At 45.1% G+C, this 71,527-nt stretch overlaps 3 protein-coding genes across 3 annotated transcripts; all 3 read right to left on the bottom strand.

The window, feature by feature from the left end:
* Window positions 1-12,586: 12,586 nt before the first annotated feature.
* Window positions 12,587-19,561, bottom strand: LOC108922513 (actin, cytoplasmic type 5-like). Its single transcript, XM_018732705.2, has 5 exons — window positions 19,436-19,561; window positions 19,117-19,356; window positions 13,122-13,557; window positions 12,815-12,996; window positions 12,587-12,730 (listed from the first exon to the last, which is right to left on the bottom strand). Exons 1-5 carry the CDS (start codon window positions 19,559-19,561, stop codon window positions 12,587-12,589), a joined length of 1,128 nt encoding a protein of 375 aa, XP_018588221.1.
* A 15,149-nt stretch (window positions 19,562-34,710) lies between these two features.
* On the bottom strand, window positions 34,711-57,076 carry LOC108922514 (actin-like). Its single transcript, XM_029250411.1, has 6 exons — window positions 56,951-57,076; window positions 56,229-56,390; window positions 55,808-55,864; window positions 55,297-55,443; window positions 41,665-41,855; window positions 34,711-34,885 (listed from the first exon to the last, which is right to left on the bottom strand). Exons 1-6 carry the CDS (start codon window positions 57,074-57,076, stop codon window positions 34,711-34,713), a joined length of 858 nt encoding a protein of 285 aa, XP_029106244.1.
* Window positions 57,077-63,322: 6,246 nt separating this feature from the next.
* On the bottom strand, window positions 63,323-67,365 carry LOC108922518 (actin, cytoplasmic type 5-like). Its single transcript, XM_018732709.1, has 6 exons — window positions 67,223-67,365; window positions 66,367-66,493; window positions 66,055-66,294; window positions 65,103-65,541; window positions 64,661-64,842; window positions 63,323-63,801 (listed from the first exon to the last, which is right to left on the bottom strand). Exons 2-6 carry the CDS (start codon window positions 66,490-66,492, stop codon window positions 63,658-63,660), a joined length of 1,131 nt encoding a protein of 376 aa, XP_018588225.1. The 5' UTR covers window position 66,493; window positions 67,223-67,365; the 3' UTR covers window positions 63,323-63,657.
* Window positions 67,366-71,527: the final 4,162 nt, after the last annotated feature.

The raw sequence follows: 71,527 nt of genomic DNA, 5'->3' as shown, positions 1-71,527 counted from the left end.
CTTTTTACATCCTACATGCGATGACACTGAGCACAGTCCAGTCTGGTGACGTGGAAACAGAGAGAAGCAAATCGTCAAGAACCGAACCCCTATCCTCCTCCTCAGTGACAGTAACAGCAGTACGAATAGCAGGTGCCATGTGTGACATCATTAACACCAAATCGTGTCTTCTTTCGTTGCCGGATCAGCCCTTCACCGACATCTTGTATGCACCACGCTATACTTCTTGTCTTACTGGAATGGATACAGGTCACTATGAACAGCTTCTATTAGGCACAAATGTGCTGAATACAAGCAATGAAAATGATGATAGGATGGAGCTGGAGAAAACTAGAGGCAGTGTTTGATGCAGGAGAGCACACAGTAGTGGGGTATCAGCAAAAAAAACCAGGTATAGCACATTTGCTCTTCTGTCAGCACCTCTAGTGACCTATAACCATTATAGCCATTATAACCACACTGCCAACACTGGTAAAGGCCCCTGTGCACCCATAAAGGGGGGGAAGGGAAGAGAAGAAAAAAAAAAAAAAAAAATCAGGAAACCAAACTTTCAAAAGCCAAAATTATTTTAAACCTCTTACAGCTTATTTAGCAAAAAGTCCTGGACCCAAAGCATAACTGTTGGTTAGCTGGTTCTCCTCCACCCTCTCTCTTGTATTTATCTGCATGGTTAATTTGGCTTTTACTCCACAACTGCTGAAACTTTCTAAAAAATCAAGCAGTGGCTCTCCTTGGTGAAGGGAGGGTGTGGTACAGGCAAAGCCGGGTGATGTGGGAGGGACAAGCGCTGACTCTTTAACCAGGAGCCCCGGTGATCAGCTGCCCTGGAGGTGCTAATGGTTAGCAACCTGAAAAATGGGTTTATCTGAAAAGGCCCAGGACAATAATAAATGGACTAATCCCTACTAAAGACATTAATCCATGTCCAGGCCTGTGGGGAAGGGGGGCGAGGGGGTGTGCTGCCTGTGGGAGCTGTGTGGAGCCAGTGAGTGGCACTAACCCAGGAACAAAAACGGTCTTTCCCTCCGTTTCCCTCTTTCTTCCTTTAAACTGTGTGTTCTTGAGTTGCCCAAAGGCACTAGGGTGGCGTATTAATCTTGCAACAGGGAGCATGGTGTGTGTGAAAGCCCCGCGAGCAATGAGGTATGTGTGCGCATACATGTGCAAGAGCTGGTAGAAAGCGAGAAGGTGTGCTTCATAGCAAGTATATACCCTATGTGCAGAGCCATTTGCATGGGTATACTCAGGTGCACCTGTGTGTGACGGGAGACAAATATCTTAACGTGGCTTTAACTTTCCTGAAAATACACGTGTGCTTTTTGTACGTAAGCACAAGCATATTACCCCTTACTCCAGAACGTGGGTGTGTGTGTCTGCTCCAGGTTAAGTGGACATGCATTTCAGTGTGATGAATTGCCTGCCCCTCGCATTCTTAATGTGTGTTTCACCACCGGGAGCAGCAGGTCCCTGATAAAGCATTTCAGCAGCCCTGCTGTGGGGATAGACCCAAGTTGGGGGTGGGGGGCCACATCCCATGAGCACATTAACAGCCTTCCAGTGCCTGTGCTGTGGCCCATCGGCCTGAGAGAGCTGCATTAGAGCTCTCTGCATCCCAGAGGTCGATACAGTCCCAGAGCCAGGAGCAGCGGTTGCTCCAACCTCACTGGCTCTCTCTCCAAGCCTCTCAACACATGCCTCTCACCTTCGACCCTGTCAATAGCAACTTTCCTCTGGGGGTGCAGCATTTGGGGGTGCAGCATTTGGGGTTTGGCACAGGGGGTGGGGTTTACTTGATGAAACAGGTGTGATAACAGCCTAAACCCACCAGGTGGAGACAATAAGTCTTTCTAACCTGCCCTTTCTCAAGCAGCTGTTTGTTACTCACAGATTGAGAACTGATGATATGTAGCTTCTCAAAGTTGTCTGAGCAGATCAGATAAAATGTGATTGGAACAAAGACTTCATTGCGCAGCATTCCCCCCCCCCCCAAAGATGATGTTCAAATCTATGTATTCTACAAAAATGAAATGTGTTTTCTTATTGGTATTTTGGAATATTTTACAACAGGTGCAGTGTCAATGTTACAAAAAATTATGTCTTTTGCATTTCACAAATGATTAGAAAGCATGGGGGATGTGTTCCATAAGACAAAAAAAGGCACTGAGCCACATATAATTTCTTTGCCTTGTGGAAAAAACATGAATCATCAGTTTCACATGATGGTTCAAATGGTGTAAACATGTCTGCTACTGTTCTTCTGTGTTACACAAATATTGCTAGTAAATATTTAATTAATGTGCAGAATTACAGGGAACCCCCATGTAATTAGTAGGGTCTCATTTTGACCAAATAAGGAGGTCTTTTGATGACAGGGTGTAAGTCTGGACAGAAACTGGACAGTAAATAACATCTAAACATGGCTTTGATGGCAACCTCCCTCTGTGCTCCTTGTCCAGAGAAGGGGATTATGGGTAGGCCAGCTGGTGGGGCATCAGGGGCTCTGATTCACAGAGGCAATAATTCACCTAAATGTGGCTCTTCCAAACACCCATTATGCATAAGAAATACACAAAGAAACTTTTATTGCCCAGTGAATGACTTTTTATATCTGTAGGGGGTTCAAATCCTTGATAACACTGGTGAAACAATGGAATTAATGTTTTATATCTATATGAATTTTAAAATTATTTAAATTATTTAAAATTAAAATTTAAAATAATCTAAATATATATTAGATATGTATAATAGATACAGGTGTATATATATATATATAATATACAGACACACACATACACAGTGTTGCTTTAGGAATTATAGCACTGCTATATTTGTAAGAATTTCCCTTGTTCAGTTCTTTGATCCAGGTCTTTCAGTTGTTTCAATCCCCCACACCACAAAACTCACTAAAGGTTTCCTGGAACATATGTATGGCTGTGAATTCTGAATTCCGTTGTGCACTGTTCCGAAGAATCAGACATGTATTTATAAAAATCGTTTTGGGCTTTTTCATCGATTGCGTTATTTAACTCAACTGTGCCTGCACCAAACTTCCCATTCACCGAGTGCGGATCTATAGCGACGGACAGAGAATTTGCGCTCATCTGTATCACATCATTTATTCATTGAATATTTCCTCCAAGGAGACTTACACCTGAAAGTAAAGTGCAGCGCATTTCGATTGTCCACTAGCGCATATTATACATGGAAAATATATTTATACGAGAAACACCGAGATGATGCAGCTGACGAAACTGTTCATAGATCAACATCAAGGACGGGGTTTGAAAGAGGTTCCTCTGAGCAACTTTAGCACTGAGGGATTCAGCAGCTATTTGTATAACAGTTCATTCAAGCTGAATGTTGCTTACCAGTTAATACATATGACTGATTGATGTCTTTTTAATGTCCACTTTGAACGCAGTCACTCACTGTCCCCCAAACTTAAGTCTGACATTTACGAAAATAAAAACGGCTGGGGAAGAACCGGTGAACCGGCAGTTATGCTTCAGGTCCACAGCATCGAGGTCAATGATGTTTTAAGTGAAAGATTTGCAAAGCAGAAGCGATCTAGGTTTAAGGTTAACTATCACGTCCAATCGTGTAAATATGTCGGAGCCGATTAGGTTCTTTAATCACACCAAAAATCGTGATCGTACTGTGACTAAAGTCTAATGATGTGGCGAGGCAAACGACATCGGAAGAGCAGTCTAGTCTTTGTGGTCCACAGCGGATGTATGTGCGCAAAACCAGGCAAGGGGTCTGGCGAGCTCACGCGCAGTAACCAGCGCCAGCAAAGAGCAGCGCGCCTTAGAAGCTTTTGCGATACCCGTAACGCAAACAGCCGCGCTACAATAATCACCAACCCCACGTGGGACGCCACCCGCGCGACAGCAGCAACTGCTCCTTGAGTCCGCAGTGGCCAATAAACGTCGAGTACACGGTTAACCTGAGTCCGGATTGGCTGGTTGAGCATTGAGCGCAGTCCCTCTTTATTAACCCCTAATTTACCTGCAAATAGGATTGTAATTTAGCGTAGTAGGTAGATAATTGAATGGACGTAAACTTTTTTTCTTTCATAAAATGACAAATAATATTCGGCTTACTTATCTTTTAACACACTGGTATATTTTTCTCACGCACTGGCAATCAATCATGAATACCATGGAAATTACAGAAGACGTGATCAAACGGTCAACGCAAAGCAAACAGACGTTTAACTACACAGGTTATTCTAAATAAACTGATTAGTGCCTGGAAGAGAGTTCGAATTAAGGACTGAATGGACTTCTCAAAAGTGTACCTTACTACGGATAACAGCTAGTTTATGTGATTCAGACAGAAGAGCACACACCACGCAAGAACGTCGCCGTTCTTCCCGCAGAGATGTGAACAGTAACGAGCGGGGTGCCCCCCGGTGGCCACTGGCGTCTTCACTTCTTCAGCACGTTTCTGCCTGTCTCGTACATTGACATTACATTTACATTTAACGGACACTTTTCCTCCAAAGCAACGACCAGCTCAGAGTAAACAAAAGTGCGTTACACCAGCGGACAGAGATATAGGTACAGGCACGTAATTCTCGAAGTACGGCCACATACTCCAAAACCGCCATACATTTCAGGAGTAGCTGCATATAGAATTGATAAAGTAGAATGTTTTTCAAACAATAGGGGGGTGCAGTGGCGCAGTGGGTTGGACCACGGTCCTGCTTTCCGGTGGGTCTGGGGTTCGAGTCCCGCTTGGGGTGCCTTGCGACGGACTGGCGTCCCGTCTTGGGTGTGTTCCCTCCCCCTCTGGCCTTACGCCCTGTGTTACCGGGTAGGCTCCGGTTCCCCGTGACCCCGTATGGGATGAACGGTTCTGAAAATGTGTGTGTGTGTTTTTCAAACATGAGGTAGTTTAAATTTATGGAGTAGATAAAGGGAGTAGTGAGTCTAAAATAAATGTATTTTGAGACCGTTCTTGAACAGTGAGAGAGATTCAGCAGTTCTGAGTGAGAAGGAGAACTTATTCCACTACATTGGAGACAATGTGTTTTTTATTTTAGATCTCTTGTGAGTGAGACCACCAAGGGGGCAGAGGTGGAGGAGAAATCAGGTCTTGTAGTTATTGGGGAGGAGATCCATTGATGGTTTTGAAGGCCGTAACCATTTCCATCCATCCATCCATCCATCCATCCATTCATCCATTTTCTTGACTACTTGTCCTTCTAGGGTCGTGGTGGCAATAGGGAAAGCAAAGAAGCCCAGATGTCCCTGTCCCTCGCAACTTCCTCCAGCTCAACCCGGGGGATCCCCAACCGCTCCCAGGCCAACTGGGAGATATAATCTCTCCAGCAGGTCCTGGGCTGACCTCAGGGTCTTGTCCCAGTTGGAGGTGCCTGGTATACCTCCAAAGGGAGGTGCCCAGAGGGCATCTTTACCAGATGCCCGAACCACCTCAACTAGCTCACTCAATGTGGAGGAGTAGCAGGTCTACTCTGAGCTCCTCCCGAATGGCTGAACTCCTCACCCTGTTTTTTGGGGAACACGGTCATAGGCCTTCTCCAAGTCCACAAAACACATGTAGACTGGATTAGCAAACTCCCATGCCCCCTCAACTATCTGAGAGGGTGAAAAGCTGGTCCACTGTTCCACGGCCAGGACGGAATCTGCCTGTTCCTCTTCAATCTGAGGTTCAATTATCGGAGCCTTCTTTCCAGCATCCTGGCATAGACTTTCCCAGGGTGGCTAAGTGTGATATCCTGATAATTGGCAAACACTCTCCGGTCCCCTTCCTTAAAGATACGGACCACCACCAGAGTTTGCCAATCCAAAGGCACTGTCCCCGAGGTCCCTGCAACATTACAAAGGCGTGTCAGCCATGATAGCCCCCCAAAATCCAGGGCCTTAAGTAGTCTCGGACTAATCTCATCCACCCCCGGTGCTTTGCCACTGTGGAGCTTTTCAACTACCTCAGTGACTTCCACCAGGAAAATGGACTCTGACACTGTGGAAGCCTCTGGTCCTGACTCCTGTAAGGGAGGCATATCTCTCGGGTTTAGGAGTTCCTCAAAGTGCTCCTTCCACCTCCCAACAATGTTCTCATTTGAGGTCAGAGTTTCTGCATTTTTGCTGAGCACAGCTTTAGCGAAGCTCCTCCAACCTACAGATGGTTCTCCAGAACCTCTCTGAGGCCAACTGAAAGTCATTTTCCATGGCCTCTTTAAACTCCTCCCATGCTCTGGACTTTGCTTCTGCAACTGCAGCCGCCTTTTTTGCCTGCCAGGACCTATCTGATGAGTCAGGAGTCCCCAGAGCGAACCAGGCCCTAAAGACCTCCTTCTTCAACTTGATGGCTTCCCTCACCACTGGTGTCCACCAACGGGTTCTTGGTTGCCGCCATGACTGGCACCAACAAGCTTTTGTCCACAGCTGCATCTGGTTGCTTCCCCAATGGAGGTTTTGAACAGGGTCCATTCAGACTCCATGTCCTCCACCTCCCCTGGGACCTCGGAGAAGTTCTCACGGAGGTGGGAGTTAAAATTATTCCAGACAGGGTCCTCTGACAGTTGTTCCCAGCACACCCTCACTATGCGCTTGGGTCTACTGTGTCTGTCCGTCAGTTTTCCCTCATCTGATCCAGTTCACTACCAGATGATGATCGGTTGACAGCTCAGCACCTCTCTTCACCCAAGTGTCCAGAACGTGTGGTGTCAAGTCAGCTGAAACGACTACAAAGTCAATCATTCACCTTTGGCCTAAGGAGCTCTGGTACCAAGTACACTTATGAGCATCCTTGTGTTCGAACATGGTGTTTGTTATGGACAAACCATGGCTAGGACAGAAGTCCAATAACATTTCACCATTTGGGTTTAGATCGGGCAAGACGTTCTTCCCAATCACCCCACTCCAGATTTCCCAGTCATTGCCACCGTGAGTGTTGAAATCCCCCAGCAGGACTATGGAGTCTGTAGGTGGGGCCCTGTCTAGAACCTTTTTTCTCCAAAAAGGTCTAATACTCTGAACTGGTGTTTGATGCAGAAGCACACACAACAGTCAAAGGTTTCCTCTCTGTGACATTAAGTTGCACTGAGGTGACTTTCTCGTCCACTGGGACAAACTCCAGCTATATGGCAGCCAGCTGGGGGCTTGTGAGTATCCCCACATCCACTCAGCACCTCTCACTCTATGCAACTCCTGAGTAGGAGAGAGACCACCCCCTATCAAGGAGTTTGGTTCCAGAGCCAACACTGCAAGTGGAGGTGAGCCCAACTATATCTAGTTGGTATCGGTCAACCTCCTGCACCAGTTCCAGCTCCTTCCCCCCTAGTGAGGTTACATTCCACTTCCCAAGAGCCAGTTTCTGCCACAAAGGTCCGTGACACCACACGCCAAGCTGCCCCCTCCTGCTGCTTGAAAAGCATTGCACCCGACCCCCATGTTGGACCTTGCAGGTGGTGGGCCCACATGGTCCCCCCATGTTGCCTTTTTTGGGCTAGCTTAACCGGGTTACGTGGGCTGCCTGGCCACCAGGTGCTCACCTAGGAACACTACCCTCAGGCCTGGCTCCAGGGGGAGGTCCCGGTGACCCTATTTCAGACAGGGTAAACGTTGACTTTTTTACGTTCGTTATAGGGGTTTTTCGGATCATGTTAGTCTGGATCTTCACTCCAGACCTGGTCTCTGGATCACACAAGCGCTTCTGCCACGATAAGGCCCCAATCCAGGAAATTGACCCAATCTTGGTTTTGTAGGCCTAAACCAGAGTCTTGAATTTGATAATCTATAGGAAGTCAGTGCAGAGAGATGAGGAGGGAGGGACACATTGGATCACTTTGGGAGGTCAAACAACTCATACAGCAGTCTTATGAGTCAGCTGTAGAGGGCTGATGGCAGAGGCCGGAAGAGAAGACAGGAGAGAGTTGCAGAAGTCCAGTTTCAGATTTATTTATTGCACCCTCCCATTACATTATTTATACTGACTATTAGGCCCTAAGGGGGGTGCGGTGGCGCAGTGGGTTGGACCGCAGTCCTGCTCTCCGGTGGGTCTGGGGTTCAAGTCCCGCTTGGGGTGCCTTGTGGCGGACTGGCGTCCCGTCCTGGGTGTGTCCCCTTCCCCCTCCGGCCTTACGCCCTTTGTTGCCGGGTAGGCTCCGTGACCCCGTAAGGGACAAGCAGTTCTGAAAATGTGTGTGTGTGTGTGTGTATTAGGCCCTAGTTTGAGGGTGGCTAGACTGTGTGGAAGAAAGCGCAGCATGGCCCTCATTTAGCATTTTCACTACTAAATAGCAGCGTGCACTTTATTTTTTTGTGTTTTCTTCGGTACACTGAAGAAAACAGTTACAAGTATCTGCATTACTTTGCTTCACTAATGAAAAGCAAATTATTTGTGGAGTAAAAGGCTAACTTTAACAGGTCATTGGAGTGAAATGGCAGAATTCCCATGTCTCATTTACTGAATAGTTACCAGCCAGTTACCGAAGTGCCTAAATATCCACTGGCTCCTCAATGTAATGTCTGAGTTACATTTCATTGAAGATACAAACTTTTCCAGATTATTTTAAAATTATTTTCACTTGCTTTTTTTTTTGCTTTTACCTTTTTCCGTTTCTGTCTGTTGCAGAGCAAAAGCAACACACTCCAGCTACAACAGCTGGCAATAAAACAGGGTAAGCAGGGTGGGACTGCCTTCATTCACTTCCAGTCCATGTTGTTTACAGCTGGTGTCTGGTATTTACAAGTGTTGATGGTGAAGTGTTCTGGTGTAAATCAGTCAATAGCTGACATTAATTAGACATTTGTGGATACATCATTTTAATGACTTATTTTAATGTATCTCAAAGTCAGTAAAAAATTTAGTCTAATTATTGAAATGTACATATATTTTACATGTATCTATAGTGGCACAGTGCCAGGGTGGTGTGAGAAGATGTAGATTCAATCGCTGTTCAGTCTGTGAGGAATTTGCATGTTCTCCCCTTGTCTGCATGGGTTTCCTCTGGGTACTCCGGTTTCCACCCACAGACAATGCTGTTCAGGTGGATTGGTGACTCTAAAAAATAAATTACCTATAGTGTATGTGAATAACAGAGAGAAAGTGTGTTTCACTTATATATGGATGAGTGACTCATTTTAAGTAGTATACTTAGCAGTATAAGTCACTTTGGGTGAATAAGGTGTGGACTGATTACACTACACATTGTTTGATTTGAAGAAAACACACACACACATACACACTGGCTGAAACCACTTCTTGCAAGCAGGGGTCACAGCAAACCAGAGCCTAACCTGTCAACGCAGGGCGTAGAGGTGGAGGGGGAAGGCACCCACCCAGGATGGGACACCAGTCCGTTGCAAGACACCCCAGTGCGGGACCTGAACCCCACACCCACTAGAGAGTGGTACCTGGCCAAACCGGCTGCGCCACCGCGCCTCCATATTTGGAGAAAAGTGTCTGCTAAATGAAGTAATGTAAACATTGATCCATTTAGTAGATTCTTTTCTCCAAAGTGATGCCGCCATGTTACTCATTTGTATAATTTCATTGGAGACTTTTATAGCTATACTTTAACTGAGGGGATAATAGAGACAGATGAAGGTGTCCAGAGGGTGATGAATATTGTACAAATTTATGGGGTGAATCAGCCAACCATGGGAATTGATCAGGATGTTGTGGAAATGACCATTTTTTCACAAATTTTATATTACCTTTAGTTTTAATCTTATCTGAAGTTAATAAAACAAATACAGAATTTATTTAATATAGCTTCATGTGTTTTTTCTAAAGCAACCAGTATTAAGATTTTATTTATTGTGACTTGGTACTAAACGGATATGGATTCATGAATAAACTGAGTTAAGCACAGTTATTTTTTTTCCCTTATCTTGTCCAGCCCGTACTTTTAGGACAACAGTATGACAACACTGCCTCCTAGTGGCGAATGTTGTGCAATTCATCCCAATTTATTCCATCCTGAGAATGTCTTAGTCTTCATGTCCTTCATGTATATTGTGAATTCATGTCTTCAGGAGACTGCTGTATGCAGATGATGTATGTATTAATAGCATAAGAAGACTATAACAGAGTTCCACTGTTATAGTTCTACTTGGTGTAACCAATGCAACTTGGGCTTTATTTATTTTTGCATCAGGACTACTTTGTTGTGTTTCTACTATACACATGATTTCCTCTAAACCAATAAATGGAATTGGTCATGACCCACCTGTTATGTCAGATGAGAAACACAACTTCTCATGAGATAACAATTTTGCAGTGAAAGTAAGGGACACCAGGGGTCACTATACTTCCAAGCAGTGCTGTAAACTGCACTCTTGGCTCATTTATAAAAGTTGGTAGTTTGTATATGCTGGAGAGCACTTCGGGTATTACACATACACTGTTATGTAAGAAAGTTGTTGCATTTTCTTTGTCTTTTGATTTGTGCTTTTCCTTGGAGTAAAAGTTTTTCAGATACAATATTTCCATATACTTATATGACACAGGTGTAGAAGTTAAGCAACATAGATAAATTCCAAATTTTACAGCTTGTAATAGCACAGGTGCAGCTTGTACCAGGTGTTCGTGGTACCAGCTGTTGCCCTGATGACTGCATCTGGAGATGATTCTAGGTGTAGGTGATCCAGGCCTCTTCAGCCCTCTTCAACAATTGGCCAAGGATCTGTCTGTGGTTTCCAGTGTGAAGCACGGTAAAAATATGACCTAACTACCTGTTCAATAAAACATAAAAGGAAAACAGTGATAGCGGAAGCAAAAGCAGCCAAGTTTTGGCAGATGTCTGTACACTCTGAATGGGTAAACCCTGTATGGTGTAATTTCTTATAAATACCTAGTTGTCACACACACACTGACTGAAACCACTTGTCCAGAGCAGGGTTGCGGCAAACCGAGCCTAACCCGGCAACACAGGGCATAAGTTTGGAAGGGACACACCCAGGACGGGATGCCAGTCCATCGCAAGGCACCCCAAGCGGGACTCAAACCCCAGACCCACCGGAGAGTAGTCACTGGCCAAAATCACTGTGCCACCACAACCCCTCTACATAATTCTCATCTTGTGAAATTAAAAATGCAGCTAAAATTATTGTAAAAAATTTCCCAGTGCACATTTATTTGTTACAATGCACTAGACTGGTTTTCCATCTGGAGTGTGCCCTGCTTCACACTCTGCGCTACTGGGTTCCAGACCCCTGCCCTTACTGATAATCGATGGTTGGATGTGCCTTTAGATATGATTGCTCTGTGTACATGTGTAAATGGTTAATACCTGGTAGCTGAGGATAAATAGCTTCGGTTAAATGTGCCAGAGAGTGATAATAATTAATCATAACTCACACCCACATTGTCTGAAACCAGTCGTCCCATGGGGGGTTATGGGGAGCCGAAGCCTAACCCGGCAGCACAGGGCATAAGGCTGGAGAGGGAGGGGACACACCCAGGACGGGACCGCAGTCCGTCACAAGGCACCCCAAGCAGGACCCAAACCCAAGACCCACCAGAAAGCAGGACCTGGTCAAACCCACTGCGCCACTGCGCCACCACACCCCCCTTAAGCATAACTGAAAGAATCAAAATGCACATCCCATTTTCAGGAACTCTTTTGCTGTATGGCAATGGACATGCAATTTTAATTATATGTTCAAAGGGTGGTGAAATTGCTTGATGGTAAAACATGGTTTGCATATGTTTATGTTACTTCATTTAGTAGACACTTTTCTCCAGAGCAACTCCCAGTTAGCACTATGCAGTGTTGTCAGCCCACACCTTATTCAGCCAAGGTGAGTTACTCTTCTGGATACACTACTTACAATGAGCCACTCATGCAACTACCAGTGAAACACACTTTCCTTCTGTCACTCACACACAATGGGTGACTCAGCGTTACCAGTCTACCTGAACAACATGTCTTTTGGACTGTGGGAGGAAACCAGAGCACCCAGAGGAAACTCTTGCAGACCCAGGAGAACATACAAACTCCACACAGACTGAGTGGAGATCAAGTCCATGTCCTCTCACACCACTCAGGGGCTGTGAGACATCAATGCTACTCGCTGTGTCGCCCATTCAGTGTTTCGGTATGTTCAGTATTTTGTGACAGAAAATGTCAGCGGTGTAGTTGTATTTGTGTATTGTTTATTCCAGCTGTTTAGCATGATGGAGATAACTAGACTTCTATTTGCTGATTTTTAAAAAATGTTACTGACTTGTTCTTTTTCATTTTTATCATTAGCACCTATATGCCGCTACAAAAGTTTACCCTTTTTTCCATGCACCAGTGTAAATCAATAAAATTTTAAATTGAATTTAAACTTTGTAATTTCAGTGTCTGCTGTAAAGTAATATAACATTATTTTCATAAAAAAGGACATATAACCTAATATGTTTTTTGATGAAGTAAGTTTTTTAACGTTACAGCTGTCAAATTAAATGGTAAAAACTGCTCAGAACAACAATGTTCCACAATTTGATAAAAACGCCATCAGAGATTCATCCAACAAAAAGAACTGCAGGAGGGTAAAACTGATAAAAAGCTTATTTCAAGGAAATCGAAGTGCACACGCTTTGTTGCAGTTAGCTGGTAACAAAATCATATGCATTTACGGTGGACAATAGAGGGTCCAGACTCATTGTACTCCTGCTTGCTGATCCACATCTGCTGGAAAGTGGACAAAGAGGCCAGGATGGAGCCTCCAGTCCAAACCAAGGACTTGCGCTCAGGTGGGGCGATCACCTACATAAAAGCAAAGCAAGTGAAATGCCTCCTCTGCATAGAACTGTCCGTACACAAAGTGAAGTTGAAAATACTGAAAAATACCTTGATTTTCATTGCGCGTGGAGCCAGCTCTGTTATCTCTTTTTGCATCCTGTCTGCAAATCCAGGGAACGTGGTACTACCACCAGACAGCACAATGTTTTTGGACAAGATTTCACGAATCTCACTTTTACACTTGTTGATGGATTGGAAAGTATTCTCATGAATGCCTTCACAACCTATATCTGTAAAACAAAAAGCAGGTTCAGAAGAGGTCTACAGCTGAATTCAAACTTAGAGCTGAGGATTCAGAGCAGTACATATTAATGACTTAAAATAAGCAAGTCTCCTGGGCTATGGTTGACCTTACCCATAAGGTAGGGATTGAAAAGTGCCTCAGGACAGCGGAAGCGCTCACTGCCAATGGTAATAATTTGTCCATCTGGCATCTCGTAAGACTTGTCCAAGTCATGATCGGTAGCAGCGGTCTTCATCTCATGCACAAAGTCCAGTGGTACATAACACAGCTTCTCCTTTACATCACGGACACTCTGATGCTGAGTGGTAGTGAAGCTGTAGCCCTTCTCAGACAGGAGTTTCATCAGGTAGTCAGTAAGGTCACGGCCTGCAATGTTCATGCGAGTGATGGCAAAGGGAAGGGCATAACCCTCATAGACAGGCACCGTGCTGCTTACTCCATCTCCGGAGTTCATTACTATGGCAGTGGTGCGTCCAGATGCGTACACTACTGGGACCTCCTGAAGAGCCACGTACATGGCTGGGGTGTTGAAAGTCTCGAACATGATCTGGTGAGGAGAAGAAGGAAAAGCAGAAACTCAGGTCTAGGTGAGAGCCAGTTCTCCTTGTTTGAACCCATCTCCAGTATGAACACGCATAAGAAGAGAAACTTGTGTCTGTCTTGTCCAGACAAGAGTCCAACATGGTACGTGAGTGACAGGGAGAAAGTGTGTTTCACTGGTAGTTGGATGACTAATTCCTTGTTAGTAGTGTATCTAGCAGTGTAAGTCACCTTGGTGAATAAGGTGTGTGGGCTGGTAACACTACACAAAGTTCATTGGAAGCTGCTTTGGAGAAAGCATCTACTAAATACACACACACACACACTTTCTGAACCACTTGTCCCAGACGGGGTCACAGGGAACCAGAGCCTTCCCGGCAACACAGGGCATAAGGCCAGAGGGGGAGGGGACACACCCAGGATGGGACGCCAGTCCGCCACAAGGCACCCCAAGCGGGACTCGAACCCCAGACCCACCGGAGAGCAGGACCCGGTCCAACCCACTGCACCACCGCGCCCCCGCTACTAAATAAATCAATCTAAATGTAAATAAATGTAAATGGGTCATTACAGTGTCACTCTGCACGCTCCTCATCCAAGTTCACTAGTGCAACCAGTTTTGGCCAGAAAGAACTCATCTTTACACTTCCAATCTTATATTTCATTTAAAAAACTGCAAAGTGGTAGTTTTTCTCTGTTAGTGATTATGTTGCTTGCAGGCAGCCTAACAATGCCCTCAAATGGAATCTGTTTGTCCAATTTAGTTCAGCTCAGTCTATCGGATACTACACTCTTTACAGTAAGTACTTTTAGAGATGGGTTTCAAACCTGCAACCTTTGGGTTCAAGGCTAGGAGTTTTAACTATACTACCAGCTGCCCCTACTTCTGTTTACTGAAGCATGGAGACACAAGCAACATCTGAAGTAAACTCCTTGGCATCAGGATGAAGAACTCCTATGCCCTGTTTCTGTGCAGGAACCTTGTCATCTGTCGTCCTGTAATTTATTGTTGCTTGTGCCCTCAGGTATCATCAAATTGAATATGAATGAGAGCAAGAATAATATGTGAAACTTAATCCATACGGCAGGTAATTGTGCTCTGCAGAGGTGAAGGGAAAAATGCTGACTGGGAAAACCAACATCATGCGGTCCATGGGTTCAGTTTACAAGCCTACCTACTATTATGTAGTCCCAGTTCCACCTCATGGCTGTCTAATATACTATGTGCCATTAGAACCAAACTCCAAGCTAAAGAGTGACAGTGGGAAAAAGACTCACATAGACCTGGATGTTAACAAGGATCTCTTAGCAACCTTTCACTCAACTGTTTATTCAGCTAAAACCACCTTCTTCCACAACAAACTGCAGTCTGCAATTAACACATCACACAGATTCTTCACCACTTTCTCATCTCTACTCTGCCCTCCTCCTCCTCTTCTCAGTGCTGATGATTTTGTTTTTCGCAGACAAAGTCAATGTGATCATGGACAAGTTCTCGGCATTCATGCACCCTGATCATTCTGGGCTGCTCCAAAGTTATGGTGCAGATGATGGTCGTATGGAAAAATGGTATTATTGGAATATGGAATGGTAAAAAGTCGTATGGAAAAAAGGTATTATTCCAAAGGAATGGCGGCGAGCAGGAGGAGTGTTTATACCCAAAGAGAAAGATGCGGTGGATATAGGGCAGTTCAGGCCAATATGCCTTCTTAACGTTGAAGGGAAAATATTTTTCACTGTTGTGGCACAGAGGTTATCTGCATATTTGTTGGTCAACAATTTAATTGACACCTCTGTGCAGAAGGCAGGAATTTCGGGTTTTTCAGGTTGTTTAGAGCATTGCAGTATGATTTGGCATCAGATAAAGGAGGCCAAGATGGATGGTAAAGACCTCCATGTGATCTTCTTGGACTTGGCAAATGCCTTTGGCTCAGTGCCGCATGTTTTGTTGTGGAGGGCATTTGATTTCTTTAAAGTTCCAGAGTGTATTACGAGACTGGTTAAGGTGTATTTTGAAGACATTAAGTTTTATTTCTGTACCAAGCAATACACCACATCTTGGCAGCGGCTGGGAATTGGTATAATGGCCGGATGCACAATCTCGCCTTTGGCTTTTACCATGGCTATGGAGGTGTTAATAAGGGCGTCGAGATGGGTGGTTGGGGGTATGAGGCTGAAGGATGGTCCTCACCTTCCACCAATCAGAGCGTATATGGATGATATGACTCTGCTTACTACTACTGTCCCATGTACTCGTCGTTTATTAACGAAGTTGAATGGAAATCTAAAACTGGCCGGATTGAAAATTAAACCTAGTAAGTGTAGGAGTTTGTCGGTAGTTAAAGGAAAGTTATCACGGGAGAATTTCCAGATTGATGGGGAAAAGATTCCGTCAGTGGCTGAAAGGCCAATTAAGAGCTTGGGTCGCTGGTATGATTCCTCATTTAGCGATAAGGAGCAGGTCAAAAGATTAAGGGAGGATGTTGTACTGGCAATTAATAGGATTGATAAATCCTTTTTGCCAGGGAAGCTGAAGGTTTGGTGCCTTCAGTTTGGTTTATTGCCTCGTATTAGATGGCCGCTAACTATATACGAGGTCTGTATGTCAGAGGTTGAAAGGCTGGAAAGGGTTATGAGCAAAACTATTAGGAGATGGTTGGGGGTTCCTCATTGTTTGAGCAGTGTGGCTCTGTATGGAAATGGGGTTTTGGAACTACCACTGACTAGCCTCGTGGAAGAATTTAAGTGTGCCAAGGTTGGTTTGGAATTAACACTGTCAAACTCAAGAGACCCAGTGGTGAGATCGGTTCCTGTAAGTTTAAAAAAAGGACGTAAGTGGGATCCACGGGAAGCTGTTGCGCAAGCGCAGACAGCGCTTGAGCACAGAGATGTGGTTGGTCAGGTGCAGGTAGGTAGGGCGGGGCTCGGTGCCGGCGATCGAATAAAGCTGTGGAGTAAAGCTAAGTTACCGGAGAGGAGGAAGATGGTGATTGGTTTTATTCGCGAACAGGAAGAGGGGGCAAGGCGGGTAACTGCGACGTCACATGGTGTGCAAGGGCGATGTTTGGCTTGGGAGCATGTGGAGAAGCGGAAGATCAGCTGGCGTGATCTGTGGGCGATGGACGCTGGTCGTATTAAGTTTCTCATCGGAGCCACCTACGATGTTCTCCCTACTCCGCAGAATCTTAATCGCTGGGTAGGTACAGAGCCGACTTGCAGCTTGTGCGGTGGTGTAGCCTCTTTGAGGCACATTCTATCTGCATGTAAGGTTAGTTTATCTCAGGGAAGATATACTTGGAGGCATAATGAAGTGTTAAGATCCTTGGCATGCTTGTTGGAGAACAAGCGGGTTGAAGTTAATTCACTCCCGCAGTATGGAAGAAATAAGCTTATTTCTTTCGTGCGGGAGGGGGAGAGTGTTATAAGTCACGCGCGTGGTCGTGGTGATACGAGTTTTAAATGGGGTGAAGTGCGTGACTGGAAGTTGTTGGCGGACGTGGGAAAACAACTGCAGATGCCGCAGTGCATTGCGATCACGGCGTTGAGACCCGATATTGTGCTGTACTCCGAGGGCGCACGGATAGTGTACTTCATTGAATTAACAATACCTTTCGAAGACTCATTGGAAGATGCCTTTGAGAGGAAGAAATTGAAGTACACCGAGTTGGCTGGTGAGGTGAGGGAGCGAGGCTGGCAGTGCGTTATTAGACCAGTGGAGATCGGTACTAGAGGGTTTGTTGCAAAATCAACCACGTCGCTGCTGTTGGAGTTTGGTTTTAGGGGTCAGTCGTTAAGAGCAGCCATTAAAGGCTTGTCAGAGGTAGCAGAAAGATCTAGTCAGTGGTTGTGGATGAGAAGGCACCAGGGTGCTTGGGGGAAGCACACTTGAGTGGGGAGTACTCACCTAGGTGAACATCAATGGTTTGAGTTTTGTTGTCACCTCCATATGCTGGTGTGGTGTATTGGTTGGTTTTTTTTGGTGGGTGGAGTCGCTGGGATGGCACTGTGGGCATGGAGGGGGGTGGGTCTGGGACGCCAGATCTCGCTGTTGAGCCTTCTGGAGGTGTAGTGGGCTCAATTCAATGAAACATCAATGAAGGAAGGTGCCCACTTGACAACCCCAACGAAGTGCACGCGGTGGCTCCCGGCAAGGAGGATGGTGTTTGCCCATGATATTTTTTGTGAAGGGAATTGGTTGGTTTTGGGAGGGATGGTATATTGTGGCATGGTTGGTTTGTCTAGCCCCCTTGGTTTTTGGCACGAGGGGTTGAATATCTTTCCCTGTGTATTATTGTATGTTCTCTGAATTTGAGCCCATGTCAGAAACTGAAATGTCCAACCTCTTGCTGTCACACAGAGCTACAGTCTGCTTCTTTGGTCCAATTCCTTTGCCGCTCCTACAGCACATCTCCATGCAACTCTCTTCCTTTATCTCCAAAACCATCAACTTGTCATTCTGCTCTGGCTGCTTCCCATCTGCCTTCAAAACTGCCTTCATTTTACCTCTGTTGAAGAAAGCCTCTCTGGATCCAGACTCAGTCCAGAACTACAGGCCAGTGTCTCTCCTGCCTTTTCTGTAAAAAACTCTGGAACAGTCAAACTGTGATCAGCTGCTTGCTTTCCTTACCCAGAATGATCTCGTCGATGGGTCACAGTGTGGATTCAAACCTGGACATTCCACAAAACAGCTCTTCTGATAGCATTAAATGCTCTCCAGTTGGCTAGAGTGGCCTCGCTCTCCTCGATCCTGATCCTTCTCAACCTGTCTGCAATTTTTGACACTGTCAACCACCAGATTTTACTCTCCTCTCTTGGACAGCCTGGCACTGAAGTGGTCTGAGACCTACCAATTAGAATTATACTAAGTGGTCTGGTGGGGCTCCCAATCATCCCCTCAAGCCTCTCTCAGTAGGGGTCTCACAGGACTCGGTACTGGGCTCCCAATCTTTTCAATGTATGCCTCCTACCTCGGTTCTCCATTGCTTCCCACAGATTCTGCTATGCCGATGATACTCAGCTCCTCCTCTCCTTTCTGCCTGGAGCTACAAAAATTTCCTCACACATCGTCGCCTGCCTATCAGAAATCTCTACCTGGATGTTTGATCACCACTTACAAATCAACCTCTCCAAACCGAGATCCTTCACCTCCCAGCTGGTGCATCTTCCTGTCGTGAACTCTCTTATCAAATTGGACAACTCACTCATTTGCCTGTCTCTTCGGCTCAGAGTCTAGGAGTAATGATTGACTCAAGTCTGTCTTTTTTTCAACACGCTGAAGCTAAAACCTGGACCTACAGATACATCCTGCATAAAATCTGCAGTTTCCGCACCTATCTAACAACAGCAACTGGAATGTAACAAATAAATTGCACTTTAGAATCAAATGTCTGCATCCAAGTCTCTTGTTCTATTGATGTTATGCACTCACCGTATTTTTCTGCGAGACATTATGTCACTTTGGAGAAAAACGTCTGCTAAATGAATAAATGTAAATATAAATATAGAAAATGCAAAGGATTAAATCCTCCCTCTTGTCCCATCAGGCACCCCGATGGAGATTTGTTACCTGCGTCATCTTCTCCTTGTTGGCGTTGGGGTTCAGGGCAGGCTCAGTGAGCAGTACAGGGTGCTCCTCGGGGACGACACACAGCTCATTGTAGAAGGTGTGATACCAGATCTTCTCCATGTCATCCCAGTTTATGACAATGCCATGTTCAATGGGGTAATCAAGGTTCAGCAATGCTTTCTTGCTTAGAGCATCATCACCAACATAGCTATCCTTCATCCCCACATCAACCATGACACCCTGCAGAGAACAATAAGGTGAGGAGGATGTCTCAATAACAAGCAGTTCAGGTAGGATAGGGAAATCACTCATGACTCACCTGGAGTCCAGGACGCCCCACAATAGAGGGGAATACAGCACGGGGAGCATCGTCTCCAGCAAAACCAGCTTTACACATCCCAGACCCATTGTCTATCACCACTGCAGCAACCTTGTCTTCTGCCATCCTACAAAGGCAAAGGAAAGGAAACAATTCAGCCTGATGCAAAGTGGTGATACAAGCTGTTGTTCATATTTGCACTCTTCAGTAAACTAAATGTGCATTGAAACAAGAATTAGATGAGAGTTAATTGTTTTTGCTTTTACAAAAACATTATTTTGGTTGGCAAATTAATCAGAATCAGAATCAGAATCAGAATGAGCTTTATTGCCAAGTATGTTCACACATACAAGGAATTTGTCTTGGTGACAGAAACTTCCACAGCACAGACAGAATGACAGTGACAATACAGATGAGAAGATAGAGTATGTGAATAAGGGATAAAAAATATATAAAATTACAAAGTACCCAATATACAAGAATAGTCACTAGATACAAATGCAAGGGAGTGTGAGTAAGAGATATGATGTGATAAATAGTTATAAATATAAATAGCATTATGTATTGCACTGGTTTACTCCCTGGGGGGGGGGGGGATTTAGCTGTTCATGAGGTAGATGGCCTGAGGAAAGAAACTTTTCTTGTGCCTGGCTGTCCTGGTGCTCGGTGCTGTGTAGCGCCTGCCAGATGGCAAAGGTTCGAAGAGGAAGTGGCCTGGATGTGAGGGTCTAGAATGATTTTGCTAGCCCTTTTACTGACTCTGGACGAGTGCAGTTCTCTGAGAGCTGAGGGGATGTGCCGATGATTCTTCCAGCAGTCCGAACTCTCTGCTGTAGTCTTCTGATGTCTGATTTCGTAGCTGAGCTGAACCAGACAGTTATAGAGGTGCAGAGGACAGACTGGATGACTGCAGAGTAGAATTGCATCAGTAGCTCCTGCGGCAGGTTGAACTTCCTTAGCTGGCAAAGGAAATACAACCTCTGCTGGGCCTTCTTCACAATGGAGTCTATGTGGAGCTCCCACTTCAGATCCTGTGAGATGGTGGTGCCCAGGAACCTGAATGACTCCACTGTTGCCACAGTGCTGTTCATGATGGTGAGTGGGGATAATGCTGAGGTGTTTCTCCTAAAGTCCACAGTCATCTCCACTGTTTTGAGCATGTTCAGCTCCAGATTGTTATGACTGCACCAGACAGCCAGCTCTTGGACCTCCTTTCTGTAAGCAGACTCGTCACCATCCTGGATGAGGCCAACGAGTATGGTGTTGTGTGTGAACTTCAGGAGTTTGACAGAGAGGTCTTTAGCGGTGCAGTCGTTGGTGTACAGGGAGAAGAGCAGTGGGGAGAGCACACATCCCTGGGGGGCGCCAGTACTGATTGTGCGAGTATTGGATGAGAATTTTCCCAGCCTCACTAGCTGCTGCCTGTCTGTCAGGAAGTTGGTGGTCCACCGACAGATGGAGGTGGGCACAGAGAGTTGGGTTAATTTGGACAGGAGGAGGTGTGGGATGATGGTGTTGAAGACTGAGTTGAAGTCCACGAACAGGATTCTCGCGTAAGTCCCTGGTTTGTCCAGATGTTGCAGGATGTAGTGCAGTCCCATGTTGACTGCATCATCCACAGACCTGTTTGCTCGGTAAGCAAACTGCAGGGGGTCCAGCAAGGGTCCAGTGATGTCCTTCAGGTTGGCCAACACCAGTCTTTCAAATGACTTCATGACCACAGACGTTAAGGCAACAGGTCTGTAGTCATTAAGCCCTGTGATTTTAGGTTTCTTCGGAATGGGGATGATGGTGGAGTGTTTGAAGCAGGAAGGAACTTTGCACATCTCCGGTGATCTGTTGAAGATCTTTGTGAAGATAGGGGCCAGCTGGTCAGCACAGGTTTTTAGGCAGGCCGGTGAGACACCGTCTGGGCCTGGTGCTTTCCTTGTCTTCTGTTTGTGGAAGACCCGACACACCTCCTCTTCACAGATCAAAGGTGCAGGAGGGGGGAAGGTGGGGATTACTGGAGGTGTTAATTGATGCGTGGGGAGAGGGTCTGAATGGGTGTGGGGTGTGAGACAGGGTTTTTCAAACCTGCAATAAAACTCATTCAACTCGTCGGCCAGTTGTTGAGTTTACATGGTGCTGGGGGATGATGTCTTGTAATTTGTGATGTCTTTCAGGCCTTTCCACACCGATGCAGGATCGTTGGCTGAAAACTGTTTCTTCAGCTTTTCAGAGTAGTTTCTCTTAGCCACTCTGATCTCCTTTGCCATTGTGTTTTTGGCCTGTTTATACAAGACTCTGTCCCCATTCTTGTAGGTGTCTTCTTTGGCCTGACGAAGCTGTCTGAGTTTTGCAGTGAACCACGGTTTGTCATTGTTGTATGTTAAACGAGTCCGGGTAGGGATGCACATATCCTCGCAGAAACTGATATACGATGTTACAGAGTCTGTGAGCTCATCCAGATCAGTAGCAGCAGCCTCAAAAACACTCCAATCGGTGCACTCGAAGCAGGCTTGTAAGTCCTGCTCTGCTTCCCCAGTCCATCTTTTAACAGTCCTTATTACAGGTTTAGCTGATTTCAGTTTCTGCCTGTAGGTCGGTATAAGATGAACCAGACAGTGATCAGAGAGCCCCAAAGCTGCCCGTGGAACAGAGTGATATGCATCCTTTACTGTGGTGTAGCAGTGGTCCAAAATATTACTGTCTCTGGTGGGACATGTAATTTGCTGTCTTTATTTTGGCAGTTCACGGGAGAGATTTGCTTTATTAAAGTCCCCGAGAATGATTATAGCAGAGTCCGGGTGTTGTTGCTCTGTGTCTGTGATCTGGTCGCCCAGCTGTTGCAGCGCTGCTTTCACGCATGCTTGCGGTGGAATGTAAACACTTACGAGGATGAACGAGGAAAACTCCCGCTGATTCCGCGTTGCGATCCGCTCTGAACAGCTGGAAGCCCGGCAGATGTAGCGCGCTGTCCAGAATGGCTTAATAACAGTAATTAAACATCAACTAACATTTTCAGTGTCTCCATCATACTTCACAGAGCTTCACAGAGCCCTTTGTACAGCCGTTGTAATATATGCATAGGGTATGACATCTAGTCCTGTGTACATTGAATGAATGCTCTCATTAACAAAATCAGTTGGACAGTAACCTTTTGTTAGCACAGATTGTGGGTGTTTGGTGGTTTTACTCCATTTCTTCATTACTGCAGCCTCTTATAGAACAAGTAGCAAATACAAAACTAGACAGTAAAAATCAAAATACGTACTTTTTTCTTGTTGAGATGTTATTGACAGGATGTATCTTATAACTGGAAGCCTGGGCTAGCCAGTGGCACTCAGGAACAGACTGGGTAACAACCAAGTAAAGTCTGGTGACTACTGGAGAGACAGTTGACAGGTTGGAAAGACGGCATCTGGAACAGGATGGGTTAGCACCCCCCCATATCTTCCATGATAAGGAAACCCAAATCAAGCTACAAAGAAGCCTTCAGAAACATACCCCCAGGGGAGCCCAAGGGGGAGAAGAATGAGATCTTCAACAGGACAAATTCAAGGCATTTGTCCATTGCTAACAGTTTCACAGTGTTAAACATGAGATGCACCTGTGGCAAGTGATGTGAGAACCTATGCAGCCTTAAAATCCATCAGGCCAGAATGAAATGCTTGGAACGTGACAGAGATGTGCAGATCACAGGACCTCACCCTGGTGAGACGCAACAGGAACCCGGCAAGGAATGACTCTACAGATCCTAGTCCCTCCATGCACCTTAAATTCCCATTTCCTGGAATTCATAAGCAGCAATGGATCAAGTGGCCTCCAGCTTCCAGCCATAGAGAGTGACAGCGTCATGGTTTCGTTCTACACGATGACGGACTCAAGTGCAGAAGTCTTCAAATCGATGTTTATTATAGCAGGCAGACGTAATCCAAAAGAGAAGTCCAAGACAAGGCGATAATTGTGGTCAAAGAACAAACAAGCAAAGGTCGAGGTCGGAAGGAGTTACAGGAAACACAATCAGGAATCCAAGAGAAGTCGCTGAACAAGGTTCCGAAATTGCCGTCTCCTCGGCGTTGCTTTTTATCCCTGTTCCCATGAGTGAACAGCAGGTGTCGCCGATGTGCTGGTTGATGGAGACGTGACAGACAGCAGTTTGATGAAGATTTAACCAAAATCATTCAAGCCACAGCCAAGGGGGACACAGACAGTCGACTCCACTGTATGACCGCCATACTTGTCAGTTATGCCTCCGAAAGGTTTGGATGTGTAAAACCTGAAACAAAGTCCATATACTCCATGAACCGGTGTTCCGCAGGGCTCGGTATTGGGTCCTCTTCTTTTCTCTATCTACACCTCCTCCCTCGGTTCAGTCATAGCCTCCCATGGATTCAAATGCCACTGCTATACTGATGATACCCAGCTCTTCCTCTCCTTTCCACCTGGTGTGTCAGACATCTCTGCACGGCATTGCTGCCTGCCTGTCGGGCATCTCTTCATGGGTGTATGATCACCACTCCCAACTCAACCTCTCCAAAACAGAGATTCTTTACCTCCCAGCTGGCCTGTCCTCCTGTCATGACCTGTCGATCAAACTGGATAACTCACTCATTTCACCTAGCTCTTTCGCTAAGAGTCTGGGAGTAACAATTGATGCAAGTCTGTCATTCTCTCAACATATCGAAGCCACAACCCGGTCCTGCAGATACATCCTGCATAATATTCGTAGGATCCGTCCCTACCTCACTACTGACTCCGCCCAACTACTTGTCCAGGCCATGGTGACTTCCCATCTGGACTACTGCAGCTCTCTCCTGTGTGGCCTTCCTGCTAATGCCATCAAACTTCTGCAGTTTCTACAGAATGCTGCTGCACAAATTATGTTTGATTTGCCAAAGTGCTCCCATGTATCTCCTCTACTCATTTCTCTGCACTGACTTCCTACAGCTGTCCGAATCAAATTCAAAACCCTGTTCACTGTGTACAAATGCATCAACAGAACTGCTCCCGGCTATTTACAAGATTTAATCAACCGCTACACCCCAGCCAGGCCCCTTCACTCGTCTACTTCTGCTCACTTGGTAGTCCCACGTACAAAAGGTAAAGCTCGGAGGTCCTCGGTTCTGGGTCTGTTGTGGTGGAATGACCTTCCCCTGACACTCAGAACTGCAGAAACTCTGTCTATTTTCAAGAAGGGTCTGAAAATTCTCCTTTTCCAGATCCACTTCACCCAAGATCTCTCCAGCTCATTTACGGTGTAACTTTTCAAGCATCGTAACTCCATAAGCATCCCCAGATACAACCTTTATTCAGCCACTACTCTGGCATTGTACTTACTCGTTTGTGTATCTTATAATATTAAAAAAAAAAAAAAAAAAAAAAATTGGTGGGAGGTTATTGGGATTTGTCTATCCTGTGTCTTATGCACCTACTCGAACGATGAACCTTGGTGCAGCAAGCTGTAGGTAACAAATTAGGTTTGCTTGAAACTTTCATGTCTGCAGCTATGTCTCTTTCTCTTAATGTAATGCATAAATTGTACTTTTGCTGAGATGTACGTCGCTTTGGACAAAAGCGTCTGCTAAATGAATAAATGTAAATGTAAATGAAAAGCGGAGCTACCAAGATACACCAGCTGAGACAACAGCTCTGAACTCTGAAACGGCAGCCCCAGCTAGCTGGGACAGCTGGTAGTGTAGTGGTTAGAGCTATTGCCTTTGGACCCACAGGTTTGATCCCTGCCTTTGGCTGTAGTACCCTTGAGTGAGGTACTTATCCTAAATTATTCCAGCAAAATTACCCAGCTGTATAAATGGGGGGGGTGCGGTGGTGCAGTGGGTTGGAATGGGTCCTGCTCTTCAGTGGGTCTGGGGTTTGAGTCCCGCTTGGGGTGCCTTGCGACAGACTGGCGTCCCATCCTGGGTGTGTCCCCTCCCCCTCCCGCCCTATGCCCTGTGTTGCCGGGTTAGGCTCCGGTTCCCCACAACCCCATATGAGACAAGCGGCTCAGAAAATGTGTGTGTGTGTGTGTGTGTGTATAAATGGGTAAATGATTATAAGCATGTCATAATTGTGACATTGACGTTGTAAATTGCCTTGGAGAAAAGCATCAGCTAAATGAATAAATGTAAATGTAGTTAGTGAAGATGAGCAACTACTACTAGTGGAGCTACTTAAGATCCTAAGAAGAAAATTCATGACACTCTCCCAGGCAGAGTGCTGTACGAGATGTGGAAAAGAGAGAGCCAGGAAAGGGGCATCCTTCATTTCCAACCCTTTTACCAAGATAAGCAGATAAGTGCAGTGGCCAGCTCATGTGCTCAGTGGAAGAAGTGGATATCTACCTTCACAGCACCCTGAGTGACCCAGAAAGAGGATGAGACTTTGAACAGCATAAGGCCCTCATTAACCCAGCATCTCCCACTTTTGAATTTGCTACAAAGGAGCCCTGCTGGAGGGAGGTTCAAGAGGTGGTAAAAAGAGCAAGATCAGCCTCCACTCCCAGACCCAGTGGAGTGCCGTACATTGTTTACAAGCATTGCCCTGAAATTCTTTGCCAATTTTTTAAAATCTTGAGGGTTATCTGGCACAGGGGAAGAATCGCTTCCCAGTGGAGGTATGTAGAGAGCATTTGGATCCCCAAGGAAGAGAACAAGTCAACCAGTTTAGAGACATTTCACTTCTCAGCGTGGAGTGCAAGATATTGTTCAACATCTTGTTACGAGTTCCTCTTGAAGAACACATACATAGACACCTTGGTGCAGAAGGGCGGCATCCCTGGAGTGCCTGGATGTTTGGAGCACATTTGTGTAGTTACACAACTCATTAGAGAAGCTTGCGAAGGCAAAGGGGACCTGGTTGTGTTATGGCTGGACTTTGCCAAAGCTTATAGGTCCATACCACACAAGCTGTTTGAGTTCACTCTACACATACACCATGTTTCCATCAAGATCAAGCACCTCATCCTGGATTATTACAGCAACTTCAAGTTGAGAGTCACTTCTGGGTCCATCATGACTGGAATTGGCTTGAGAAGGGTATAATAACTGCTTGTACTACAGACACCCCTCGACTTACCCAAATGGACTGTTCTTCAACTGTTTATGTAAGTCAAAATTTACTTATGTCGGATTCCCCCTCCCCCCCACCATTCAACATCATAACATTAATAATTTTTCCATCTCAGTTATTGCACCTCGACATTGCTTTGTTACTATTGTTTTCATGGTAGCTGTTCCTTTCACGTGCTCCTTTATTCGTTCAGCATCCTTCACTTTCGTATTTATAGTCGATAGAGTTAAACCTGGTTCCTGTGGTATAGACGTTAATCTTTGTCCACCTTAATACTTCCTTATTATTTTCAGTTTCATCTCCAAATTCCATTGCTGTATGCTTGCAAGACGGTTCTTGTTTTCCTTACATTTACATTTATTCGTTTAGTAGACGCTTTTCTTCAAAGTGACATACATCTCACAGAAAATACAATGTGTGTATTACATGAGCAGAAACAGACAGATCCAGATGTATGCTTCATAAATAGAGTTAGTTTCTTTCCACCATATGAATCAATGTACATCACATTAGTGGAAGTATAAAACTCCAAATATGGCAGCACAATGGTCCAGCAAGTAGTGCTGCTGTCTCACAACGCCTGGGTGGTGTGAGAGGATGTGGGTTTGATCCCCACACAGTCTGTATGGAGTTTGCACATTCTCGCTATGTCTATGTGGGTTTCCTCCCACAGTCCAAAGACATGCTGTTCAGGTTCACACATGGTGTGTGAGTGATACAGAGAGAGTGTGTTCCACTGATGTATGGATGAGTGACCCATTGCAAGTAGTGTATCTAGTGGTATAAGTCACCTTGGTGAATAAGGTGTGTGGGCTGATAACACTACATAGAGTTCATTGGAAGATGCTTTGGTGAAAAGTGTCTGAGAAATAAATAAATGTAAATACATTACATGAACATTTACATGTTACATGAGCGTGTATCTTTCCTGGGTTTCATCCTTGGTCCAGATGGGGTGGCAATGGACTCGGCTAAGGTCCAGGGAGTGCTGGATTGGCCCCATCTGACCTCTGTGAAGGCTCTACAATGGTTTTTGGGGTTTGCGAACTTTTACCACCGGTTCATTCTCAGATTCAGTAGCCTTACTGCTCTCCTCATCTCTCTCCTCAAGGGTAAACAGTCCCAGCTCTCCTGGCAGCCAGAGGCCCTTGAAGCATTCCAGGATCTCAAGCAGTGGTTTACAACCACTCCGATCCTTAAGCACCCCGATCCATCGCAACCTTTTGTTGTTGAGGTAGATGCCTCGACTGTGGGTGTCGGGGCGGTTTTATCAGAGACAGGGAACCACAGCCAAGCTCTACCCGTGCACATGTTTCTCCCATAAGTTCTTACCCACTGAGTACAATTATGACATTGGTAACAGAGAATTGTCAGTGATCAAACTGGCGCAGGAGGAGTGGAGACACTGGTTGGAGGGGATGACTCACCTGTTTTTGGTCCTTATGGGCCACCAAAACCTGAAGTACCTGAAGACAGCTTGTTGGCTCAACCCTCGACAATCCCATTGGGATCTTTTTTCCACCAAATTTAGGTTTACAGTCTCCGACCGTCCTGGTTCTAAGAACACCAAGGCGGGCACCCTGTCCCGGCTGTGTGACAAGGATCCGACACCAGACGCATCCAAGCCCATCCTGCCCAGCACCTGCTTCGTGACCCCCATTTGTTGCCAGTTCGCGCAGGACCTCCAGAGGGCCCAAACAGAGGAACAAAGGCCAGCCAACACCCTCGAAGGCAAGGAGTACGTTCCTCCCAGGATGAGGCCCCAGTTACTCCATTGGGCACACGACATGCCGGCCGCAGGCCACCCAGGGTGTTGACGAGCTCTGGCCCTGCCCGACAAAAAAGTACTGGTGGCCCTCCCTTCGGGAAGATGTTCAGGAGTTTGTGGAGGCGTGTGAGGTATATGCTCAAGCCAGGACCCCAAACCAAAAACCTGCAGGGCTTTTGCAGCCTCCACCAATTCCAGCCAGACCTTGGTTCCATGTAGCGATAGACTTTCTGACCGACCTACTGCCCTCTGAGGGGAATACAGTGTTCCTAGTGGGACTAGACTGGTTTTCTAAGTCTTGTTGTCTGCTTCCTTTGCCCCGACTCCCCACTGCCCTGGCCACGGCTGAGTATCTCTTTCAGAATGTGTTCTGGATCTTTGGATTGCCCGAAGACATTGTCTCTGACCGGGGTCCTCAGTTCGTGTCCAGGTTGTGGAGAGCATTCTGGCAGAAGCTTGGAGTGTCTGTTACCCTCACGTCCAGATACCATCCTCAGGCTAATGGACAAGTGAAGCGACTGAATGAAGACCTCAGTCGCTTTCTAAGGAGCTACTGTGGACAAGACGAGGACCAGTGGTCGCATTTCCTGCCCTGGGCCAAATATGCCAATAACTCCTTGTCCCATTCCTCCACAGGCCTGTCCCCTTTCCAGTGTGTCCTTGGTTACCAGCCTCCTTTGTTCCCCTGGCACACCGGTTCCTTTGAGGTCCCCACTGTGGATAGCTGGTTCCTGAACAGCGAGGTGGCTTGGCGAGTGGTATGGGTCCATCTACAACAAAGCATACACCAGTACAAGCAATAGGCCGACCGACACCGCCGCACCTTGCTTTTCCAGCCTGGGCAATGGGTATGGCTTTCCACAAGGGATAGTCACCTGAACCTGCCTTATAAAAACCTCAGCCCCTGATTTATAGGCCCATACAAGATCCTTTGCTGAATCACCCCAGTCACGTACCGGTTGCAGTTGCCTCCTCATTTATGCGTCTGTCCTACGTTCCATGTCTCCTTTCTCAAGCTCTACAGTACCTCCCTGCTCCAAGCCGCCCTGGGAGACCCAACGTCCCCTCCAGTGGACGTGGATGGGGAAGCGGCCTACACAGTCCAAGCCCTCCTCGACTCCAAACGCAAGCGTGGGGTCCTGTACTACCTCATGGACTGGGAGGGGTACGGCCCTGAGGAATGCAGCTGAGTGCCGGCTTATGATATCTTCGATCAGTCCCTCATCTCCGATTTCCATCAGGACCATCCGGATTAGTCAGCTCCGCGTCCCAGGAGGGGGGTCCTGGGAAGGGGGTACTTTCACGTCCACGCCCGCATCACCATCGACAGCACCTGACACAGATCAAGCACCGGACACCAATCAGTACACACACCCTTAAAAGACCCTCCTCTGATCCCGTTCCCTTGCGGAATCTCACTGAGACAACTGTCCTCCTGTACTATTTCCTACTCTTCCTCATCCCTTACTTCCTGTATCCGTTCTCCGGCTTTCGACCTTTACATCGTCCCCTGACCACATCCATGGGTCCTCGCTCTCACCCTGACTGCCGATCAACCAACTCCTCACCTGTCCTAAACTACGAGAACTTGCCTGACCCCTTGGTTCCTGACAAATGATCGTGCACTTGGATCCAGCCTCCCCGGCATCCTCAGTTCCGTGTGACAGCATAACACATTATCAATGCATTTATCAAAGTTATAAGTATGCCTGCTGGCCATGGAGGAAAGAAACATAAAACTCCCAACTGAAAGTTAAGGAAGAAAAAACCTCTGGGGGTCCAAGTGCCAGTGGCTGCTCATCCTTCCTGGGCATTCTAGATTAAATAGGACTTCTAAATCAGTTTACAGGTAATAATAGTATTGTTGCTGCATTTATGTTTGTTATCCTGTAGTTATCCAGAATGGGACCCTTGATCTTGGTTAGGACTTTGTACCTCACTAATGCCATCTCAACTAGCATGAGTCATATTATCACAGAGAGGTGGAGTAACTGCTAGCATAAAGCTGCTACCTTTGGATCCAGAGGTGAAAAGTTTCAGTCCTGCCTAGTGCTGTGGCCTCCTAAAGGAAAAAACTTAAACTACTTGAGTAGAGTAAATAATTTTAGGTTGTTGAAGACTGTAAGTTGCTATCCCCTTTTGGCTTAGAAACCTTCTGTCTTTTCTAAAACTCTAAAAAGCTCACTTTACTAGGTTCTGTGAACTGTTTTGACATTATGCAGGATCCCCCATAGAACTCTTCGACAGGGAGGGAGGGATATGGGAATATGTTTGTTGTTGCTATTGTTATGTTTATATGAAATCTCAAAGTAAAACACACACATTTTCTGAACCACTTGTCCCAAATGGGGGTCGCAGGGAACTGGAGCCTACCGGGCAATACAGGGCTGAAGGGGAGGGGACACACCCAGGACAGGATGCCAGTCCATCATAAGGCACCCCAAATGGGACTCGAACCCCAGACCTACTGGAGAGCAGGACCAGGTCCAACCCACTGCGCCACTGCATCCCCCCTCAAAGTAAAATAAAAAATTGAAAATTGCTTTAGAGAAAAGCATCAGCTAAATGAGTAAGTGTAATCTAGCCTTGAAACAGTTTCTTTTGTTGATTCTATGCAACCACAAAGACAGACACTGTCTTTCCAGTCTTCGCTTGACAAGTCCAAAGTGGCAGTCCCATTTGTACTTCCAGTGAATTTTCTGGCCTGATTCGATCCAACATCCAATTGTTTTTCTGGCTAAGCAGGGTAATCTTCAAATTCCTCCTCCAGTACCACACTGCAGAGGAGTCCTTGTTTTTCTTATCCTGCTTTTTCAGGGTCTAACTTTCACATCTATATAGTGTTGTAGAAAATACAATTTTTTTCAACAATTCTAGTCTTTGTTGTTGTGAATGTGTCTGTCCATCAGAGGACCCAAGGAGATTATTTCTTAAAGTGCGGTCTGGAACATTGGTACAGCTGGAGATGTTGGGTAGTAGGAGCAGACTGCAGAAGCCCACCTCACATGCACTGCCCATAAGCTGATCTACAGGTTGTTGTGGGGAAAGGGACTGTGAATTCCTGTGCTCTGACATTACTTATCTTTGCCATCTATTTCCCCGGATCAGGTGTCTCAGTTCAAGTACTTTGCTTACATGTCAGATAGTATTCCAAAGGTTACACCATTATTTTTCAGCAAGGTCTCATGAGTTGTCCATTTAAATTTAATTTGTAGAACATCAAGGACATTGTTCACAAAACTAAGAGAAAGAAGATCTGATCATTCTTAAAATGTTGTTATTGTGCCACTGAAACATACCCAACTTTGCCCAATGGAGCTTCTAAAACTCTCACAACCTCAGAGGAAAATACCACAGGCAATGACTATCATAGTTAATCACAAATGCATGCCACACACCTGCACCTTGTTAAATACCCTTTCTTTTAGAAAGCAACCTACCTGCAGTAATAGCAGAATCTTAAGAAAACCTGCCTTTTCTTGCACTTACTTTTGTTTCTTATTTGCCTTTCGTATCTCAACCCGGGCTCTTCGAATCACGATTCTTCAGATTATGATCCTCCCTCTTCGAACCATGACATTTAAAATCATGCCCTAAACTTAACCAAGCCCCTTGGACCTTGAACACACACGTTATTCCTGGAACAGTGCGTTCAAGTCCCGTCTCCAATATTTTCAGTTTCTATTTCCAACAGTTTCCGTTCTCCAGTGCCCATTGACACAGTGTCGCAAAATACCTCTGCAGTTACGTTCAGAGAAATAACTTACAGGAGTCACAAGAAAAACTCAGAAGTGATCAAGTTTATTTCTCTTCCTTTTTTTCTAAAAAAAGCAAAAAAAAAGCTGTGTAACCTCACAGTGGAAAAGCAAATGCCAAGTTATTAGTAAATAGGCAACAGTACACTCACTATAATAAATGTATTTTGTGAATGAGCCCTGGTCAGTGTTATTGCCTTATGAATTATCTGTGAGCTGTTTTAAACTGTAATGATTCTGATTATTTTAAAATAAAATGTCTTATGCCTGTAAAAAAGATTCTGCAAAAGACTACTGGCTGACAGACTACAAGTTAATACAGAAACATCCGCGGTGGACTATGAAAGGTTCAAAATCATCGTACTCCCGCTTGTTGATCCATATATGCCAGAAGGGAGACATGGAGGCTAGGATGGAGCCTCCAAACCAAATCGAGGGCTTGTGAAGTGCCTGCCATCCTTAGAATTATCCCTGTACAAAGCCAAGTTTAAAATACTCAAAAACACCTTGACTTTCATTGTGTGTGGAGCCAGACATTTCACCTCCTTTTGCATTCTGTCCACAAAGCCAGGGAACATGGTGCTACCACGAAACAGAATGTGGTGCACAAGTGTTTATGGATCTCCTTTACACTTCATGATGATGTTAAGGGTGTTCTGATGCACCCTATTGTGCCGTAGAGCTAAACAATAGAAATTATTTTCACAGGAGGTCTTCTGATGAATATAAAGACTTTAGATGAAGATTCTGATTAGTACTTGTAGATTACAGTGCTAAATACGTTAAGAACACCATAAAGACCTTTATCCATGAAAAACTGCTTTGAACAGAGAACTGATGACTACTCACAACCCCATTCCCCTGTCATAAGGCTTAATTTGTGTTACAGAGACTGTAATAAGCATGTCACTTAGGGTCAGGGTGATGTTACTCATAACAGAGGGGTCGAAAAGTACCTCTGGGCAGGGAGGTGCTCATTGCTGATGGTGACGCTCTTTGTCAGGCAGCCTGTAAGACTTAGTCAAGGAGAGGAAGTGGAAGCAGTTGCCATTTCCTGCTCAAAGTCCAGTGCTACATAACACAAACTCTCCTTGCTGTCACTGACAATCTGATGCTCTGTCAGAGGGTTGAAACTATAGCCTTGCTCAGACATGATGGTTAGTGAGGTGATGATGTGCAAAGTTTATGCAAATGATAGCACTGGGAATGGCTTGATAGTCATAAACAGGTACTGCACTGTTTACACTGTCCCCGGAGTCCATTACCTGCAGTCAGGGGGTTTAAGGTCTCAAACATGATCTGAAGAGGAGAAAGAAGAAAATCAGCCACATCTGATGTGCACCCCTTTGCATCAGCCTGAATAGCTTCCTGTTGCTGTGTTATGTTCCTATCTAGGAATCTCATCATCTTTCACTCTGCAATGATACAGTAGTTTTCTATTGCTCGTGTCTTCAGATTTCAGTGAACTGAATATGAACAGAAGCATGAATAAAATATACGAAATAATCCATCGAACAAGAAACCATTTCACACGTACATGAAAAAAATGTCACTTGCTAAACAGCACCATGTGGTTGACAGTTTCAGTTTGAAAGTAGACCTACAAATTATTATAAGTAAAATGTACAGGCTGTCCCCGAATTATGAACGATCTTTGTGTCCTTAGTCTGTTTTTAAGTTGGATTTTGACGTAAGTTGGATCAGTTAGGTATAGTTGGTATCTAACATGAGTTAGTCAAATATTTGTCTTAGTATATTGTATACCTTTCTATGCATAAAAAACATTAAAGAAACATTTCAACACTTCCGGACACCCTTAAACATCTTTAATATAACAATACAGTAATAATACAATGACAATAACTCAGACACATTGTCTGAAGCCACTTGTCGCAAGCGGGGGTCACAGCAAACGGGAGTCTAACCCAGCAACACAGGGCGCAAGGCTGGAGGGGACACAACCAGGATGGGACATCAGTCTGTAGCAAGGCACCCCAAGTGGGACTGGAACCCTAGACCCACCAGAGAGCGGGAGCCAGCCAAGCCTGCTGTGCCACCATGCCCTCTCAGGGGGGGTCTGGGGTTTGAGTCTTGCTTGGGGTGCCTTGTGATGGACTGGTGTCCTGTCCTGGGTCCCCCCCCCCCCCCCCCCCCCCCCCCCTCCTCCAGCCTTGTGCCCTGTGTTGTGGGGTTTGGCTCTGGTTCCCTGCGACCCTGTCTGGGACAAGCGGTTCAGAAAACGTGTGTGTGTGTGTGTGTGTGTGTGTGTGTGTGTGTAGTTTTAATCATGATCATTTCCTTTTTCTTGGATGCATCACCATCACTTGCATCACATTTATGCTTTGGTGTCATGGTTAGGAGGGTAAAAACAAGAAAATTAAAGCCAAATACAGTAACACGAGACACTGTAAACAGGAAAAGAAGGATGTTTGTCCTTCCTTGGGCTCATGCACCCCGACCACGAGCCAACAAACTGCAATGTTTTGAAATAGCGCCTGTGTATGATTACAAACCATTGTATATACAATAACTTGAATTATTAATATTATAGGCTTAATTATCATTTGATTGTTACTTAAGGATGACAAAAAAAATCAGCTACCGGTCAGTAAGGGGGTGGTTTGTAAATATGGGTTATACGTCAGTTGGACATTCATAACTCGAGGACTGCCTTTATTGGACTGAAATTGTTCCCGTCAGGCAGCCTGGTGGAGCTTCGTTACTTGTGTCATCTTATCCCTGTTGGCTTTGATGTTCAGGGGGATCTCAGTAACCAGGACAGTGTGATCCTCGGGGGCAACACGCAGGTTATTGTAGAAGGTGTGGTGCCAGACCCTCTCCATGTCGCCCCAGTTTTGTTCCAATGCCCCTCTCAATGGGGTGAGTTAGGGTCAGCATAGCTCTCTTGTTCTGAGCTTCATTACCAGTGTAGCTGCTAACAAGGAAAAATCAAGACACACTGCCATTGTTTGCAGAGCTTCTAATTTTTCCTGATAAATAGTTGCCATTGACAGCAACGTTCTCTTAGTTTTGATCAGGAAGTATTTGCTGGTTTTCATTTATTTGTTACTGCACTGTTTGTCATGACCACATCCAACAAGAAGCGCCTGACAGTAATCAGAGCACCCAGGTATAAAGAGCACCACTTCCCAGTTGCGGAATCTCAATGAGACAACTGTTCCAATCTGTTTCCGTGGCTCTTGTCCTGGTTCTCTTTCTTGTTGCCTCAGCCCTGAATCCTTGCTCATAAGTCTCAACTCCCTTTTTTTCCAACCACAATCTACGATGTCTCTCAGAACGACTTAGGCCCCGTGGTTGTTTGACCCATGCCTGTCCCTAAACAGGTCTTCTGCCTTGTCCTTCTGACGAACGAACCAGAGATCCTACACTTTTATCCTACCTCCTGTCTCCTGCCCTGGGAGTTTGTGACATAGAAATGGGTACTGGGAAGCAGGCCAAAGGGGGGTTACTCACCCTTGGTTCCTGACTGTGTGGTTCAGGTGTGAGTTGAGCCAAACATCCATAACAGAAGCAGAGACCCTCCCAGAACCAGTGTTTTCTCTCCTCTGGGGTCAGTTGTCCACACCCTACTCGCATGGCCTCTGGATTCTTAAATGTTCTGGATATGAAGTGTGCAAACCAGAGGCACTGGGTGTGTTCTTGCTCCAGGTAATATTGTCATCAGTCATAATTGCCTTCTCTACAAGTTGATCGACGATCCATTCTTTCCCCCGATAAGTAAGTTTGGCCTGGATGCAGGCCATTCCAAAAGCTGTCTAGGAGGGCCACCGTATTCCATTCGCTCTTGGCTGTCAGGATCCAGAACTGTAGGGTGTAGGAAGCCACCAACTGGTTACCTTGTTGGCTGGTCATCAGGCTGTGCCAGGACGCATGGTCAAATACCGATTCAAACTGTTTTCTAAACTGGGCAGAGGTGGTTGTGGTTCTGTTTATCCAGATTGCCGTTGCCCAGTCAACAGCAGCGCCGATCAACAGCGACACCAGGTTGGTCACCCGGCTCTCGTCAGTGTGATAGATATGGGGCAGGCTCGAGAACACCAGCTGACACTGGAGCAAAAACCCCTAGCACCTCTCAGGTCAGCCATTATACCTAATGGGCGTGGCCAGTCGGGAGTCTGTTGTGGAAACTGACATGGCGGCAACAGGCGATTGACGCATGGGTGGCACTGTGACTGTGGTTGCATTTTCCCTCTGCAAGGCTGTGTTGACACCAGGTCCACAGTATCTCCCCCCATTAACATCCGACACCTGTTGGAGAGTCTGTTCGAAAAAGTCCAGCAGCACTTCGAATGGTGGCACTCCAGCAGCAAGGCGCATAGACAAAGTGGAAGAGTGCATTACAATGGAAAGTTACCTGATCAAACATGTGGCAGGCTGACTTCCACCAAATCAATTTCCTGGTCCAAGCTGCATATGACACCTAATCAAGTCCAGCTAACCTTCATGTCTGGGAAAAGAGTGAATCACTTTTTGTCTGTTACACAGTATTTTTTAAACAAGTAACACCAATTCAATAATCAGACACCAATTCAACCAATTACAACTGTAAAAAAATGTAATGATAGGTGATGATCAATGCATAATAAATGTAGAGTGTTTGGTAATAATTTAAGAGGCAGTGGGTAAAGTTATTGACTGCTGCATAAGTTGTAATGTCTAAGTTGTTTATTAAAAGTTTACTTTATTTCTTTATAGTCCACTCATTCAAAATTTCACACACACACACACACATTTTCAGAACCGCTCGTCCCATACGGGGTCACGGGGAACCGGAGCCTACCCGGCAACACAGGGCGTAAGGCCGGAGGGGGAGGAGACACACCCAGGACGGGACGCCAGTCCGTCGCAAGGCACCCCAAGCGGGACTCGAACCCCAGACCCACCGGAGAGCAGGACTGTGGTCCAACCCACTGCACCACCGCACCCCCTCATTCAAAATTATTCAAAGAAATTTATTTCTACAGTCCTTGAAATCATTGAGCAGTTATTTATTTGACAATATCAAGCATTATGTGTGGCAAAAAGAGGACAGCATTTCACATAAAAAATATTGTTCCCACACTAAGCTATGGTGGTGGCAGCATTATGTTGTTGTAGGGTTGCTTTTCAACAGTAACATGGGTAAAATTGATGGAGTAAAATAAAAATAGATACTGGAGCAAAATCTTTTACAATCAGCAAAAGATGTGAAAAGGGGAAAGTTATTCACATTTCAAAAACACAGTGGTCCCAAACGCTATGCGAAAATTGCCCTTGAATGGCTTAAAATGAAAGGGGAGCTTCAGTCAAAGTCCTGAAATCTTTTGGCAGTAGCATAACATTGCTGTATATTTTTGCGCCCTAAGATACCTGCAAGAGATGGAGCAATTTGGAAGAGTGGACACATATGAAACTGGTGAAATATGAAAAATCAAGTTACAGCATATCATAAAACACAAAACACTAACTGCTGCAAAATAGATATTAAAAACATATTAAATGCCTAAAGGGGTGAATATTTTTCAAGCTTCTTTTTGTAATTTTAAATTTGGTAATGCCCTATTTCTGTATTCTAAAAAAAACAAATTCAAATGTTTTATAGCTGGATTTTAACATAGTAAACTGTGGTAGCATTGTAGGGGATGAATACTTTCTACACTCATTCTATACAAGGAATGAAATACAGGGAGCCCCCGGGTTATGAACGTTCAACTTAGAACCCGTAGTTATGAACCGCCCTCTGCAAAGCCTGCTATATTAAAAGTTTGAGTCACGAACAATGATTCGTAATAACAAACAGGCACTACTTTGCGACGTGCATCAAAACATTGTGCATCTACAGCAGTTAGTCGGCTCGTGGGTGCATGATCTTGAGGTAGGGCAAAGACTTCCTTCTTTTCAGTCAGACCATGTTGCTGTTAACAGTGTCTCACGTGTTACTGTATTTGTCTTTAATTTTTTTGTTTTTACCCTCCTAACTATGGCACCAAAGCATAAATGTGATGCAAGGAAAAGGAAAACAATCACAATTGAAACTAAAGTGGAAATAATAAAGCGACTGGAAAAAAGGTGAAATGCCAATGAACAGTTGGGGGGCGCGGTGGCGCAGTGGGTTGGCCCACAGTCCTGCTCTCCAGTGGGTCTGGGGTTCAAGTCCCCCTTAGGGTGCCTTGCGATGGACTGGCGTCCCGTCCTGGGTGTGTCCCCTCCCCCTCTGGCCTTACGCCCTGTGTTGCCGGGTTAGGCTCCGGTTCCCCGCAACCCCGTATGGGACAAGCGGTTCTGAAAATGTGTGTGTGTGTGTGTGTGTGTGTGTGTGCCAATGAACACTGGAAAAGTGAACATTAAAGTTTCTTTAATGTTTGTTTCACGCACACTCTATTATGAACGTTGTAGTTGTCACAACCTTGCCCGCACCTCAACCAGCAGCACCTGGCTGCTATTAAGCACCTGGCTTCAATCAGGGCACTCATTTACATTTTTTCATTTAGCAGATGCTTTTCTCCAAAGCGACATACATCTCAGCAAAAATATAATTTGTGCATTACAAAAGAGACATCGTTGCAGACATGTGATTCTTAAGTAAACCTAGTTTGCTACTATCCGCTTGATGTACCAATGCTCGTCAATCGAGTAGGTGCATAAAATGCAGGATAGATGAATTCTGATTACCTCTTTTTTTTTTTTTTTTTTTTAAAGAATAAGGTACACAAACAAACAATCACATACAATGCCAGAGTAGCGGCTGTGTAAAGGCCTATCTGGGGAAGATCATGACGTTACAGTGCATGAACTTTTACACCACACATGAGCTGGAGAGATCTTCGGTGAAATGAGTCCAGAACAGGTGAGTTTTCGGACCCTTCTTGAATGTAGACAGAGTTTTTGTAGTTCTAAGTGAGAGGGGAAGGTCATTCCACCACAGAACCTCTGTGCTTTACCTTTTGTGCGCAGGACCACCAATCGAGCAGAAGTAGACAAGTGAAGGGGTCTGGCTGGGGTGTAGCGGATGATCAAGTCTTGTAAATAGCTGGGAGCAGTAGAAGAGATATGTGAGAATGCTTTGGCAAATCAAACAACTTGTGCAGCAGCATTCTGAATCAGCTGCAGAGGTTTGATGGCAGTAGCAGCAAGGCCACACAGGAGAGAGTTGCAGTAGTCCAGACAGGAAGTCACCATGACCTGGACAAGTAGTCGGGCAGAGTCAGTTGTGAGGTACAGATACTCCCTCTCCCTAGACACTCACCAATAAAAAACACTTCTCACTTTCAGAATCTCATTTGAGACAACCGGCCCATCTGCAGTCTCAAACCTACCTTGTGCTGCTCTTCCAAGTCCTGTCCCTCACCGTTCCCCAGTCCTGCTCCACATCTCTTTGATAACGACCTCCCGCCCTGTCCCTCAACCCCAATTTCGGATCTTCGCCTCTGTTCAATTCATTGATCGGCCGACCATTCACCCGTCCCCGACCACGAGAACATGTCTAGTCCTTTGATCCTGAATAAATGATCCTGCACTTGGGTCCAGCCTCCTCCATTTCCTCTGTTCACCATGACAGTAGTAACATTTATCTCTTTATATGTCTCTGTTTTATAAATATTGTAGTTACATTTATCATTATGTTGTATTATTATTACTGTATTGTTATACTGAAGGGGGTGCGGTGGTGCAGTGGGTTGGACCGCAGTCGTGCTCTCCGGTGGGTCTGGGGTTCAAGTCCCGCTTGGGGTGCCTTGCGGCGGACTGGCGTCCCGTCCTGGGTGTGTCCCCTTCCCCCTCCGGCCTTACGCCCTGTGTTGCCGGGTAGGCTCCGGTTCCCCGTGACCCCGTAAGGGACAAGCGGTTCTGAAAATGTGTGTGTGTGTGTGTGTTATACTGAAGATGTTTTAGTGTATCTGGAAGTGTTTCTTTAATATTTTCTATGCATAGAAAGGTACACGATAAACTGTTTACTAAAACAAACATTTGACTGATGTTAGAAACGATCCATACTGAACTGTTCCAATTTATGTACAAATCCAACTTAGAGACAGACTTAGGAATGGAACTCGTTCGTAATCCGGGGACTGTGTAAATATTATCGCTAACCTCAAATAGAGTAAAACAGCACATAAATAAGAACAATAAATAAAAAACGAGCAAAACAAACCTCTTTGACAAGACCTATACCCTTTAGACTCAAACATTTCACTGAAACTTAATGAAGAAAGGAAATTAATTCTGATCTCCCCCGCCCCCAACCTGAATAATTGTTTCACCCAACTGTACTCCCTCACCAAGCCCACATTTGTAGAGCTCAATTTGTTTCATTCACTTTCGATGGTTGGAAGCAATTCCAATCGATTCTGTTTTACTCTGGCTCAGAAGCAGTACTCTCCAGTTTAATGGCTTTTGTCACGTCAAAGATCACCTGCCCAGCTGACTGAACCTGCAGTTGATTTAGAGCCAAGGGATAAAAAGGCAGCCCAGACACTCCTAAGTGTGGAACCTTGTTGAGCAAATGTCACATTGCTGACTGTGCTGCCCTATGAGTGGTCCCATGGTTTCCTGGTGTCCAGACCTTTTTTTTGCTTTGTTCTTCAGTTTATGGCCTTTGGATTTTCCTACCTGTTCTGATAATAGCTCACTGGTGACCTCTGCTTGTTTGACTTCATACTCTATTTCACCTGCCCCTTATTGGATACCGTTGCCAAATAAACAGTGCACCTGCACTTGGATCTGTTGCCTCCTTGAGAACATGACAGCTTAGCTGAGGAAGAGTGCATGAATCATGCAGCTCCATGCCAGAAGATGCGACGAACAGGCAAGATACGCACTTTCACTTTCAAGGGTATGGAATTATGGTGTGAACACAAGAACGGTATTCCTCGAAACCTTGGTCATAATTACATATTCTTTAAATACCAAGACTACATTTAGAATGCAGTATATGACCTCCTTTCTTGAAGCAAATAATTTGTAATCTATGTACCTAAGAGTGCAAAAATCATGTCACTTGATCACTTGACCGACCAGACTATCGGGCGTCGAATCGACTCCGCTGGTCACAGCACGCTTTCCATTCCTCTCTGGATCGCGCCTTCCTCATCCACGTAGCTCCAAACGTTTTTCTTATGTCGTCAATCCATCGTTTTGGAGGCCTTCCGCGTGGCCTTTTCCGCTCACGCGGATACCACTCGACAATTGCGCGAGTCCACCGATTGTCGGTGAACCGAGCAACGTGTCCGGCCCATCTCAACTTTTGCTTCTCGTACTCGTTGATGACGTCCCTCACGCCGGATTTCTCTCTGATCGTCTCACTCCGGATATGTTCTCTTAGTGATATTCCCAGCATAGATCTCTCCATCGCCCTTTGAGCAGTTACCAACCTTTGCTCTTCTCTCTTCGTGGTGGCCCAAGTTTCACTGCCGTATAACATTGCAGGTAAAACTGTGCCATTGAAGAGGTTCGCGCGGGTGGTCTTATCCAACTTTCCTTTGAGCACATCCTTGATGGAGTTGAACGCTTTCCATCCGGCCCTTATTCTCCGCGAGATTTCCTTCTCCATGTCTCGACGCATATTTACTTCTTGTCCAAGGTAGACGTATTCCTCCACCTCCTCTATTTCATCGCCTTGAACCACTATTCGGCCCCTTGTTGCGTAATCTGACCGCATGAACTTGGTCTTCATGCGGTTCATTTTGAGGCCTACTCTCAAGCTTCTGATGTCTAGCTCGGTTAGCATGGTCTGAAGTAGATCTGTGGTTTTGGCGACGAGGACGATATCTTCAGCGAAACGGAGGTGGGTCAGTAGCTCGCCGTTGATGTTTACGCCGCCCTTCCAGTCGATGTCTCTGAAGATCTGCTCGAGACATGTGGTGAAGAGCTTCGGAGAGATGGTGTCTCCTTGTTTGACGCCCTTCTCGACTGGTATTCTAATCGGCGACGACAGCAGAGCGATGTCGGTGGTACATCCGGAATTCGCCTCCCGTAGGAGTTCGATGTATTGCGCCTCGACTCCTTGCATCTCCAACGACTTTAGCACTGCGTTGATCTCGACGCTGTCGAAGGCCTTCTCGTAGTCCACGAACGCGATGCATAGTGGCAGCCTGTACTCTTTCGCTCGCTCCAGCAATTGGGTCAGAGTGAAGATGTGATCCATCGTGCTGTAGGTTCTTCGGAAGCCTGCTTGTTCCCTTGGTTGTTGTCCATCCAAGTGTTCTGATAATCGTGTTAGGATTATCTTCGTGAACAGCTTGTAGATGTGGGACAAGAGGCATATGGGACGATAGAGAAGATCTGAAGAACTATCTCCCTTCTTATACAGCAGGATGGTTCTCGACTCTTTCCACTGCGATGGTATCTTGCACGTGTTCAGATAGTGACTGAACTGTTCGGCGAGGATTTTCCAGAGCTGTTCTCCGCCCAACTTCAGCATTTCAGATGTTATGCCATCTTTCCCCGGTGCTTTTTCCCTCTTCATCAAATTGACGGCCCTTTCAACCTCACTTACGAGAATGGGGGGCACATTCTCCTTCCTTTGAAGTGACGGTGGTGGTTCAATCTTCACAGCAGATTTAAAAAGCTTAGTGTAAAAGTCTTTACAGATCTTTACCACCTCGCCTCTTTCATCGGCTGTAGCACCATCCGAGTTCTTCAGCTTCGTCACTTCCGATTTATAGAGTGCCATCCCCCTTTCACATTTCTTGAGGCTCTTCCTTTCCTCGGCGGCCTTCAGGAGCTTTTCCATCCGGTATTTTTCGAAGTCTCTCTTCAGCTGCAGTCGTATCACCCTGCTGAGAATGGAATATTCAAGGTGATCTTCCGCAGTCCTCTTCATGTTCTTTCTCTTCTCGAGAAGTTTTTTGGTGTCTTCCGAGATTCTTCCCTTCTGCTCCCTTGGGCCCGCCTCCTTTGCCTCCCTCAAGCATTCCTTCAGTTTCTCGATCAGTGAGTCATAATCATCGTCAATTCCGTCAATTCGGCACCAGGATTTCCTCTCCATCGCTTCCTGCAGTCGCTTTCCATCGTAGACCTTCACACGTTCTTCCCTCGACGTCAGCTGCAGTGTCTTCTTCTCCTTTGTCCTGTCGATGACGATCTTGGCCCTGAGCAGGCGGTGATCGCTGCCGGTGTTGAATGGCGTTACGACAGAGACGTCTTGCAGAATGCGCCGCTTGTCGACCAGGATGTAGTCGATCTCATTGCGATGTGCAGCGTTAGGGGCTATCCAGGTCCATCTTTTCTCGCTGTTCTTCTTGAACAGGCTGTTCCCGATGTAGATTTTTCTCGCCTCTACCATAGTGACCAAACGTTCCCCTCTTTCATTTCTTTCTCCAGTTCCAAACTTTCCAACATACCTTTCACCTTGCCTCCCTTTTCCGACCTTTGCATTGAAGTCTCCCATCACGACGGTGTAAGTGGATTTCCGAGCTAGCACCATGTCTAGCTGGCGATAGAACTCTTCCACTTCATCGTCGTCGCTGGCACTGGTGGGAGCGTAGGTCTGGATGATCTTAAGGGTGGCCTTTCCCGAGAGGTTCACGTTGAGCACTCCGATACGCGATGACACAAAATGGCATGAGGCGATCTTCGTAGTCCATTCTTTGCTTATGATGAACCCGACACCCCCAACTGATCTGCTGCCATCCGCTTTTCCTAGTCTTACAGCGCATCCATCTTCCCACCTCGCACTCATCTCCTTCTTCTGCCGAGTCTCGCACAGACCCAACACGTCGCATCTGATCTTCATCTTCTCCTCCATCAGGTGGTTCAATCCGTTCCCCCTTGCCAATGACCTGCAGTTGTAGGTGCAAATGGCAAGGTTAGTCCTGTTCCGCGGCGGCTTCTTGGAACCTGAGATTCTTAGCGGCCTCTCGTCGCTCGGATGGCGTACCGCCGCCGTGGCACGGTCCGATTGACGTGCAGGGTACTGAGGCCCATTTCTTCGTGCTGTTTTAGCCAGAAAATGACGCCACCCCGCTGGCTAGGCGGGCAGGCCATTGCACCTCTTCAGTTTAGCTAGCTTCCAGCCTCTACAGGATGGACCATACGCCCGCTTCTGCTAAGGCGATCCACCTGCATGACCGATAGTCCGGTACCAATGCGGCATGGTTGAACCTGCCAGGATATACAGAGTATATCCAACCGCCATAGCTACCAGACAGCCATTGCCACTGTTGCGCCACTTTGAGGCACTGAAGCCGGGTTTGCAACAGAAAAATCATGTAAGAAGTCTTTATTTAAGCATCTGAGCTTGGCAGTTAGAAAATTTATTATACTCTGTAAATATGGTCTTACTCTGCTTGCCTGAGTGACGGAAAATGGGATACAAGTGTATGTCTGTTTATGGATGTCCTCATTGCATGGCAGGTTAATGGAATAAAATACCTATAGTCTGAGGGGTGGAAGATAGTAGCAGTGTAGTTTGTAAACCTGTCATTTTCAAAGTGAAACACCTCAGGTCTAACTCCTAGTTGCAGTGTAGGACCCCTGAACAAGGTACTTAGCCTGAATTTCTCTGGTTGAAATAAATACCAAGTTGTCTAAACAGGTGCACAACTGCATTTACCTAACATTGCAAATTTCTTTGAAGAAAAGCATCAGCTAATTGGTGTTTGCTGAAACAATATCTAAGGAGAGAAGGTTATTGATCTCTTCTTTCTTTCACTTCTTTTTTGGGAAGAAGGTTGCGGGTCAGAAACCTCACTTCGAGGCTTTGAGTCCACTTGAAGGCTCACACCTGCTGCTAAGGGAAAGGATACCAAGCATCTTTCTTAAGGCTTACAAGGACCAAAGCTGACTAATCATATGGTACTGTGATCCTCTGTAGGGAGACTACTTTCGCTTTTCTTAACAATGACATTTTACAGTATGTCTTAAAACACAGAAAATTAGTCATACAATCTGTGATCACTGGGTGTTTTAGGTCATTCAACATCAGACACCCTCACAAAGCAAATAGACCAGGGCTGATCAGACCCCTAGTCGGTGTCCACGTAGCCCTACCTTAAACCCACAGTTGAGCTTTCCTGAATTTTTAGTTTGTACTGTTTGAAGGGGGGGGTCACAGAGGTGATCAGAAAGCCTAGGATCTCAAGTCTCTGCATTGCAGCACCTCCCCATCCATATTACTGTAAACCCCTTGTCTTAGCTCCTGAAGAGTAACCTCAGCTTATTACTCTGCCTCTGTGGGGTAATGCTGCTGAAGCTTCAAAGTTTTTCAAGGCACCTCAGGTGGTAATGGCTTATCTTCCTCTTGAATGCCTCAACTGTCAGTACAGGGACTTCATAAACCAATAGAGGCCAAAGAATTTGCGGCAGAATGTCGTACTGAAATAGCTATTTAAATTTACTGGGGAATCCTGACTTATTCATTGCTTACAGCTACCACTCCAATTTACAAGTCACATGAATTGTCAACTTGCCACAATCAAACAACTTACTGAAGCTTTTCACTGCCTTCTCCAAGATGGATAGCATTTTTCCCTTCCTTAGCACCAGACAACCGTATAGTAATTGCTAAAAACTCATCCTAGCCCATGTGATGAGCCTGTGCAAAATCCACCTCCATCCTGGGGCAGGTAGCATAGTCACTGTCAAGCAATTCATGAAAGCTCTGATGGGTGTTTGACACCTTACTCAGTTTGTGGACTTCTGTACTCCCCATTTGCCAAATTCACAAGCACATTCATAGCCTGAGCAAATAGGATAACAGACACTGCAGCTTGTTACTATGCCCATTTCTCATGGCTCTCTGATAGTACTACTTGCGATGTAATCCTCATACTGAAACTACTGTAGTTATAAATTTATTTTTATAAAGCGCTCTTCTCATACAGTGACAGAGCACTTGAACAAAGGCATAAGGCAAACAAACAAATACAACAAAAACAGCTGACTACAGACTACCATAATACATCATCAATGCATTTAGTAAGCTATAAGTATGCCTACTGGCCATGGAGGGAAGAAACAAAAAACTCCCAACTGAAAGTTTAGACAGAAAAAACCTCTGGGGGTCCAAGTGTCAGTGGCTGCCCACCCCTCCTGGGCATTCTAGATTAAACAAGACTTCTAAGTCAGTTTACAGCTAGTAATGGCGTTGTTGCTGTATTCACATCATAACAGAGAGAAGATGGAGTAACTGGTAACATAAAGCTGCTACCTTTGGATCTAAAGGTGACAAGTTTCAGTCCTGCCTAGTGTTGTACCCTCGTCATGAAGAATACTTAAATGATTTATTAGAGTTAACAACTGTCGGTAGTTTAAGATTGTAAGTTGCTCCCCCCTCTGGCTCAGAAACCTGCTGTCTTTTCTAAAACTCAAAAAAGCTCACTTTACGAGGTTCTGCGAATTGTTTTGACATTAAGTGGGGTCTCCCCATAGAACTCTTTGATACTTTAAATGGGTAGGGAGGAATATGTCAATATGTTTGTTGCTATTGTTGTAGTGATTGTTATGTTTATATTATCTCAAAATAAAATATATGTTGCTTTAGAGAAAAGCATCAGCTAAAAGAATAAATGTAGCCTAACCTCAAAACTGTTTCTTGTTGACTTGGTTTCCTGGCTGACCATGCTAATCTTCAAATACCTCCTCCAGTACCACACTGTAGGAGTCCTTGTTTTTCTTCTCCTGCTTTTTCAGAATCTAACTTTCACGTCCATGTAGTGTTGTAGAAAATACAATTTAAACAATTCTAGTCTTGTTGTTGTGAATATGTCTATACCTCAGAGGACCTTTTCCTGATTTCATTGCAGTTCTGTCTACTGCTCAGCCTGTCTCTTCACTGCCAGATCCCATGCTGTCAATTATTAGTCCCTAGTGGAAAATATTGTGAATTTCTTTTGTATCTTCACCATCACCTATTATGCTAGTTATGACTTAAAGGTTTTCCTCAGATTCAATGGCAATCCCCTTGATTGTCTCTCCTCACATTTTTGCATAACTTTAAACTCTTCATTCTGTATTATTAGTGCAGTATTGTTGTAGTATCCCCCCATGGAGCTGCTAGAAACAGGCTCAGGAGTTAGGGTAACAGGAACATGCTCTTTATTGCCTGTGTACATGTCTTTCTAGTCACAGTCTTAACAATGCTAGTACTTGTGGTTGGAGGTGCTTCTTTTCTTTTGCCTCATTCTGGTATATAATAAAAAAACCTAACATGGCGGCACCTACACAATAAAGCAGTGTTAAATGTCTGTGCCGGTGCTTAAATATGAAGCATCTTGAAACCCCAAGACCACTACATGGTGGCAGCGGTGATAGAAAGGATCATTGAACAGGTAGCCCCAGCGGACATACCAGCTGTAGGCTGCAAGTACGGCTTTTTTTTCCGTATTGAAATTCACCACGTGGCAGCAAGCTGTAGGCGCATTCAAGCCGAAATCGCTCAATAATATGATCGCGGCTCAGCAATAATCACCCGTGCAAATGATGTCAAAATATTCAGTTATGCAACAGGATGTTGCTGATCTCACAGGAGCATTTAAGCTATTCAAGCAGACAATGCTACTGGTGTGTGAGGATAATGGCGTCAGGGACAGTCCTGATGTAGCGAGGAAGATTAAAATAGGGGATGGTAATGAAGGCCTATGGAGACTGAATGCGTACGGCCTCACCGACAACGAGCAGAAATGGGTCAAAAAATTATGGGAGTTATTTGAAAAGCAATTAAAGATTGCTGTGAATTTCAGGATTCACGGATTAAGCTCAATGCAGTGTTGACAGTGGGAAAATGAAACCCTTGATAAGTTTGTCACTAGAGCCCACGCACAAGCACAGATGTGGGAATTCTCTGAGGATAAAATGCAGGAGAGAATCATGGAGCTTGTCAATGAGCACACCCATGGATAACTTCTGCAGGGAGCTGTTGGGAAAAGAAAAAGGCTTAACACTTCAGGACATGCTCATGGAAGACAGAAGACATGAAGCTGTGCTCATCAGCACCTGCCAGTTACAGACTGCACAGGAAAAGAAAACTGATCACATCCGGATAAAAAATCTATGTGGCCGATGTGAACTACACCACAAACCCCACTCATGCCCGGCCTATAAGGACGTTTGCAAGGGCTGTGGGAAGAAGGGACACTGGAAGATATGTACATCCGAAAACGGTAGAGACAAAAGAGGCCTGAGAAGAGAGATAGCAGGAAGAAAAAGGGTGCAATGAGAGTCCATGCTGTGAGGGCAAGCGATGATAGCTCCAAGGCAACCGATAACAGCTCAGAAAGCTCCGAAGATGAATTTGTCGAAAAGTTTCATAGCACAGACATACACAGCCCAGAGGCTGACACCCGAGATGAGGCTTATATAACAATTAAAATCAAATATCCTAACTGCGACAAGTCAAAACTCATGAAGATAAAAAATAGATCTGGGTGCACAAGGGAATGCACTCCCACTCCATACATTCCAACAGATGTATGGCAGTATTGAACCAACAGAAGTCCTCAGACCGATGGGTACGACGAAGCTGACATCTTACAGTGGTCACTCCATGCTGTGTTTAGGGAAACTCCCCATGCAATACAAGTATGACACGTCCGGGTGGGTGAGTACAGAATTCCATGTCGTGATGCTAATGGCCCAGTGTTACTTGGGTTACCCATGTGCACTGCCCTGAATTTGTTCACTTTCAATTGCCATCTCAAAGCCATAGAAAAGGCCCCAATCAAGGTGAGCACTACAGAGAATCTAGTGAAATTATACCCAACGCAGTTTGACAACTGATAAATTAGAAGGCCCAACACGAATCATCTTGAAGGAAGACGAAGAGTCATATGTTGATCGCCCAAGAAAATTCATCATCAACCTTAAACCAAAAATCAAGGATGAGCTCTGTTGCATGGAGAAACTAGGGGTCAAGAAAGTGAAACAGCACACAGACTGGTGTTACAGTATGGTATGCAGCCTCAAGAAAGATGGGTCACTCCGTTTGTGTCTGGACCCTAAGAGACTTAACGGAGCAATCAAGCAATGTCCCCACAAAACTCCTACACTAGAAGAGATAAATCCAGAATTCCATGGGGCAAGGTGGTTCAGCAAGCTCGATGCTAAAGCTGGGAGTGTACAACTCGACGAAAAATCACAGGTGCTTACTACATTCCACACACCCCTAGGGCGTTATTGCTTCACACACCCTTTTGGCCTCAACATAAGCTAAGACATATTCCAGCAGCGCATGGACGAAATCTTGGAAGGCCTGGAAGGGTGTGTTGGAATTGCAGATGACATTTGCATATTTGGCAAGACAGAAGAAGAGCATGACAAACTACTACTGTTACTCCTTGAAAGAGCAAAGGAGACAGGGCTGTTGTTCAACTCGGACAAATGCTTCATAAAGCAGAAATGAATTCCATTCTTTGGGAATGTTTACAGAGAAAATGGAATCTCATCAGACCCAGACAAGGTAAAAGATACACATATATATATAAAAAAAAACACACGTATAGCCCACAGAACAAGGAAGATCTCCAACACTTTGTAGGACTACTGACATACATGGGTTCTTTCATACCAAACTTGAGCTAGAAATCTGCAAGCCTGAGTGAGTTACTGAAAAAGGAAACGCCATATGACTAGTCAGAAGATCACCAATGAGCCTACGATATGCTCAAAGATGAAATATCAGAGCACTCTAGTATGGCATACTTCGACACCACGACTCCAGTAACACTTGAAGTTGACGCCTCACTGAAAGGACTGGGTGCAGCACTCTTACAAAACGGACGCCCAGTGGCATTCAAAAAACTCGAACTCCTACTCAAGCAAATGATAGCAACATCGAACGTGAAATGCTTGCGCTTGTGCATGGAATAGAGAGGTTCCACACTTACCTCTATGGCTGGCATTTCTCCATCAACACAGATCATAAGCCCTTGGAGATGATTTGCAAGAAGCCAATAATAACAGCTCCTCTGAAACTGCAGCGCATGCTCCTCCAAATCTGAGGATATGACTTCACTGTCACATATAAGCTAGGGCATCAGATGATTCTGACCAACACGCTATCACAAATGCCAAACCCAGAGGACGACACCACCGTGGAGATGAAACCAACCATCCACACAATCACCTTTGATCTCATAAACTTCAGCCTCAAGAAACAGAACGAGTTGAAGGTCGAGATTCAACAGTGCCCCGTCCTCAATGCACTTGCTTAGTTCATCATCATTGTGGATTATTACTCAAAGTATCCATTCATAAAGGAACTACCATGTCCAGTGACATCCAAGTCTGTCATGAACGTCTTCAAAGACATGTGTGGCATGCTCAGGGGGCCTGACCAAATAAGATCTGACAACAGCCCACAATACTCAGCAACAGAATTCACTAATTTCTGCAAAGAATGGGGTATAACACACACACAACGTCGTCACCCCACTATCCCCAATCCACTGGTTTTATCTAGCGCCAAGTCCGAACTGTGAAGTCATGCATCAAAAAGTGCATAAAAGCCCGAGAAAGCATATCACAAGCTCTTTTCAACATTCGCGCCACTCCAGCTGACAAACTCCCGTCCCCTGCTGAGATGGTGTTTGGCAGAACTATTGCTATCCTTCTGCCATCGCGAAAAGGAGACGCGGACGACAACGTCAAAAACAGACTCATGCAAAGAAATGAGACAATGACGCACTAGTATCATGCCAAAGCCAGGAAAGATCCACTTCCACCATTGTACTAAGGCAAAGAAGTGAGGGTCCTAGACAATTCTGCAAAAGCCTGGATCCCTGGAAAAATCATAACTCAATGTCCAGAACCAAGGTTATATGTTGTTGAGACTTCCAGTCGCACTTTCGTAAGGAGAAACAGGAGACACCTGAGAGAAGCACATCAACCACCAAGTTCAATCACACTGCGAAGTGACACACCCCAGATCACTGATGATACCATACAAGGGTGCCCAGTTACAGAAACCGAGGTCAGAAATCACCCTGATGTTATCCATACAGGAGAGGGGGTGCGGTGGCGCAGTGGGTTGGACCGGGTCCTGCTCTCCCGTGGGTCTGGGGTTCAAGTCCCGCTTGGGGTGCCTTGTGATGGACTGGCGTCCCGTCCTGGGTGTGTCCCCTCCCCCTCCGGCCTTACGCCCTGTGTTGCCGGGTAGGCTCCGGTTCCCCGCGACCCCGTATGGGACAAGCGGTTCTGAAAATGTGTGTGTGTGTGTTATCCATACACAATCTGGTTATACTGTTAAGAAACCAGCAAGGTATCAATAAAGGAAAACATCTCAACACGAGTAAGGCAGTCTAGATAACTAGATAACTTCACTGACAATTCCTTAGAACATGTCTGTTCCAATGTGAAAACATAAAAGGGCATGAACTTTTGCTGTCTTTTGTGTATTAGTTTTATTTTCATGCTTTTTAGTTTGCAGTGTAACTTGGGGAAGAGTAAGTTTGTACACACTTTTTGTGGAAGCATCATTATGCTGAGGAATACTATTAATGGACCCTGCAGTTGTATATTTTAATTGAAAGATCTTTTCAAAGTTTGTAAGTGACCTTGTTCAATGTGACATTCATTTTCGTTGTATAATGAGGGGGGTGTGGTGGGAGGTGCTTCTTTTCTTTTGCCTTATTCTGGTACATAATAAAAAAAACTAACATGGTGGCACCCGCACAATAAAGCAGTGTTAAAGAAATGTCTGTGCCGGCACTTAAATATGAAGCATCTTGAAACCCCTAGAACACTACAGTACTAAGCAGTACCCAAACACTGGAGAGGTCCCCCAGGTCACTGTAAGCCCCTGAACCCCAAACAGCAGTTCCTCTAGTCCAGCTTCTCTCATGAACATCCAAAGTTACAGAGCTGATATTAAAATTGCTGCTCTTGTGACTGACCATTTATGTATGTGAGACTACTTTAGAAGTCAGATGTATGAATACAGTAAATTTCAATATTTCTTAAAGCGGGTTCTGGAGCATTGGTGCAGCTGGAGATGTTGGGTGGTAGGAGCAGACTGCAAAAGCCCACCTCGCATGCACTGCCGATATGCTAATATAAAGCTTGTAGCCGGGAAAGGGACTGTAAATTCCCGTACTCTGACGTTACTTTTTTCAATTTTGCTTTCGATTTCGCTGGGTCTGTGTGTGTGTGTGTGTGAATTCATGTGCTTTGCTCTTATGTTAGACAATATTCCAGAGGTTACACCATTATTTTTCAGCAAGGTCTCATGAGTTGTCCATTTAAATTTAATCTGTAGAACATCGAAGGCATGGTTCACAAAACTAAGAGAAAGAAGAACTCACACACACACTTTCTGAACCGCTCATCCCATACGGGGTTGCAGGGAACGGGAGCCTAACCCGGCAACTCAGGGCATAAGGCTGGAGGGGGAGGGAACACACCCAGGACGGGAAGCCAGTCCATCGTAAGGCACCCCAAGCGGGACATGAACCCCAGACCCACCGGAGAGCAGGACCTGGTCCAACCCACTGCACCCCCAGAAAGAAGAACTGAACATTCTTAAAATGTGGTTATTGTGTTATTACAACATACCCATGTTTGCCCAATGGATTAACGCCTCTAAAACTGTCACAACCTCAGAGGAAAATACCAGAGGCAACAGCTATCATAGCTAATCACAAATGTACGCCACACACCTGTACCTCATTAAACACCTCGTTAAAGCTAGAAAGCAACCTAGCTACTGTAATAGCAGAATCTTATGAAAACCTGGCTCTTCTTGCACTTACCTGTTCATTTGCCTTTCGTATCTGGACCTGCACTCTCCAAACCACAATTCTTGGTATTACAACCCGCACTCTATGAACCACAACATTAAAGATCACGCCCTGAACTCGACCAAGCCCCTTAGAGCTCGAACACACATGTGTTATTCCTGGATCAGTGCTTTCAAGTTCCGTAGCCAATATTTTCAGTTTCTCCTTCCAACAGTTTCAGTTCTCCAGTCCCCGTCAACACAGCTTCGCAAAATACCGCCGCGCCTGTGTTCGGAGGAATAACTCACAGGAGTCATGAGAAAAACTCAGAAGTGATTGTTTATTTCTCTTCCTTTCCTTCTAACAAAGGAAAAAGCTGTGTAACCTCAAAATGGAAAAACAAATGCTGAGTTACTAGTAAATAGTTAGGTAACAGTAGGGGAGACATGTGTTACTTACCCAAGGATGGAGGATCTGCCAAAAACCTGTGGGGTTACAGCCAAAAGAGGCCCTTCCACCTCTCTTTGGTTTCTAGGTAATCCCATTGCATCTCCATCCTAATCGTTACATTGGCCCGGATTTTATGATACACATCCTGGATGCCCAGGTCTACCCCTGTTTTGACCAGCTGGGTTCTTGCGTTCCAAAGTATTTGCTTGGCTATGCTGATCGCCAGCCACGTCCATGTAGCTGCTGCCTTCTGAGCGCCAGGGTTCCATCCTCTCAAGACTCTGTCATACGTCAAAACCATCTGTGAATTGATCTTCCTGCACAGGTGAGTCACCAAACACTAAACGATCTGCACCTGTCCGCAGTCCAAAAAGGCATACGTGAGAGTTTCATTCTCACCGCCCTGGAGTTGCAGGCAGAGTAGATGTAAATGTATATGTAGTAGATTTGTAAACAATGCCAGTTCAAATCTTGCAGATGGTGGTCAAGTTCCTTTGGCTGAATACTGGCCCATGTGCCTTCCTCGAGCCCTAAAAGAACTGCAGTTCCTCTCCTCTCGAGCAGGGCCTTATACAAAGTCCTGTGCTTGAGGAGGGTCTCTGCCTTGACCCTGGCTGCAAATACAGGAGCTACCGTTACACTGGCTTGGTTGAGAGTCTTGAGTTCAATAAAGTGAGTGCAAGATTTTTCAGAAGAACCTGGGGTAGCACTGGCAGTGAGGAACCCACCTTTGCATTCAAAGAAAATGAGGAGGCATCTCTCCCAATGATTTATGGGTCTTTCTGATAGTGGAATCATGAACAGTGACCTTTATTGATGCAAGAGAGGCCTGTAGTTCCTTTGATGTTATCCTTGGCTCTTTTGGGACTTCCTGGATGGGTCATAGCTGTGTTCTTCATGGAATTTTGAAAGGTCAGCCACTTCTGGGAAGGTTCACTACTGTGGCAAGTTTTTTTCCATTTGGAGATAATGCCTCTCACTGTGGTTCTTTGGAGTCCCAGAGCCTTTGAAATAGCTTTGTAACCTTTCCCAGACTGATGTATTTCAATCACCTTCTTCCTCATCATTTCTGGAATTTCTTTCAATTTTGGCATAGTGTGTTACTGGGTAACTTTTAACCAACTTCATGCTGTTGAAAAAGTTCTATTTAAGGGCTGGCAGTAATCAGGCCTTGTTGCGTCTAGTCCAGCTGAACCTCATTATGAATGCAGTTTCATAGATTTTGGGAAATCTACTATGGGGGAAATACATTTTCACACAGGCCCAATTGGTACTGGATAACCTTTTTGCTTCAGTAACTATTATCATTTAAAACTGTATTTTGTGCTTACTCAGGTTGCCGTTGTTTTATTTTAGATTTTGTTTTAATTTCTGAAACAATTTAGTATGAGATATGCACAAAAACGGAAGAAATCAGGATGGGGCAAATACTTTTTCACAGCACTGTAAGTAAAAATTGGCTCATCTTACCCCATTCTCCCCTACACTCCCTATAATAAATGTATTTAGTCAATGAGCTCTGGTCAGTGCTATTGCCTTATGAATTATCCCTGTGTTAAACTGGAATTATTCTCATTTTGAAATAAAATGTCTTTTGCCTGTAAAAAAAGATTCAGCAAGAGTGTCAGATACTGGCTGTAAGCAGACTAAGTTATTTCAGAGACATTTGCAGTGGGCTATGGAAGGTCCAATCTCATCGTACTCCTGCTTGCTGATCAACTTTTGCTGGAAGGCAGACATCGAGGCCAGGACGGACCCTCCAATCCAAATCGAGTACTTGCCCTTAGGTGGGGCTTTTATCAAAACATGTGAAGTTCCTCCAATCCTTATAATCATCCCTGCACAAAGCCAAGATTAAAATATTGAAAAAATTCCTTGATGCTTTTTTCTGTCAGGCAGTCTGTAAGACTTATTTAAGGAGTGGGAAGTGATAGCAAAGGGGTGCGGTGGCGCAGTGGTGCAGTGGGTTGGACCACAGTCCTGCTTTCCGGTGGGTCTGGGGTTTGAGTCCCGCTTAGGGTGCCTTGTGACGGACTGGCGTCCCGTTCTGGGTGTGTCCCCTTCCCCCTCTGGCCTTACACCCTGTGTTACCGGGTAGGCTCCGGTTCCCCCCGACCCCGTATGGGACAAGCGGTTCTGAAAATGTGTGTGTGTGTGTGTGTGTGAAGTGATAGCACTGGGAACTGCTTGATAGTCGTAGACAGGCACTGTGCTGCTTACATCATCCCCGGAATCCTTTACCAATGCAGTGGTATGTCTAGATATATATACTGTTAGCATTATTTGGAGAGCAACATACACTGCTGGGGTGTAGAAGGTCTCAAACATGATCTGAAAAGGAGAAAAAGAGAAAATCAGCCACATCTGATGTGCATCCCTTTGCATCAGGCTAAATAGCTTCTTCTTGCTGTGTTATGTTTCTATCTAGGAACCTCACCATCTCTCACTCTGCAATGGTACAGGAGTTTACTGTTGTATGTGTCTTCAGTGAACTGAATATGAACAGAAGCATGAATAAAATGAGAATCCATCGAACAAGAAACCATTTCACACGTACGTGAAAGAAAAAATGTCAGCTGCTACACAGGACTATGTAGTTAATGGTTTCAATATAAAAGTAGACCAGCAAATTATTATAAGCAAAATGTATTGGAAAGAGACTACTCCCATCAGGCAACCTGGTAGACCTTTTTACCTCTGTCCTCTTCTCCCTCTTGGTTTTGGGGGTCTCATTAAGCAGCACAGGGTGCTCCTTGGGGACAGCATTTACATTTATTCACTTAACAGATGCTTTTCTCCAAAGCAACTTACAACGAACATTATGTAGTGTTACTAGCCCACACATCTTATTCACCAAGGTGACTTACACTGGGTCACTCATCCATACATCAGTGAAACACACTCTCTCTGTGACACTCACACACTAGGGGGCAACCTGAACAGCATGTCTTTGGACTGTGGGAGGAAAACAGAGCACCCAGAGGAAACCCACACAGACATGGGGAGAACATGCAAACTCCACACAGACTGAGCAGGGATCAAACCCATGTTCTCTCACACCACCCAGGTGCTGTGAGACAGCAGCGCTACTTGCTGTGCCACCATGCCACCCACACGCAGAGGTTGTTGTAGAAGGTGTGGTTCCAGATCCTCTCCATGTTGCCCCAGTTTGCCACAACGCCCCACTCAATGGGATGAGTTACGGTCAACATAGCTCTCTTGCTCTGAGCTTCATTACCAATGTACCTGCCTCTTTGTGCCATACCAAATGTCATGCCATACAGGAGAGAAAAGGGGTGAACAAGGCATCTCAAGAACAACAGTACTAAGTCGGGTGAGATACAGAAACCACTTGTGGTTAACCTCGTGCTTGTGATATCCCATAATGGGGCTGAACATTTTATGCAGGACTCAGCTTATTTAGTTGACACCTTCATCCATGGTAAATGAAAAGATTAGAGTTATTTACCTCACAATTATTTAAACATTTATATGCCTGGGAAATTTTTCATTGAACAATTTTTATCCATACACACACACACATACTTTCTAAACCGCTTGTCCCATACAGGGTCTCGGGGAACCGGAGCCTAACTCGGCAACTCAGGGCGTAGGGCCAGAGGGGGAGGGGGACACGCTCAGGACAGGATGCCAGTCTGTCGCAAGGCACTCCAAGCAGGACTCGAACCCCAGACCCACCAGAGAGCAGGACCCAGTCCAACCCACTGCGCCACCGCACCGCCCCCATTTTATCCATACATTGATGAATAAAGTAAGATGTTGTATCAAGAACAACACAAGCAGTTTAAATGGGCTATCAAAAGCACTCATGACTCACCTGGTTCCTGTGACATCCCAAGATGGTGGGGAACACAATGCGGGGAGCATTGTCTCCAGCAAAAGCAGCTTTGCACATCCCAGACCCATTGTCAATGAGCAGTGCTGAAATCAGATGACCTGCCATCCTGCAAAGGTAAAGGAAAAGGAAGCCATTCAGCCTGATTCAGAGGGTTAATGGCTGCTGCCTCTTGTGTTTATGGGTTTCAGTAAACTGAATATACATGGAAAATATAATATGGAGGAAGTAATCCATTGTACAGTTTTCATGCCAGGAATACAAATGAGCTAATTCTAAGCATCTTGACACAACCTGTCGATGCTAGAGCCAAAGCACCAGATAACATGTATGTCAAAGATTGTATTTTTTGTGGCAAAGAAAAATTAAAAAGAATTGAATTCTTGATTGCAATATTTTCTATAAATTTTAATATTTTCAGAATTACACCTCAGATTTGGACTAGCTATGCACCTGCTAACAAGGAAGAATTAAGACCCTCTTACTGCAATCCTTTATAGAGCTCTTAATTTCTCCTGATAAATAGTTGCATTCAACAGCAACGTTCTCTTAGTCTTGATCAGGTTTTCAATTCTTTATTGGTTTTCATTTATTTATCACTGCACTGTTTCACTGAACTTCTCAATTTAGTAAACATAAAATTACCCTGGTAAGAAAATTTTCAATTACTTTTGTAACATTTTAGCATATGACAGCATAAAATCAAGTCTGGATTGAGCTGTGTTCCAAGGCAGATTGACAAGGTTTATAAGGCTGTTTCTTTAGACGACCATAATATAATTTGTGAACATGATTAAACATATGTTTTCCAAAGTAATTTCAGATCGTTGTGGAAATTAGAAATGCAGCTGGAACACACATGAGATAACAGTTTTGAAAAGGCCAAGACTCAATGAAAACTTTTAATATAAAATGCTACAATTTACTGTGACTGTGTATACTGAAATAGTACTAACTTTACAATCATCCCCAAATAAGCCTTTACACAGCTGCTATTCCTGCATTGTATGTAAATGTTGGTGTACCTTATAAAAAAAAAAAAATGTAGGAAGGTTATCAGGATTCATCTATTCTGCATTTTATGCACATACTCAAGTGATGAACATCGGTGCATCAAGTGGAAAGTAACAAACTAGGTACTTAAGAATCACATGTCTGCAGCTATGTCTCTCTCTTAATGTAATGCACAAATTTGTATTTTTGCTGAGATGTACGTCGCTTTGGAGAAAAGCATCTGCTAAATGAATAAATGTAAATGTAAATGTATTTCTTTTGAAAACGTAATATTTTTATGGGATAAGTTACATACTGAGATGAATTGGCTGTTAGATGTATTTGGTAAGGTAATGTTACATGGATGGTAAGAGAAACATAATTCCTCAGGAGATCTGGTTATGGAGGGTAGGCAGTTGCATTAATGTAGTACTGCACCACTTCATTGCAGGAAATGCTTTCTTGGATCTAACTTCAACATAAATCACAACTACATAAAGTCTGTCACTCAAAAAAAAAAAAGAAAACAATACAGAAACACAGGGTTTTCAGCGAAGCCAAAGATTTAGACTATTTAAAAAGATATTCAACATTTAAGAACATCCATCTCTCCACTGCCATCAGCAGCTTCTCCAGTTAATCAGCATGTCAGCATTTTGGTGTGGAAGTGGAACCAAAATATTTTTTTCTTAGTCAATACATTTATCCCAGAGCAATTCACACACACACATTTTCTGAACTGCTTGTCCCATACAGGGTCACGGGGAACCGGAGCCTACCCGGCAATACAGGACGCAAGGCCGGAGACACACCCAGGACGGGACGCCAGTCCGTCACAAGGCACCCCAAGCAGGACCCAAACCCTAGACCCACTAGAGAGCAGGACCCAGTCCAACCCACTGCATCACCGCACCCCCCACCCCAGAGGAACTCATTACACACACACACACATTTTCAGAACCGCTTGTCCCATACGGGGCCACGGGGAACTGGAGCCTACCCAGTAACACAGGGCATAAGGCCAGAGGGGGAGGGGACACACCCAGGACAGGACACCAGTCCATCACAAGGCACCCCAAGCGGGACTCAAACCCCAGACCCACCGGAAAGCAGGACTGTGGTCCAACCCACTGCGCCACTGCGCCACCACACCTCCCTGCAACTCATTACATGAAAACTAAGTATTTTACAAGAGAAACTCAAAATGCAAATATATGCATGCTTATTTAGACTTTAGTTTGCAGAGTTGCATGCTTCCACTGATATGTTTCTAAACTTGTTAATTGTCAGAATATTAATGATCCATGTGTGCTTTCGAATAACTCTGTGCAGCATGAAAGAGCACAGTCATGCCAAACTCACAGATTCTTGGCCACACTTGATTAGGAGACCAGGATCAGGTGCAGCAACAGTATTGAATGAAATAACAAGGGACAGGAATTCATTGCACTGCAGAGCTCAGACACACATGGTTGTGGCAGCTGTAAAAGATCCCTTTTTGCTTTATATTATGTTTTTTTGTGCATCTGCACTGTTTATTTTTTAAAAAAAAGCTTCATAAATCCACCCCACTCTGCTTCATACCTGGTAATTGCCCTAAACCTGCCATAACTGGTGAGCCACACCCTATTTGAAACAGGTCTATTCAGCATGTGGGAGAATAGTATTAGGACATTAAATAGTTAATATTTAGCTGGCTGCTTTTACACCCTTCCTGGATCAGGGCCTTGGTGTGGCGGAAGGGCTTGCGTGATCTATCGATCTCCAGAGTTATGTCATCTTGAGGTTGGTTCTCTCAAGGAGAACAGGTCTAGAGCGAAGATCAAGACTAACATGATCCAAAAACCTCCATGTAAGCAGTAAACATGAAAATATTGACCCTGCTCGAAATAGGGTCACCAGGACCTACCCCTGGAGCCAGGCCCGGGGGTAGTGTTCCTAGGCGAGCGTCTGGTGGCCAGGCAGCCCACATAACCTGGCCACGTAACCTTCTGCCTTTACAGAAGATCCACAAAGACATTGGTGAGCAGGCAGTTTCATTAGAACTCAGAATACCTAATGTCATTGATCTCCAAGTGTGTATGTAAAATAAACATTTATGACCAGAGCTTTGAATAATTTATCAAACTGTGCAGTACTTCCATAATCTCCTGAAACACAACAAAGAATATTTATGTGATTGTGATAGTTATTATTATAACTATAAGGAGTAGACCTTCCACCTCATCTAGAAGACTGGCAAATTGCCCCCACAAGGTCTCCGTTTCGAAATGTTTAACTCACTTGTGATTGCAGATGCGTGATTCTAAAGTAGTTACTTTCCACCACATGAACCAATGTACATCACACGAGTAGCTGCATAAAACTTTATTGAAATATTGACGATTCCTAATCACATTCCTAATTTTATATATATATGTATACAGTATAGTACATTAATATTTATCATGTTTATTACAGTCCTAATCTCATTCATAAACAACAAAAGAACTTCAGCTCTCAGACTGTTCAGTAACAAACTGCTGAAACCTAACAAAGAATGCAATTATTTGTCACCTTCCTTCTGATTCGAAACATTGTTTTACCCATCTCTACTTCATCCCCCAGGTCCTTTTTTGTGAGTTTCTTTTGGTTTCACTCACCTATGATCCTTGTAAGCAGCACCCACAATGTTGTGTTATTGTAACTAAGTAGCAGTGGGCTGCAGTTCAAATTTACATGCACTCAGTTTCTTGGGTGTGTAAGTAAGGCATGTACACAAGAAAATTTGTCAAAACCTGCTCATCAAGTATGAGTACAAATGTCATCAGGCATCTTAATGCCAGAACTTCAGCAAGTATCTTCACAATGCTGAAAAGTTTTCTTACTCTTCTTACAATTAAAACTCAAAATGGGATACTTGTATCTGAGAAACGCTGCACTAGATTCCAGGTTTGTAGATTAAATCGCTAGAGCAGTGAGGGGTCACCAAGTAATACAGTGGTCAGAGCCTTCATCTTGCAACTGAAAGACATAGGTTCAGATACCCACTGCCGCTGCAGTAACCCTAAGCACATTACTTACTGAGTTGCACCTGTAAGCTGTAAATGAGTAAAAGTGAAAGTATACAAACCTAACCTTGCTAGTTACTTTGGAGAAAATTCTCAGCAAAATTCATGAATCTAAATGTGATTTCAGAGCTGCTATGTATGTGATGCTCTTGAAAACCTCTTCTTTCTTACTCAGCTTTTTATATGTTTGTCTTATCTCACTTCATGTGTCTGAGTTAATATGTCATGGAAGGTTTGTTTCTGGACTCTGTAAGGACCGATTCTTTGTATTCCTGCATGCTGAACCACTTCTGCTGGAAGGTGGTCGAGGAGGCCACTACAGAGCCTTTGATCTGAAGAGAGTAGTTGTGCTCAGGTGGAGCCAACGCCTATATGAAACAAAGCAGGTGAAATTGCTCTCACACATGACATTATCCCTGAATAAAGCCACGCTTAAAAAAAGTAAAATAAATACCTTTCACTGTACTTTTTGCCAGGCATTTTATCATTTTTCATCCTGTATGCAGAGCCAGAAACATGGTGAACATGGTGCTACCACCCTTCAGATAAGATCTTACAATGCTGTGAAAGCTGTTTACACCTCTTGACATTGAACTTGATTAGATTGTTGTGGAAGTTATATTATTAAAGGAATGCAATCTGAGAGATGACACCGATATTGTTTTTATGTCATTTCTGATGTGCAGAAGATAATGAAGACAATTTACATTCACAGAAAGTATTCAGTAGTTTCCAAAAAATGTTTCCAACACATACATTACACATTCTTTTTAATCCCTTTCTTCCATAAACCTCTCAAAATGATGAGAGGTTTGGAATTTTGAATTTCATTTGGAACCGTGGATATTCAGATAAAGTTTTATGTAGCTACATGTGTGATGAACATCGGTTCATATGGCGGAAAGAAAGTAATTGCACTTAAGAATCACACGTCTGCATCTATGTCTCTTTCTCCTAATGTAATGAACACATTGTATTTTCTATGAGATGTATGTCGCTTTGGAGAAAAGCATTTGCTAAATGAATAAATGTAAATAAAAATGAGCCAGAAGAGAGGTTAAAGACTTTACCCGTCAGCTAATTTTCCTACCCACCACACCTATTTACACAATGAATCATATAAGTGATTTATTTAACATTCTTCAGGTTAATATTTTACATATACATTTTGACCCAGGGGGGCACGGTGGCACAGCATGGGGTGAGGTGGGAGGAGAGAACATGGGTTCGATCCCCACTCAGTCTGTGTGAAATTCGCATGTTCTCTCTATGTCTGAGTGGCTTCCTTCTACATGCTCTGATTTCCTCCTATAATGCAGACATAAGATTAACGTGGATTTGTAACTCTAAATTGCTCTTAGAATGTTATATAGGTAAGTGACTATGTGCAGTGGTGCAGCGGGTTTGGTTGGTGCCATCTGTGTGGTGAGTCTGGGGTTTGAGACCTGCTTGGGGTGCCTTGTAAAGTATCCTGTCCTGGATGCATCCCCTACCCCCCTTGGCCCCATGACCTGTGTTGCTGGGTAGGCTCTGGCTTGCCGCAACTCTGGTCAGGAAAAAACGGTTGTTGCTAATGACTTGACTTGTGTGTGTGGATGGCTACCCTGTGATGGACCAGTGTCTTGTCCAGAGTACCCCCTTCACTCTTGTGACCAAAGATCTAACTCTGCTCTGGGTAGCTGGTTACTGAAATTGGATAGATGGATAATTGTATGTAGCCTAGTATACAAGCTTTAAATTGGAAGCTATCTTGGACAATGCTGAATTGCCTACTAGACTCACCAGGCAAATCAAGACTGTTGAAAACCTTACTTTAGAGAGAAAAAAATAAAGTCCAAATTCAGCATAAAATTATGTTCCAAAGAATTCTCTGCTGCAGCCTTTGTCTTTTAGTGTCTATTCTCCGACTGACTCCCTGATGCATGTGTTTGCAGTGACCCTGTTTAAGTGTGTGATACTAGCGAACTGAGGCCACAGGAAACTGGAACCACACTGTTTGGATATCAGTCACTGACTGGGGAGAAAAAAAAAAAAAAAAAAATGGCTTCTCAGACCAAAATAAAATGTTCTTCTCATTTTAAGCAGGCTTCAGGATTGTATATTTTCAGACCATTCATGTATTGTCTGTTGGTATGCATCTGTCTATTTTTAAAAACCACTTAAATCATACATGGGTCAGAAAGGCAAAAGTGATTTTGATCCTTTATTCTAGGAACCAGGGACTGAACAGCTACTGGCCAGTACATCAGCAAGGCAGTGTGCACCATTCTTGTGATTAAATTTAAAGTAAGGCAACATTTTAAAAAAAAAAAAAAAAAAAAAAAAACCCCACTCTCCCCCATCTCTTCAATTTCATTACAACTAAGCATGCTAAAATGTACAAGCCATTGATAAGTTTAGTAGCAGAGGGGGCACAAATGTCACAAATTTGGGTTTTACAAAAGGTGGAAAAGGGGGTGCGTCAGTGGGATGTGTCGCCAAGGGGATGGTAACAACCGAGAAAAGTGACTACTCTGCAGTACACCTCAGTTAGTCCCCACTGTGATAAGAGAGTATAATAGGAAAGTTGGAAAGCTGGTTAAGAAAATGAAAACAAGGGGATATTTTTAGCAGATGTGTGTGGCAAAAGATCAGAGGCTGGCTCATTCAGAAGCATTTGCGGTGGACAATGGAGGGTCCAGACTCATCGTACTCCTGCTTGCTGATCCACATCTGCTGGAAGGTGGACAAGGAGGCCAGGATGGAGCCTCCAATCCAGACAGAGTATTTGCGCTCTGGAGGAGCAATTATCTGGAGGACAGGAGAAAGCACAAGATTAACATTTGTCAGTTTTCACTGTCAGCCCAGAACAGAGGCAGGTGAAGGACATTCCCTTCACTAATCCTGACCCACATAGAGATCAAGGATTGAAAGAAAAGGTTGATAAAGTCCTGTGTCCCAGGCAGCTCATGCGTGAGTATGTCAAATAACTTCATATTACAATAGCGGTGTTGAGTGTGTATTAGGGTCAGGAAATACAGGTTGTATAATTCAAAGTTGGTCATGTTGTGAATCCAAATTATAGTTTATTTTTTTGCTGTTGGGCCAACAGGTTGAACAACGGTTACAGCCACACACACACACACACACACACACACACACACAGAAACCGCTAGTCCCAAGCAGAGCTGCGGCAAACCGGAGCCTAACCCAGAAACACAGGGCTTAAGGACGGAGGAGGAAAGGACACACCATAGGATGGGATGCCAGGCCATTGCAAGGCACCCCAAGCAGGACTCGAACCCCAGACCCACCAGAGAGCAGGACCCAGCCAAGCCCGCTGCGCCACCACACCCCCCTGTGGTTACAGCTATCAGCTTGCAATTTAAACACGCAAATTTGAATTTAACTGCCCACTGTCATACCACAGAGGACTATACATTAACTGATCTGCTCCAATAAAAGTTAGATAACTAATATTATTCTAGTATGCAAACCTTACATTTAAGGTGCTTTTGAGAAAATCAGATAAAGTGAACAAGTACATTTGTAACAGAAACCAGGAAAGCTTACCAGTTAAAAAAATTTTTTTTTTTTTTTTTTTTTTTTTTTTTTACAGATAGTATTAGGATACATGTAAATATGCAACCACTCAATGCCAGCAACCCACTTTGATCTTCATTGTGGGGGGTGCCAGAGCGCAGATCTCACTCTGCATTCGGTCAGCAATTCCTGGGTACATGGTAGTGCCTCCTGACAGGACTGTGTTGGCGTACAGATCCTTTCGGATGTCCACGTCACACTTCATGATGGAGTTGTAGGTGGTCTCGTGGACCCCACAGCACTCCATACCTATGGGGTGGACAAGGATGAAGGGAGGATTTCAAATCCTAAGAAGCTAAATACAGAGACTTGGGGTTGAAAAGGATCGAGCATTAAACACTCAACAAAAAGTAGTAATCCTTCTTATCCATAAAAACAAGACATTGATGAGCAGCAGTTAAAGAGCTGTTCAAATATAAAAACAGCTCCATACAACGGATATCTATAGCGGCAAAAACTTCTACATAGTTAGACAGGTAGTCCTCAAATTTGATCCCAAAGGTGGTTACCAAGGAAAGAGGGCTGGAAGAGGCTTTCAGGGCAGCGGAAGCGCTCATTGCCGATGGTGATGACCTGTCCATCAGGCAGCTCGTAGCTTTTTTCCAAGGTGGAGGAAGTGGCAGCAGTCATCATCTCCTGTTCAAAGTCTAGTGCCACATAACACAGCTTTTCCTTAATGTCCCTCACAATTTCTCTCTCAGCTGTTGTGGTGAAGCTGTAACCACGCTCAGTTAGAATTTTCATGAGGTAATCAGTGAGGTCACGGCCTGCCAGGTCCAGACGCATGATAGCATGAGGTAGGGCATAACCCTCATAGATGGGCACAGTATGGCTGACACCATCCCCAGAGTCCATCACCACACCAGTGGTGCGTCCAGATGCATACAGGGACAGCACTGCTTGGATAGCCACATACATAGCTGGTGTGTTGAAGGTCTCGAACATGATCTAGTGCACAAAGGAGAAACCCAGACATAAGACTCAGCACTCCATGCTCTGCACTGCCTCTGTAAATGGAAAGTTTGAGTTCCAACAGTCAATATCCTCACCTCAGGCAAGAGCACCAGTGCAAACACTTTTGATTTCCAATATCATATCCAGCCCTGTATTTAAATGAAGCTCTGTGTGGACTACTAATCTCAACAAGGTCTTCAGGATTTCCTGGCAAAATTTAGAAAGGAACTATCTTCTATGGTGCTATAAGGAATATCCTCACAAATCCCAAGACCATTGTCCTTACTGTGAAGCCAAGATGGGTCCATAGTCCTGGATTTACTCTTCTTTAAAAGGGTTTACATGGTCCTGAACTTTTCTGTTCATCAGTTAGCAAGGAATGAGTGAAAAACAAGAACTGAGCCTTTGTATCTCTTCCCATCAGGCAGTCTTAGACCTATATGTTTCATGGAATTTAAAAAACTCAAAAGACATCACTGTCAAGAAGCCAGGCTAAAGGGCTGTTACCTGGGTCATCTTCTCTCTGTTGGCTTTGGGGTTCAGGGGGGCTTCAGTAAGCAGGACAGGGTGCTCCTCAGGGGCAACACGCAGCTCATTATAGAAGGTGTGATGCCAGATCTTCTCCATGTCATCCCAGTTGGTGACAATGCCATGCTCAATGGGGTATTTCAGGGTCAGGATACCCCTCTTGCTCTGAGCCTCATCACCAACATAGCTATCCTTCTGTCCCATACCAACCATCACACCCTGTAGGGAACAATATGGTGAGCAGGATGTCTAAAGAACAGAAGCAGGTGAGAGAAAGCATTCGGGACGCACCTGGTGCCTGGGACGTCCCACAATGGAGGGGAACACGGCACGAGGCGCATCGTCTCCAGCAAAACCTGCTTTGCACATCCCAGAGCCATTGTCAACCACCAATGCAGCAATATCTTCATCAGCCATCCTGTAAAGATGTTGGATCAGAAAACTCTGCACCAGTAAGGGCAGCATTATGTCAGCAGCATCTGACATTTCTGTGCAGATGCTCATTTGCAGTAGTGTTTCTACTCTGCAGAGTGCAGGACTTTTTCAATAAAACTATGCCTTGACACAGTATAAAACAGAAACTGCAATTTCCTCCATTCCGATGTTACTTATCATGCAATAACTAAATGAATCTGTCTATATTTATGTATATACATAGTATATATATTTATTTATCAAGCACTGAGAGATGCGAGTCACCGAAACCGTGCCCTGCTCTCAGACAGACCCAGCACAGACCATGGCAACGCATGCTTATAAACTTGACGTTTAAAACCGCAAAGGTGAGGCGTCGCCAAAGAATGTTTAAAAAAAAAAAATTTTAACAGCTCCACTTTGCACCCCGGCTGCAGCAGCGTCACCGCGAAGCGCTAGTTACTCACTGAGAATCTGTTACTCGAACAAACAATGCTGCATCAATCATGTATGATTAAATTTTTTAAAAAAAAGCAGTAGACTAGTGCTAACTCGGATTCATAGTAGAGCAGGACTCTAATGGAATGTAAACATTTAGGCTAAATTTTAGTTTCGCGCGTTTGAATTTAAATCTGCTACACTGCAGAATCTTTAAGTTAAAGTACACGTGACGTGTGTGTGAGGGCGCAAAACCACGCGCCTTCTCCGCGTGCACTGATGTGATGCTCTTTACCTGTGCGATAGGCGAGTCTTGTCCCCCCACCTTACACGGCTAAAATAAAGATGGGAGGGAACGTGGAGTAGACTAAGTACAGCTGCACAGTGCTCTCGCCTCTCCCGCCGTCCAGCTGATAGGCCGCCACCGCCACCTCTCCCGCCTACCCCGGTGCCCTCTTTCCGGCCGCGGGCCAACGCAGGTTGCCCCCCACCCGTTCACGCGCTCGCTCCAAATAAGGGCATAAAAACATGAAAGGACCCGGATTGGACACCAAGTGTGTGCTGCCGTTACGGTTGACGCACAGCCCGTGCGGTTTTTCACGGTCTGTAACGGTCTGGTTCATTTTTTTTTTTTTTTTGGATCCCTGCTACCCAACGGTATAATAAACGGTTTATGGAGAGTGAGCGCTAACACGATCTTTATTATTAACAATAATTTCTAATCTATTATAGCGATACTGGGGGGTCCTGCTCTCCGGTGGGTCTGGGGTTCGGGTCCCGCGGTGCTCTACGACGGACTGGTGTCCCGTCCTGGGTGTGTCCCCTCCAGCCTTGCGCCCTGTGTTGCCGGGTTAGGCCTCGGTTCGCCGCGAACCCCGCTTGAGACAAGCGGTTTCACACAATCAGTGTGTTTGTGTGTGTGGATTATAGTGATATGAGTCATTGTGCATATGATATGGTTCACTTACGTCACTGAAGTCATCAGTTTCTTTAAAAAATCTTTCCCACGTAAAAAATATCACGTAGAATTAATTAAAATACCAAAATAAAAAGAATATATTTATACATAGGGGGGCGCAGTGGGTTGGACCACAGTCCTGCTCTCCGGTGGGTCTGGGGTTCGAGTCCCGCTTGGGGTGCCTTGCGACGGACTGGTGTCCCCTCCTGGGTGTGTCCCCTCCCCCTCCGGCCTTACGCCCTGTGTTGCCGGGTTGGCTCCGGTTCCCCCGCGACCCCGTATGGGACAAGTGGTTCTGAAAATGTGTGTGTGTGTATTTATACATTGTATTTGCATGGCAATGATGACAAAAATACTGCATCCATCCATCCATCCATTTTCAATAACCACTTTCCTCCTGAGTAGAGTCGCTGTGATCCGGAGCCTATCCCTGAAGCAGTAGGCACAAGGCAGAGAAGGATACAAGCTGGACGAGATGAAAACACCTACATACGGTATTTCATATTTGTAATAGAAATCATTTCTATCTTAACCTGCAGTTATATGTTAATTCGTTCATTCATTATCAATAATTGATTGTCCAGTGGGGGTGCGGTGGCGCAGTGGGTTGGACCGCAGTCCTGCTCTCCGGTGGGTCTGGGGTTCGAGTCCCGCTTGGGGTGCCTTGCGATGGACTGGCGTCCCGTCCTGGGTGTGTCCCCTCCCCCTCCGGCCTTACGCCCTGTGTTACCGGGTAGGCTCCGGTTCCCCGTGACCCCATATGGGACAAGCGGTTCTGTAAATGTGTGTGTGTGTGATTGTCCAGTGCAGGGTTGGGGTGGTCCTACGACTAAAAGCATAAGATAGAATATTCCCTGGATGGAATCATTTTGATGATTGGGCTCAGTTTTGTATATGATGTTATGGAATAAAGTTGACAAGATTGCTGCCAGTGTTTTTCATTCTGCAGAGCACGTGGACACTGGGCTGTTAGAGGTGCCATTCATAAAGAACGTTTGACCTTTGATAATCTTTATTTATCCTGGTGTACAACTATTCGGGATATATTTAAGCTTTATATGATTTTTTGTGATTTTTTTACTGACAAAGCACAAATCTAAATTGTGATATTGTAAAATAAAACATTCAAGTCTTGTCCGGTTGGTGGAAGACTGGATCCTTTTCAGGACAACTATCTACAGAGCCGCCATGAGTTGACATCGACTCAACGGCACCTAACAGCAACAACAAAATAAAACATTCAGTGGTGCCAGATCCTCTCCATGTCATCCCAGTTGGTGACAGTGTCATGATCAGTGGGGTATGGGGTGGGTCAGAAAGTCACTTTGGAAAAAAACTTCAGCTAAATTAATGAATGGGACAGAAAGAAGAGACTAAGAGCATGAGAAACACAGATATGTGAAATGCTCACAAATCTCACCGAATACTTGGTACATCTCATGATAGATGGAAAGACAGCACAGGGTGCAACTTCCCTAGCAAAATCAGATTTGGACATCCCAGAGCCACCGTCAACCAGTGTAACAATACTGTCATCGATCACCCTATAATGACACAGGTATTGAGTCAGATATGAAGGACTTCTTCATTGGATTTAGCCACCTTATACAGACAGGAATTAAACCAGGGAGTTCAATTCTCTTTGCAATTTAGCTATTTTGAATAGTTGTATACCTTGAAAATTCATTGGAGCCTTCTGGAGTGAGAAAGAAATTTTTGCTGCTGCCATTAATTTTACTCTATCCTGAATCACTTAAGAGAACCATCACTGCATGTCTGAAGCATTAATGTCTTCTAAAAACATGCAGAATAGCAGCATGATAACTTGAAGATGCAGAGGGAAGAACGATCAATGTGTACTTTTTGAAGAAATTTAGAAATCTGAGTCACCTAGTTAATGACACTGGCCCACATATTGAAATCCAGACTAAAGACTTACATGTTTACTGTGGTAAATCTCTAGGCAGTGTAACTCCAGTTGGCTGTGGTTTTTCCCCCCTCTGTATTAACCTGTCTAATCTCCTTAAGCCATCATTTACTAACAATTTCTTTCTTGTAGAGCATTGTTTCTGTCACGTGGAACCGAGGACGCGGGGTCGGCTGGACCCAAGTGCCGGATTGGTCGTCGGGAACCAAGGGATCAGGCAAGTTCTCGTTGTTGGGGACGGGCGAAGAGTTGGTCGATCAGCAATCAGGGTGAGAGCGAGGATCTAGGGACGAGGTCAGGGGATGACGTGAAGAGTTGAAAGCTGGGAATCAGAGACAGGAAGCAAGGAATGATGAAGAACCAGACATAGCGCAGGAGGAATGGTTGTCTCATTGAGATTCCGCGATTGTACAAGAGCTGAGGAGGGTCTTTTAAGGGTGCATGTACTGATTGGTGTCTGGTGCTTGAATGGTGTCAGGTGTTGTCGAGTGTGATGCGGGCATGGACGTGACAGTACCCCGCCTCCCTACAGTCGGCTCTAGCCACCCTACGACGTCTGGAAGGAGGGCGGCCTCTGGGACACGGTGCTGACTTATCCAAATGGTCCCGATGGAAATCGGCAATAAGGGACGGATCGAGGATATCGCGAGCCGGCACCCAGCTGCATTCCTCAGGGCCGTACCCCTCTCAGTCCACGAGGAAGTACAGGTCTCCACCCCTGCATTCGGAGTCAAGGAGAGTGCAGATGGTGTATGCCACCTCCCCATCCACTTCCACTGGAGGGGATGTTGGGTCGCCTGGAGCTTGGAGCAGGGTGGTACTGTAGGGCTTGAGATAGGAGACATGGAATGTGGGACAAATGTGTAAATGAGGAGGCAATTACAACCAGTATGTGACTGGGGTGATTCAGTGAAGGATCTTGTATGTGCCTATAAACCGAGGGCTGAGCGTCTTGAAGGGCAGTTTCAGGCGAATGTCCCTTATGGAAAACCATACCCATTGCCCAGGCTGGAAAAGCAAGGTGCGGCGGTGTCGGTCGGCCTGTTGCTAATACCAGTGTGCGCTTTGTTGTAGATAGTCCCGTACCGCTCGCCATGCTGCCTCGCTGTTCAGGAACCAGTTATCCACAGCAGGGACCTCAGAGGAACCGGGGTGCCAGGGGAACAAGGGAGGCTGGTAACCAAGGACACACTGGAAAGGGGACAGGCCTGTGGAGGAATGGGATAGCCTGAGGAAGGTATCCGGACGTGAGGCTAACAGACACTCCAAGCTTCTGCCAGAATGCTCTCCATACCCTGGACACGAACTGAGGACCCCGGTCGGAGACAATGTCTTTGGGCAATCCGAAGATCCAGAGCACGTTCTGTAAGAGATACTCAGCCGTGGCCAGGGCAGTAGGGAGTCAGGGCAAAGGAAGCAGAAGACAAGACATAGAAAACCTGTCCAACACCACTAAAATCATTGTATTACCCTCAGAGGATGTTAACTCTGTCAGAAAGTCCACTGCTACATGTGACCAAGGCCTGGTTGGGACCAGAAGGGGTTCCAATAGCCCTGCAGGTTTCTGGTTCAGGGTCCTAGCCTGGCCACATACCTCGCACGCCTCCATAAACTCCTGTATGTCCTCCCAAAGAGAGGGCCACCAGTACTTCTTTTCAAGCAGGGCCAGGATCCGTCAACACCCTGGGTGGCCAGCAGCTGGGGCGTGATGCACC

This window comes from Scleropages formosus, chromosome 3 (genome assembly GCF_900964775.1).
Source record: "Scleropages formosus chromosome 3, fSclFor1.1, whole genome shotgun sequence".
Lineage (NCBI taxonomy): Eukaryota > Metazoa > Chordata > Actinopteri > Osteoglossiformes > Osteoglossidae > Scleropages > Scleropages formosus.
This window is presented reverse-complemented; position numbering and strand designations above follow the sequence as displayed.

Excerpts from the sequence above, each read along its gene's own strand:
- LOC108922513 (XM_018732705.2), bottom strand. The coding sequence starts at position 19,561 with ATGGCAGAAGACAAGGTTGCTGCAGTGGTGATAGACAATGGGTCTGGG. Across the intron at positions 19,357-19,435 it reads TGGGGCGTCCTGGACTCCAG|GGTGTCATGGTTGATGTGGG; the intron begins GTGAGTCATGAG and ends TGTTCTCTGCAG. Across the intron at positions 12,997-13,121 it reads TTTCAATCCCTACCTTATGG|ATATAGGTTGTGAAGGCATT; the intron begins GTAAGGTCAACC and ends TTTGTTTTACAG.
- LOC108922514 (XM_029250411.1), bottom strand. The coding sequence starts at position 57,076 with ATGGCAGGTCATCTGATTTCAGCACTGCTCATTGACAATGGGTCTGGG. Across the intron at positions 55,865-56,228 it reads CCTTCTACAACAACCTCTGC|GAGCACCCTGTGCTGCTTAA; the intron begins GTGTGGGTGGCA and ends GCTGTCCCCAAG. Across the intron at positions 34,886-41,664 it reads ATGAAGACCAAGTTCATGCG|AGGGGCATTGGAACAAAACT; the intron begins GTCAGATTACGC and ends CACCCCATTGAG.
- LOC108922518 (XM_018732709.1), bottom strand. The coding sequence starts at position 66,492 with ATGGCTGATGAAGATATTGCTGCATTGGTGGTTGACAATGGCTCTGGG. Across the intron at positions 65,542-66,054 it reads ACAGAGAGAAGATGACCCAG|ATCATGTTCGAGACCTTCAA; the intron begins GTAACAGCCCTT and ends TTTGTGCACTAG. Across the intron at positions 64,843-65,102 it reads CTTCCAGCCCTCTTTCCTTG|GTATGGAGTGCTGTGGGGTC; the intron begins GTAACCACCTTT and ends TCCACCCCATAG.